This window comes from Anabas testudineus, chromosome 13 (genome assembly GCF_900324465.2).
Source record: "Anabas testudineus chromosome 13, fAnaTes1.2, whole genome shotgun sequence".
Lineage (NCBI taxonomy): Eukaryota > Metazoa > Chordata > Actinopteri > Anabantiformes > Anabantidae > Anabas > Anabas testudineus.
In genome coordinates, this window is record NC_046622.1 from 20,406,195 (window position 1) to 20,469,091 (window position 62,897).

A 62,897-nucleotide genomic window follows, 5' to 3' on the forward strand; every position below is an offset into this window, starting at 1 on the left:
ATCAAAAACACATTTTTATTGTTTTACTATATTATAGTAATGTATATTACTAAGTTTCATTTAGTTGAGGAGTAGGAATGAGCTTGTTCAGTCTGCATCAATTGTGCATTTGAAATTGTTTTTTATTTCATAGGTTCGTAGGTCATTAAAAAACATATTTACCTAGATTTTGAGACAGAAAAAAGATGTTTGTCATGAATTATGACAGTGATTGGTGTTTTCAATGTGATGGAAAAATATCTGTAGTCTGACAACAACAACAACATTTAAGATTCAAAACACATGATTAATCCCAGATGGTTTTGCGTTCTTACAGTTTCTCTCAACACAGACAGAAAGAAAGGGAACCACAATCAGGAAAGACCCTCACCAACATCAATACAAAATAACATCAATACAAAAACTCAGTATACACACAGAATATTGAAAGATAGATGAAATGGGTCAATAATAATAGACCAAACTGGAATGATAACATAAATACTAATACTGATGATAGTCAGTTCAATTTCCCCACCCCTTACAGAGGGGGGAGGAGTTGTACAGGTTGATGGTCACAGGTAGAAAGGATCTCCTGTGGCGCTCAGCGAAGCACTTGATGTTGATCAGTCTCTGGCTGAATGTGCTCCTCTGTCCAGCCAGCATACTGTAAAGTGAGTGGGAGGAATTGTCCATGATTGAGAGGAGTTTGAACAGCATCCTCCTCTCAGCTACAACATGCAGAGGGTTCAGCTCCACCCCCAGAACAGAGCCAGCCAGCCTGATCAGTTTGTTTTGCCTGTTAGTGTCTGCCACCTTCATGTTGCTGCTCCAGCAGACCACAGAATAGAAGATGGCAATCTCCAACACAGACTCATAAAGCATCTGCAGCATGACCCTGCAAATATTAAAGAACCTGAGTACATCTGGTATATCTGCACACATCTGGCCCTGAGTCTTTTTGTACAGTGCCGATGAGTTCTTAGTCCAGTCCAGTTTCTTGTCCAAGTACACTCCCAGGTATTTGTATTCAGATATGACCTCCACCCTCTGTATAGAGAGAGGAGTGATTTGACTCCCAGATTTTCTGAAGTTTGTCACCAGCACCTTTGTTTTACCAATATACAAATTTGAGAAGGTTAAATCCACACACAACCTGCATGCTTTTTTTATTTCTCTCCCAGCAGTGCAGGTTAGATGGTGTTAAATGCACTGGAGAAATCAAAAAACATAATCCTTACTGAACTCCCAGGCTTGCCCAGGTGGGTGTAGGTGCGATAGAGCAGATGTATGATGGCATCATCCAGTCCAAGTTGGGATTGATAAGCAAACTGTAGGGGCTCAAGTGAGGGTTTGACCAGAGGTCAGAGGGACTCCAGGATCAACCTCTCAACAGCCTTCATAATATATGAGGTCACTGGTCTGTAGTCATTGAGGACACTGGGACGTGGCATATTATTCACGGGAACTAGGCACAACTTTTTCCACCCAAGCGGAACTCTCTCCAGATGCACACTGAGGTTGAAGATGTGTTGGAGAACACCACATGGGGAGCACAGGCTTTCATCCTTGGGCTAATTCCATCTGGCCTTTTAGCCTTTGTTGGTTGAAGCCTGTTCGGCTTTCTTCTCACCTTATCTGCTGAGATGGACATCATTTGGGTGGTGGCTGAGTTGTGTGGGGGAGGGCGGAGGGACTGAGCCTTTAGCGAAGTGCAGGGGATTCTGAGGCTCAGCTTGGAATCTATTGAAAAAGTTCTTAAATATGTTGGCCTGGTCCACAGTCACCTGGCTGCTGGACTTGTTTCCAGTAATTGTCTCAATGCCTCTCCACATGTCACGGGCTCCGCCCCTCCTGCCGGTCGGTCCCTCCTACCTGCTCGTTGCTCCCCCCTTGACCTCTCGTTCACTCTATTAGCAGGTCCTGTGGTGCGTTTTCCCTGCCAGATACTTCCAGTGTTAACTATCCAACGACTCTTCTGATTCGGATTACCTGTTTTCGACCTCGCCTGTTTCGGACCCCGCCTCTGCCTGAACCTCGTCTGATCTGTGAGTTTTGTGTGTCTCTTTCTCCCTGTTTCTCCCCTGAGGAATCCGTGTGGATCTGCTCCTGTCCTTCTTCCCCTCCTCCGCTCCATCTACCCTCCCTGTGGCTCTGTTTGTCTCTGTGGATTCCCCTGGTTTTCTGAACTCGGATTGCTTTACGACTACGGCTTGTAGGACTGTGTTTTTGGTGTGATAACATTCCGATGTGTGATGACTGACCCTGGACTGGATATCGACCTCGCTTTGTGTCACAGACTTGTTAACGTGCTTTTTCGTAATCGGACCTTGGACTGGCTCCGCGACTAGAGTTTAGGATTACAGACTCATTAAGAGTGTGCTACCAGCAGGGCTGGGCTGTGTTGTGTTTCTCAGTAGTAGTTACGGCCAGCCGCTCGCTACTCGTGACGGCGGCCATTTCCGGAAGTGAATCTCCAACCTCTGACCTACAAACCGGACTTCCAGCTGCCCCCAGCCATCTTTGTAGTTCCGCCTGCCACAGTCACTCGGCGGCAGCCACCTACACACTGTAAGTGTCCATCAGAGCTTCATCTCCTTTTCTACCAACCTGCTCACCTGTGAGACCCCGGATTACCTGGCTCCCAGCCCCCCTTTGCAGTATATTCCTGTAATGAACTTATTCTTTCACTTCAGTTTTGCCTTTATTTCTTGGCCTCATGGAGCTGACACCACACACCACGACAGAGCTATCTAGCCAAAAGACCGACTCTGGAGACCGAGTCTGGAAGGCATCCATAGAGCAGGCTTTAAATGAACTGGGGGATCGTCTGGAAATCCTGACCACCGCCGTTCAGGGAATCGGTGAGAAGTATCAACAGCTATCCACCAGAGAAAGGCAATCGCCACCTCCACCAACCCTCTCCCCGCCTTCTGTGTCAACTCCATCACAGGAACTAGTGCTAAGTAGACCAGAACATTACGCTGGTGATCCTGACGGGTGTAGACCTTTCTTAACTCAATGTGCCATTTATTTTCAGTTTTAGCCTTAAGTTTTTGTCTCTGAACAGGCTAAGGTAGGCTTCGTGATTTCCCTCCTCACTGAACCAGCCCGGGCATGGGCCACGGCTGAATGGGACCGTGCTTCACCCATCTTTTCCTCATACAGGGGGTTCTCTGAGGAGTTAATTATAGTATTTGACCCCACCAAACCAGATAAGGAGGCTGCTAATCAGCTGGTTGACGCCCGACAGGGTTCTAGGCCAGTAGTGGAGTTTGCCATAGAGTTTAGAACCCTGGCAGCCCGTTGTGATTAGAATGATTCGACCTTGTTCACCTTGTTTTACAAAGGGTTAAATGAAAAAATCAAAGATGAGCTAGTGGCTCGCGACCTTCCTGTGACATTGGATGGTCTCATTGATTTGGCAGTTTGCATAGACTGTCGGATTTGGGAACGTGCTAAGGAACGCACCCAGGGTCAGACTCATCATCGCAGTCCTGTGTCAGCCAGATCTTATCCAGCCAGTAGCACAAGGACCCAGTGGCTTCCAGTCCTCCCTCTCCGGAACCTATGCAGATTGGGCACACCAGACTGTCCCCAGAAGAAAGAGAACGACGCTTCAAGAACAACCTATGCCTGTACTGTGTTGGAACATCACATAGGGTCCGCTCCTGTCCACTAAAAGCCGAAGCTCAGCAGGACCTTAAACCACACCCCTGAAACACGCCCCCTCACTGACATCAAGATTCATCTGAAGGACAAAATCACAACCATACCTGCCTTTATTGATTCTGGAGCAGACTCCAACTTCATGGACCAACAGCTAGCCACTAACTTGGGTCTCCCCCTTGTGCCTCTCTTGCACCCTGTTCAGGTACGCGCATTTGATGATCATGTGATCTACCCATGTTCCTCTGGCACTGAACCAGTGCACATCTCTATTGATAATCATCATGAACTGGTCTCGTTTCATTCTATTCATTCTCCTCGTCTGCCTCTGGTTTTAGGACCCCCCTGGTTAATCAAGCACAGACCACACGTTGACTGGTCCACAGGGAGGATCCTGGGATGGGGGTCCTCCTGTCTTACCAGTTGTCTTCAAGCTGCCCCCACACTGCCAGAACGGGACAAGGAAGCCAGGGTGGAGGAGTTCCCAGATCTATTGGCAGTTCCCAACGTCTGTCTTGATTTGAAGGAGGTCTTTAATAAGGTGAAGGCCACCTCTCTACCACCTCATAGGCCCTACGACAGTGTTATTGAACTATTTCCGGGCACTTCTCCACCCCGTGGTCATCTGTACTCTCTGTCCTCTTCCACTAATCTCCTCTGCTTTTGAGTTGTTACAGGACTCGACCATGTTTACTAAACTCGACCTGCGGAATGCCTATCACCTGGTTTGCATCAGGGAAGGAGCCGAGTGGAAGACGGCCTTCAACACCCCGGTGGGACACTTTGAATACCTGGTAATAACATTCGGTCTCACTAATGCTCCCGCTGTGTTTTAGAACTTGGTTAATAATGTCTAGGAGACATGCTGAATAAGTTTGTCTTTGTATACCTTGATGACATACTCATCCTCTCTCAGTCTGAAATTGAACATGTGAAGCACGTGCGGGCAGTACTGCAGAGACTTCTGCATAACCAACTCTATGTAAAGGCTGAGAAATGCGAGTTCCATGCACAATCTGTCTCTTTTCTGGGGTTCATTGTTTCCAAAGGTCATATCCAGATGGATCCAAAAACGGTTTCAGCCGTCAAGAACTGGCCCACACCAGAAACCCGTAAGGCACTGCAACGTTTTTTGGGGTTTGCCAACTTCTATAGGAAATTCATTCGGAATTACAGCACCATCGCCAGCCCACTGCACGCTCTCACCTCCACCAAGACCCGGTTCGCGTGCCATCCAGGAACGGCTCGCACCTGCTTTGTAGTCCAGCAACGCTTCTGGTGGCCTACTTTGACACAGGATGTCAAGTCTTTCATTGCTGCATGCACGGTCTGCACCCAGGCTAAACCATCACATCACGCTCCAGCGGGCTACCTGCACCCACTACCTGTACCTCGACGACCATGGTCTCACATCTACCTGGATTTCGTTACTGGCCTTCCTCCGTCCAGGGGACACACCACCATCCTCACCATTGTGGATCGTTTTTCTAAGATGGGTCATTTTGTCCCACTACCCTAACTCCCCTCTGCCAAAGAAACAGCAGACCTGCTTATCCAACATGTCTTTTGTGTCCATGGTCTCCCCCGGGATATCGTTTCTGACAGGGGTCTGCAGTTCACAGCCCGGTTTTGGATGGAGTTTCACTGCCTGTTCGGGATCTCTGTCAGCTTGTCCTCTGGTTTTCATCCCCAGTCCAATGGTCAGACCGAGCGCATCAATCAGGAGTTGGAGACCGGTCTCCGACTTCTGTGTTCCCGGGACCCGACATCCTGGTTAGTGAATGTAGTCTGGGTTGAATATGCTCATAACTCCTTGCCTTCTTCTGCCACAGGGTTGACGCTGTTCCAGGTGGTATACGGTTACCAGCCGCCATTGAATCCCAGGAGGGGGATTCCTCTGTCCCATCTGCTAGGGCATCTGTTCGGCGCTGTCACCTGTCATGGCGGAGGGCCCGGGCTTCCTTACTGCGCACTGTGCATCTCTACAAGGCAGCGGCCGACCGGCCTCGATGGGCTGCCCCTTCTTACCGGGTCAGTCAGCGGGTGTGGCTCTTCTCTACGGACATCCCTCTGCGAGTGGACTGTAGAAAGCTGGCCCCCCGGTTTATTGGTCCTTTTCCTGTTGCCAAGGTGGTCAACCCTGTGGCTGTTAGATTGCGCCTTCCCAGGTCACTCAGGGTCCACCCTACCTTCCACGTGTCCCGGTTGAATCCGGAGGTCGTCTGCCGGTCGGTCCCTCCTACCTGCTCGTTGCCCTCTCCTGACCTCTCGTTCACTTTATTAGCAGGTCCTGTGGTGCGTTTTCCCCGCCAGATAGTATTTCCCACTTCCGGTGTTAACTATCCAGCGACTCTTCTGATTCGGATAACCTGTTTTCGACCTCGCCTGTTTTGGACCCCGCCTCTGCCTGAACCTCGTCTGATCCGTGAGTTTTGTGTTTCTCTTTGTCCCTGTTTCTCCCCTGAGGACTTCATGTGGATCTGCTCCTGTCCTTCTTCCCCTCCTCCGCTCCGTCTACCCTCCCTGTGGCTCTGTTTGTCTCTGTGGATTCCCCTGGTTTTCTGAACTCTGATTGCTTTACGACTACGGCTTCTAGGATTTTGTTTTTGGTGTGACAACATTCCGATGTGTGATGACTGGATATCGACCTCGCTTTGTGTCACGGACTTGTTAACGTGCTTATTAGAAATCGGACCTTGGACTGGCCCCGCGACTAGAGTTTAGGATTACGGACTCACTAAGATTGTGCTACCAGGAGGGCTGGGCTCAGCCTTTATTTCTCAGTGTGTTTTTTGTCACTGTAACTAACCCACCTTGTTCCGGTCTCCAGTGTGTTTCTCAGTAGTTACGGCCGGCCACTCGCTACTCGTGACGGCGGCCATTTCCAGAAGTGAATCTCCATCCTACGAACCGGATTTCCAGCTGCCCCCAGCCATCTTTGTAGTTCACAGTCACTCGGCGGCAGCCAACTACACACTGGAAGCGTCCATCAGAGCTTCATCTCCTTTTCTACCAACCTGCTCACCTGTGAGACCCCGGATTACCTGGCTCCCAGCCCCCCTTTGCAGTATATTCCTGTAATGAACTTATTCTTTCACTTTAGTTTTGCCTCCATTTCTTGGCCTCGTGGAGGCGGCACCACACACCACGACTGAATGCACTTGGATGTCGACTCCAAGGAAGATTGACATCTGTCTCAAAGACTTAAACTCCATATTGCTTAGAAATTGTTTTAAACTGGGTTCTATAACCACCTGCAAATGTTATTTTTTGTAGACGTCTGCACACCTGCTTATAGTCAACTAATCACGGGCTGGTCATAAGCAGCACCTGGTGTAATTTATATCCTTAAATCTCAAAGAAGCAGTAACATAGAATTTAAAGAGGGAGCTATTTGTGTATATTGTATGCCATTTTTTAGCAATATGAAACACTTTGGAACCAATATACAGACAATTAGTGCAAAATTAGATGCCAAAATAGATTTTGTTTCATTCACATTTTCGGAACAAGATAAAAACATTAACAAAAAAGGACAAAGAATAAATAGTTATTTAACAAATTACATTAACCTAAATTATGTTCAATAACTGTTAACTGTATTAAAGTAACACAACACAAACTCTGTCCTCAGTGTTGCCTCAAAAATTTAATTTTATTTCAACTACATTCTAGCACTAATTCTTGTTCATTAAGTGTTTCCTAGTGTTCTTCTCTGGCTTAAACAATATAATAAAACACTTTGGGGCACATATACATAGTATTAGTCCAAAACTAGAGGCTAGAATAGCAAATATCTCCACAGCCACAGTAAATTTCCCAGGAGAACTGACATAAGCTGGAATAAAAGTGATCCAGACTGCACAGAAGATCAACATGCTGAAGGTGATCAGTTTAGCTTCATTAAAATTATCAGGTAGTTTCCGAGCTTGGACAGCTAACACAAAGCAGAAGACAGCTAACAGGCCTATGTACCCAAGAACAGCCCAGAATGCAACAGATGAACCTAATGCACACTCCAGGATGATTTTCTCTTTGTATGTAGTTAGGTTTTTCATTGGAAAAGGAGGACTAAGAACCAACCAAACAGTACATATTAAAACCTGAACAAATGTAAAAGACACTACAGACATTCTCTGCTGTGGAGGACCAAACCATTTCATGACATTACTGCCTGGAAGTGTAGCTTTGAAGGCCATTAACACAACTATAGTTTTCCCAAGAACACAAGAGATGCAGAGGACAAAGGTGATCCCAAACGCTGTGTGACGCAGCATACAGGACCACTCCGAGGGTGCTCCAATGAACGTTAATGAACATAAGAAACACAGAGTCAAAGAGAAGAGCAGCAGGAAGCTCAGCTCAGAGTTGTTGGCCCTGACAATCGGGGATGTTCTGTGGTGAAAGAATACAGTCGCTGTTATAACAGCCAGACAGGCACCACCGATGGAGAATGTAGCCAGGATGATTCCTAGGACCTCACTGAAGGAAAGAAACTCTACAGGCTTTGGGAAACAAGTGTCTCTCTCTGTGTTAGGCCAGAACTCCTTGGGGCAAGGGTAACAGTCAGTGGAATCTGAAAGAATTAATAAATAAAAAAAAACATTTAGCAGTTTCAGTTTATATTTGTTGCTTTAGGCATCCATTAAAAAAATGTACCTGTAGTTTTGCTGATCTCTCCCTCAGGACATGGTATACAGTCATAACAGCAGATGGGTTTTCCTTTCTGCAGCACTTTATGAGTTCCTGGAGGACAGCTGTCAGAGCACACTGACACAGGAACCTGAAAACATACAGTATATACAGACAAAGTCAGACAGATTTGCTATTTTTGCCAAAAAGCTAAAAATATTAGAGTGATTTATTGCATAGTTTCTCACTTGTGTCCTGCCCTCCACCCATGTGAGATTCTTGTAGATATGGAACTCTTGGCCCACTGGCAGTGATGCATCATAGTACCCTACTGTCACCATCTCAATGCTGCCACTGCTACTTTTCTGCCAGTTAACCAGCTCATACTTGGCCACAGGATCCCCGTTAGCATCAAATGACACATGATCACCATTTTGGGAAAAATTTACTTTCTTCAGCTGAGTGAGTATCTGTGGGAATAAAGTAGAATAAAGCAATAAGAAAGAAAAGAGGAACAAATAATGTATCAAAAATGTTATCATAGTTTAATAAGGCACCAAAGTGCTTATTTATTTGTTCAACTGACCTGTTTGGAGTCTATTCTGCTGAGTTTGTCACACTGAGTTGTAGAATTTGTTTCCTGACACACAGCATTGTGAATGGCATGAGCTATTGCATAAACAGCTTTGTACACCATGTTAGTGATGCCAAGCTGAGATGTGTCAGTGTACGGGACCTGGAGCTTTTTTATGTCTTCACTTCCATCACACATTTTCTTTTTTGTGGTAGCATCTAACAAATACAGAGGCAGAAACTTTAAACATTGTAATAGTTTACTATTATTATTATTCTTAATTTAAAACAAGTTGATTTATTATTTTTTCCTTTTTGTTGTTAATTTGACCAAACAAATATTTATTGTATAAACTTTATACTAATGTAGGTATATCTTAAAAATGAATTACAAAACAGTTAAGGACTATTCTGTAGTCTTAAGGTATTTCTGAAATAGGATTTTTCTTTCTTTTTTCTTTTTAATTTTGCAGGTTTATTTCTTATTGACACATAACAAAGCTTACATGTATATCACATATCAAGTGGGTTTTCTGACAATCATTAGTTAATGTTGTATTACATTTCTAAATATGTAATGTGTTAATGTCAGTTGTACTAACTCACATTACCACAAGTCAACTGATTAACAAGCATAAAACATCTACAGTATTTCTTTCCCCAAATTAACTGAAAAATATTAATGATAGATCACTTTCACTTAAATAACCTACTACTGCGTACACATCTTAACCAATACATAATAGTGTCAATTTTAAACTGTTTAGGTGGTTTGTAGAATGCACCAATTTGAATTCAGGATTTGACTAACTTATGACATTTTAAAACCACGAAATACAAATTCAAACTCTTTCTTCTTGAAGACATTACTATATAAAACTAGCATTAACTACAAAGAAATATCTATTTTTACCTTGTGTCTGTATTTACTATCTATATGCAAATTAAAATTTGGTTTTGAAAGTTTTTTTTTTTTTTACTTTTAACACATTGAGACATCAAAATAATACAACTACAAGTGCTGTGTACGATGTACCTACTTATGATGTACTCACTTTCTTCCAGGCTGCAGTTGAATGTATCCTCCCAGAATTCAGTAAGTACTTGGGGAAGCTGCCACTTTAGTGGGAGAGAGATCCAGCAGGAAGTCTCTCAGACCTGGGATGACAGATCGTGGAATACCAAATCCAATGGCTCCAGCACAGAAAGTGAACTTCAGCATGTCCGGGTGAGTCACCCAGGCCTCGCTGCCTATCCACTGACGAGGTGGAGAAGGCACAAGAGACAACTCCTCCATCAGTATCTTCATGTCTCCATAAGATACGAATGCCACAACAACCATAGCTGTTGACCTGGAGAAACATTATGCTGTGTTATTTTATACCAGTAAAAACACAAATGTGTTTTATATTTGTAAGATAATAACAATAACAACTACTATATATCTATGTTTGTTGCATAAATCTGATCAAACAAACATTGAACAATGAACAATGCCAATCTGGCACTAAGAGAAGAAAATCCTTTAATAATCTTCTCTATGACCAACTCCCTTTAACACTGGTTTTATGAAAGTTAGCTTCAGCACATAAAACACACACTGTTTGTGGGCAAAATTGAGTGATTTAGAAACCTGCGGACAACATCAGCCACTTTCTGGATCCTGCTACGTGGGTGGGTATGATAGAAAGATTCAGAGTATTCAACACAGATCCCCTCTTTCTGTGCTGCATTAAGGAAAGAAGCCATGCCATAATTTCCATAATCTGAATCTGAGCGGACAGCACCTATCCACGTCCAACCAAATTGTTTCACCAGCTTGGCCAGAGCTTCAGCCTGAAACTGGTCACTGGGTACTGTTCTTAAGAAACTGGGATACTGCTGCTTATTGGACAAGCATGCACAAGTGGCAAAGTGGCTCACCTAAAAGAAACCAACATCACATAATTCTTTAATGTCACAGTCAACAAATCTGCATGTGTATATTTTAAACACAATTTTCAAAAAGACGTAAGATATTTACTAGAGGAATTTTAAAGGGTCCGATGATACGTGACATGGCAATGGATTGCCCAGATCCAGACTCACCAACAACTGCCATCACAATACCAGACTGTGAACAGTTGTCACCAGTATAAAACACTTGATCCAGGCCATTTGTAAACTGGAATGCCACTTTCAGTGCCATTGGAACTGAGGCACATGAGTCATGGATCTGATAACCGAGTCGGATGCCAGGAAGCAGCTTTGTACTGTTGTTAATCTCCTCAATGGCAAAGATCATTCCACTTGAGAAGTGCAGTTCACGGGGTTCAATTCTACAGACATACACTTTGTGTTGAAATGTACATGGACAGTTCACAGTTTCAGCAACAAACAGTAAAGGTGGAATAAATTTTTAAATACTGCATTTTTAGGTTAAATATATACAGTACCAATTAGCCACACCATTAAAATCACCTACGGTATATCAAGCTGTTGTCTAAACCACACAATTCAACAACATACCTCTATTTTCAGTTAAGAAACACAAAACAACAAAAAAGCTTCTGTTTCATATAATTACTCTCAGTTTTTGTGAATATGATAAATGCAACGTATACGAGCACATACTAACTTGTTAGTTCTTTTTTAAGCTTTCAATGCTTCACAAGCACTTGGCAAAATTATTACAATAACATCATACCAATTATCTCCTAACACAATTACTTTTTTTTCATTCTCCACTTTACATCCTTACTAACCTTCCTGTGCACCTTAGTGGCTCAGGCATGGTGGTGTAGTTATGTGTCCCTGCCTGCATGTTGTAGTGTATAGCGAAAACACCCCCAATAATATAGTCACCATCCATTGAGAACGCAGGTAGACGAGGGGTATCCTGCAGCTTACACTGCACAGATGAAGCATCACGAATGACACCAGCACCAGCCCTAGCTTGGGTGTTGCCAGCTGTTTGTTTCACACTAGACCCTGAACCATTCAAAGCAAGAGCTGAGTTAATCTCAAATAAACCCAGAACCAATCTCAGACCAATAAGGAGAGCTGAGATCTCCATCCCTCAGGTGTATGCATGTGATCAGAAGTGTGTTGATTTATATAAGTTTATAGAAAAGTCTCCCAGCTTCTGCTGTACGTCATCTTATAATTCAGAGAGGGTGCATCTTTTTTTTTTTATTCCAACTTTCTATTTGATTGTAGAGTATGCACTGTATAATCTTTACCAAGTGTCCCTGATTCTATACTACTGTAAACGCCAACTATTGTCCCATTTATTTTGTATACCATTATTTCTGAATTTCAAAAATTATTACCTGAGTAAGTGAATGTTAAACTAAGGTATAATAAGCTATAATATTAGTAAGACTTAGTAAATGCTAAACCAGTGCTGTCTTTAAATTTTACTTCCAAGATAAATAATACTAATAATGAAGAAATATCAATAAAAGACTATTTTACCTTTTCTTTCTTTGCATGAAATTTTGGAGAAATAAATTATAGGCATTTTATTTGCTTGTATGACCTGGTGGTAGCAGTAAATTATGTAGACAAGTCCAGACACTTCACCTTCAATACAGGTTTGGGTTTGGCAGCTCTGTTTGGGATTACCAAGTCTGTACTGCTGATTCCTTGTCTTCCTAAACTAAAACAGTCTGATTAAATAGCTATAAAGTTGGTCCCCTTTAGTCTATGGTGTTTGAGTACCAGGAACAGATATGAACTACTTTGTGTTTGAACACTATTGTTATGAACAATTCATGACTGGTACAGACTATTTTCCTCTTGTGTGTAAGCTTCTCGTATTTCTGGACTTTCTGTGGACTGTAAGTATCTTCTGTTTATTAAGAGGATTGTTTATGTTTTAATGAAAATAAGAGTTTTTGTTTCTTGCTAAGGAGAGAATTTTCTGCTTTTGAGAGAGGACACTTTTTTGGTCAATAAGAAGTGATAGATATTATGTCTCGAAGGACATTTTAAGTTGGGTGGTTGTTGAGGATTAGAAGAGGAGAACTCACCAATTATTGTTCTTACTGGGTTTCAGTTTTTGATCTCTTTTGGTATTGTTGCTCACCTGTGTATCAGCTTATCTTTTCTCTTGTAGGAACCCCCATGTGGATGATGCTGAGCTCCTGGAGGTGGCCATGTTAGAGAATCTCATCCACCTCTTTGCTTGCCTGTCTTTATCAGCCTCTCAGGCCCTGCCTCTTGTAGTGCAGATTGATAACTCTTGCTCATCAGAGCCAGCCTGTTCTTTACTTACTATTAAAATACCAAAATCGGTTCTCACCCATCAAGGTCTTCCTTTTCCTTTACTCACCCTCATCTCCCTGGCTTAGATCTGCATAACTCTGGCATTTAAGGGGACCCACAACTTAGAGAGACTTCCAGAATTCCAACCTGTCCACACAGTGCTCATCTTATGTCTTTTGTTATTTTGCCTTTAAAAACATTAATTGGTTTTGAGCAGATTTCTTCATCACTCTACCTCAGTTATCGTAATCTTTAATCTATCCATCTCTGTTTTCAGCCAGAGCTGTTTAACAGTTACATTGATTACAGAAATAACAAAACAACTGTAATTTGGGTCTGGTTGGTATGGAATTGTGGTGGAATCTGCCTTAGAAAGTCCAGCAGAACTTCCTCAGTTTTGCGATACTATGTCTGCTGAAATTAGGCCATTCATGTCAGCAATTAGCCAACTAGCTCACCGGTTAACTGTGGGTGGTAGCTGAAATCAGTGTTTTTCTGCATGTTATTCGATTGTTTAATGGTTGTTTTGATAAATTACTCTTATTGGTTTTTTGTCACAGGGATATTTATTTGAGGGACTATTATTAAATGCACAGTAACACAGAGATGTTGTCAACAGTAAGTATTAAGCTTAATTTTACCTTATCCCTTAGGATGCTTTCACACCTTAATTTTTTTTTCTTTGGTCCGAATCAGTTGATGACTTTGTAACATTGTAGCAGTTTCTCCACAGTTCGGTTTCGTTTCACACCGAGTAAAAATCCAAACGAACCAAAACACGTCACTTTAAACTACGTGAGAACGTCCTCTCCGCTTATTGGTCAGATTGTTTCTGCCGCAGGAACAGAAAAGTAAATACAGGAAGAAGGTGAAGTGTTGTGGACTACTGTACGTTTGTGTGACAGTAGGGAGATGAGTTCACTATGAATGTTACGTTATGTTTATTATGTTACATCACTTGCAGAGTCATCAGGCCTGGTGTCTGTGAGGAACTTCACCTCCTTACGTTGGTGGTCAAAAAAAAAATAATAATAATAAAAAATCTACACACTAACCAGTCCTCAAATCATGAGATTTATAGCGTTTGGTCCCGTTTTGGTTCGGTTTGCGTTCTCACCAGGAGGACCGCACCAGAGTTCACTAAGCGGTTTCGGATCGAGACCACCTCATTTTGGGGGTCTTGGTGCGGTTGTTTTGGTGCACACTCGAGTGCGGTTGCCGTGTTCACACCGGACAACACGAACTGCACCAAGAGGGTTTAATCGAACTAAATCCTGTAGGTGTCTAAAGCAACCTTACACAGAGAATGTGATCTGCTAATGAACCTGTGGCCCTATTCACAAAGCTTCCTGTCACTAAAAGTTTCTAATTCGTAGAATTATTATGTTTCCCAAGAATTTCCCCTTAAAGCTATGACAATATCCCAGTAAAAAGATAAAAATAATTTACAGCACATACAGGTTGAAGAAATATTCTTCAAATACTAAATGACAGTGATAACACAAAGTGTAGGGATAATATTTCTGGAAGATCTGCTCTAATGTGCTCACATCACCCACCCAACACAGTAACACTGTAGCACCAGAAACTAGAATATGATAACATGAACCAGCGCGGCAATGACTTGTAGCTATTTGTTACAACCTTCAATCAGTGGTGAGATCCGACAAACGTTTACAGCAGTTCCATAGCTTCATATTGTGACGTACTGTACATGTGCCTCAGATATTTCCACTGGACATTCAGACCTTGCAGGGCAGATACTTTGAAGATACTTTGGATTCATCTTTTTCAATTTTCAGTGTTCACAGTCACTTCCACTTTACATCGAAATGCATTAATACTTAAACCATGTTTAAACATACAAGCAAACCTATTGTTTTACACTCACTGTCATCAAAAACACATTTTTATTGTTTTACTATATTATAGTAATGTATATTACTAAGTTTCATTTAGTTGAGGAGTAGGAATGAGCTTGCTCAGTCTGCATCAATTGTGCATTTGAAATTGTTTTATTTCATAGGTAACAATCTTTCAAAAACATATTTACCTAAATTTCGAGACAGAAAAAAGATGTTTGTCATGAATTATGACAGTGATTGGTGTTTTTTTCAATGTGATGGAATATAATATAAAAATATGTAGTTAAGAAATTGTTTTAAACTGGATTCTATAACCACCTGCAAATGTTGTTTTTTGTAGACGTCTGCACACCTGCTTATAGTCAACTAATCAAAGGCTGGTGATAAGCAGCACCTGGTTGTAATTTATACCTTTAAATCTTAAGGAAGCAGTAACATAGAATTTAAAGAGGGACATATTCATGTATATTGTATTTTAAAATACAGGTTTAACATGAAATCATAATTAACTCTGTTTAATGTGGATGGGATGGTGTGTGTGTGTGTGTGTGTGTGTGTGTGTGTGTGTGTGTGTGTGTGTGTGTGTGTGTGTGTGTCTGTTTTATGGCAATTTTAGCAATATGAAACACTTCGGAACAAATATACACACAATTAGTGCAAAATTAGATGCCACAATACGAGATTTTGTTTCATTCACATTTTCGGAACAAGATAAAAACAAAAAAGGACAAAGAATAAATAGTTTTTTAACAAATGACATTAACCTAAATTATGTACAATCATTGTTAACTGTATTAAATAAACACAACACAAACTCTGTCGTCAGTGTTGCCTCAATAATTTTATTTTATTTTAACTACATTCTAGCAATAATTCTTGTTCATTAAGTGTTTCTTTGTGTTCTTCTCTGGTTTAAACAATATGATAAAACACTTTGGAGCAAATATACACAGGATTAGTCCAAAACTAGATGCTAGAATAGCAAATATTTCCACAGCCACAGTAAATTTTCCAGGAGAGCTGACATAAGCTGGAATAAAAGTGATCCAGACTGCACAGAAGATCAACATGCTGAAGGTGATAAATTTGGCTTCATTAAAATTATCAGGTAGTTTCCGAGCTAGGACAGCTAACACAAAGCAGAAGACAGCTAACAGGCCTATGTACCCAAGAACAGCCCAGAATGCAACAGATGAACCTAATGCACACTCCAGGATGATTATTTTTTTATAGGTGGTTAGGTTTTTCATTGGAAAAGGAGGACTACGAACCAACCAAACAGTACATATTAAAACTTGTATGAATGTAAAAGACACTACAGTCATTCTCTGCTGTGGAGGACCAAACCATTTCATGACATTACTACCTGGAAGTGTCGCTTTGAAGGCCATTAACACAACTATAGTTTTCCCAAGAACACAAGAGATGCAGAGGACAAAGGTGATCCCAAACGCTGTGTGACGCAGCATACAGGACCACTCAGAGGGTGCTCCAATGAACGTTAATGAACATAAGAAACACAGAGTCAAAGAGAAGAGCAGCAGGAAGCTCAGCTCAGAGTTGTTGGCCCTGACAATCGGGGATGTTCTGTGGTGAAAGAATACAGTCGCTGTTATAACAGCCAGACAGGCACCACCGATGGAGAATGTAGCCAGGATGATTCCTAGGACCTCACTGAAGGAAAGAAACTCTACAGGCTTTGGGAAACAAGTGTCTCTCTCTGTGTTAGGCCAGAACTCTTTTGGGCAAGGGAGACAGTCAGTGGAATCTGAAAGAATTAATAAATAAAAAAACATTTAGCAGTTTCAGTTTATATTTGTTGCTTTAGGCATCCATTAAAAAAAATGTACCTGTAGCATTGCTGATCTCTCCCTCAGGACATGGTATACAGTCATAACAGCAGATGGGTTTTCCTTTCTGCAGCACTTTATGAGTTCCTGGAGGACAGCTGTCAGAGCACACTGATACAGGAACCTGAATACATACAGTATAAAGAGGCAAACTATTACTTTGCTATTCAGCTGTTCAGCAATAAATGATTATGATCATTTGTTGCTCCTCACTTGTGTCCTGCCCTCCACCCATGTGAGATTCTTGTAGATATGGAACTCTTGGCCCACTGGCAGTGATGCATCATAGTACCCTACTGTCACCAACTCAATGCTGCCACTGCTGCTTTTCTGCCAGTTAACCAGCTCATACATGGCCACAGGATCCCCGTTAGCATCAAATGACACATGATAACCATTTTGGGAAAAATTTACTTTCTTCAGCTGAGTGAGTATCTGTGGAAATAAAGTAGAATAAAGCAATAAGAAAGAAAAGAGGAACAAATAATGTATCAAAAATGTTATCATAGTTTAATAAGGCACCAAAGTGCTTATTTATTTGTTCAACTGACCTGTTTGGAGTCTATTCTGCTGAGTTTGTCACACTGAGTTGTAGAATTTGTCTCCTGACACACAGCATTGTGAATGGCATGAGCTATTGCATAAACAGCTTTGTACACCATGTTAGTGATGCCAAGCTGAGATGTGTCGGTGTACGGGCTCTGAAGCTTTTTTATGTCTTCACTTCCATCACACATTTTCTTTTTTGTGGTAGCATCTAACAAATACAGAGGCAGAAACTTTAAACATTGCAATAGTTTACTATTATTATTATTCTTAACATTGATTTATTTTTTTTTCAGACAAATGTTTATTGTATAAACTTTAAAGTAATGTAGGTATATCTTAAAAATGAATTACAAAACAGTTAAGGACTATTCTGTAGTCTTAAGGTATTTTTAAAATAGGAATACTTTTTTTTTTTGCAGGTTTATTTCTTATTGACACATAACAAAGCTTACATGTATATCACATACCAAGTGAGTTTTCTGACAATCAGTAGTTAATGTTGTATTACAATTCTAAATATGTAATGTGTTAATGTCAGTTGTACTAACTCACGTTACCAAAAGTCAAGTTATTAACAAGCATAAAACATCTACAGCATGTCTTTCACTTGAATAACCTACTACTGCGTACACATCTTAACCAATACTTAATAGTGTCAATTTTAAACTGTTTAGGTGGTTTGTAGAATGCACCAATTTGAATTCAGGACTTGACTTAACTTGTGACTTTGAAAAACCACCAAATACAAATTCAAACTCCTTCTTTTTAAAGACATTACTATATAAAACTAACATTAACTACAAAGAAATATCTTTTTTCACCTTGTGTCTGTATTTACTATCTAATATGCAAATAAAAATTTTGTTTTGAAAGTTGTTTTTTTTTACTTTTAACACATTGAGACAGCAAAATAATACAACTACAAGTGCTGTGTACGATGTAACTACTTATGATGTACTCACTTTTTTCCAGGCTGCAGTTGAATGCATCCTCCCAGAATTCAGTAAGTACTGGGGAAGCTGCCACTTTAGTGGGAGAGAGATCCAGCAGGAAGTCTCTCAGACCTGGGATGACAGATCGTGGAATACCAAATCCAATGGCTCCAGCACAGAAAGTGAACTTCAGCATGTCCGGGTGAGTCACCCAGGCCTCGCTGCCTATCCACTGACGAGGTGGAGAAGGCACAAGAGACAACTCCTCCATCAGTATCTTCATGTCTCCAAAGGATACGAATGCTACAACAACCATAGCTGTTGACCTGGAGAAACATTATGCTGTATTATTTTATACCAGTAAAAACACAAATGTGTTTTATATTTGTAAGATAATAACAATAACAACTACTATATATCTATGTTTGTTGCATATGAGAGCCATAAATCTGATCAAACAAACATTGAACAATGAACAATGCCAATCTGGCACTAAGAGAAGAAAATCCTTTAATAATCTTCTCTATGACCAACTCCCTTTAACACTGGTTTTATGACAGAAAGTTAGCTTCAGCACATAAAACACACACTGTTTGTGGGCAAAATTGAGTGATTTAGAAACCTGCGGACAACATCAGCCACTTTCTGGATCCTGCTACGTGGGTGGGTACGATAGAAAGATTCAGAGTATTCAACACAGATTCCCTCTTTCTGTGCTGCATTCAGGAAAGAAGCCATGCCATAATTTCCATAATCTGAATCTGAGCGGACAGCACCTATCCACGTCCAACCAAATTGTTTCACCAGCTTGGCCAGAGCTTCAGCCTGAAACTGGTCACTGGGAATTGTTCTGAAGAAACTGGGATACTGCTGCTTATTGGACAAACATGCACAAGTGGCAAAGTGGCTCACCTAAAAGAAACCAACATCACATAATTCTTTAATGTCACAGTCAACAAATCTGCATGTGTATATTTTAAACACAATTTTCAAAAAGATGTAAGATATTTACAAGAGGAATTTTAAAGGGTCCAATGATACGTGACATGGCAATGGATTGCCCAGATCCAGACTCACCAACAACTGCCATCACAATACCAGATTGTGAACAGTTGTCACCAGTGTAAAAATCTTGATCCAGGCCATTTGTAAACTGGAATGCCACTTTCAGTGCCATTGGAACTGAGGCACATGAGTCATGGATCTGATAACCGAGTCGGATGCCAGGAAGCAGCTTCGTACTGTTGTTAATCTCCTCAATGGCGAAGATCATTGCACGAGAGAAGTGCAGTTGACGGGGTTCAATTCTACAGACATACACTTTGTGTTGAAATGTACATGGACAGTTCACAGTTTCAGCAACAAACAGTAAAGGTGGAATAAATTTTTAAATACTGCATTTTTAGGTTAAATATATACAGTACCAATTAGCCACACCATTAAAATCACCTACGGTATATCAAGCTGTTGTCTAAACCACACAATTCAACAACATACCTCTATTTTCAGTTAAGAAACACAAAACAACAAAAAAGCTTCTGTTTCATATAATTACTATATAACTTGTTAGTTCTTTTTTAAGCTTTCAATGCTTCACAAGCATTTAGCAAAATTATTACAATAACATCATACCAATTATCTCCTAACACAATTACTTTTTTTTTCATTCTCCACTTTACATCCTTACTAACCTTCCTGTGCACCTTAGTGGCTCAGGCATGGTGGTGTAGTTATGTGTCCCTGCCTGCATGTTGTAGTGTATAGCGAAAACACCCCCAATAATATAGTCACCATCCATTGAGAACGCAGGTAGACGAGGGGTATCCTGCAGCTTACACTGCACAGATGAAGCATCACGAATGACACCAGCACCAGCCCTAGCTTGGGTGTTGCCAGCTGTTTGTTTCACACTAGACCCTGAACCATTCAAAGCAAGAGCTGAGTTAATCTCAAATAAACCCAGAACCAATCTCAGACCAATAAGGAGAGCTGAGATCTCCATCCCTCAGGTGTATGCATGTGATCAGAAGTGTGTTGATTTATATAAGTTTATAGAAAAGTCTCCCAACTTCTTCTGTACGTCATCTTATAATTCAGAGAGGGTGCATCTAACTAATAATGAATAAATATCAATAAAACACTATTTTACCTTTTCTTTCTTTGCATGAAATTTTGGAGAAATAAATTATAGAGATTTTATTTGCTTGTATGACCTGGTGGTGGCAGTAAATTATGTAGACAAGTCCAGACACTACACCTTCAATACAGGTTTGGGTTTAGCAGCTCTGTTTGGGATTACCAAGTCTGTACTGCTGATTCCTTGTCTTCCTAAACTAAAACAGTCTGATTAAATATCTATAAAGTTGGTCCCCTTTAGTCTATGGTGTTTGAGTACCAGGAACAGATATGAACTACTTTGTGTTTGAACACTATTGTTATGAACAATATGTTATGAACAGCTCTTCATGACTGGTACAGACTATTTTCCTCTTGTGTGTAAGCTTCTCGTACTTCTGGACTTTCTGTGGACTGTAAGTATCTTCTGTTTATTAAGAGGATTGTTTATGTTTTAATGAAAATAAGAGTTTTTGTTTCTTGCTAAGGAGAGAATTTTCTGCTTTTGAGAGAGGACACTTTTTTGGTCAATAAGATGTGATAGATATTATGTCTCGAAGGACATTTTAAGTTGGGTGGTTGTTGAGGATTAGAAGAGGAGAACTCACCAATTATTGTTCTTACTGGGTTTCAGTTTTTGATCTCTTTTGGTATTGTTGCTCACCTGTGTATCAGCTTATCTTTTCTCTTGTAGGAACCCCCATGTGGATGATGCTGAGCTCCCGGAGGTGGCCATGTTGGAGAATCTCATCCACCTCTTTGCCTTCCTGTCTTTATCAGCCTCTCAGGCCCTGCCTCTTGTAGTGCAGATTGATAACTCTTGCTCATCAGAGCCAGCCTGTTCTTTACTTACCATTAAAATACCAAAATCGGTTCTCACCCATCAAGGTCTTCCTTTTCCTTTACTCACCCTCATCCCCCTGGCTTAGATCTGCATAACTCTGGCATTTAAGGGGACCCACAACTTAGAGAGACTTCCAGAATTCCAACCTGTCCACACAGTGCTCATCTTATGTCTTTTGTTATTTTGCCTTTAAAAACATTAAAGATTTCTTCATCACTCTACCTCAGTTATCATAATCTTTAATCTATCCATCTCTGTTTTCAGCCAGAGCTGTTTAACAGTTACATTGATTACAGAAATAACAAAACAACTGTAATTTGGGTCTGGTTGGTATGGAATTGTGGTGGAATCTGCCTTAGAAAGTCCAGCAGAACTTCCTCAGTTTTGCGATACTATGTCTGCTGAAATTAGGCCATTCATGTCAGCAATTAGCCAACTAGCTCACCGGTTAACTGTGGGTGGTAGCTGAAATCAATGTTTTTCTGCATGTTATTCGATTGTTTAATGATTGTTTTGATAAATTGCTCGTACTGTTTTTTTGTCCAGGGATATTTATTTGAGAGACTATTATTGAATGCACAATAACATAGAACTGTCAATAGTAAGTATTAAGCTTAACTTTACCTTATCCCTTACACAGAGAATGTGATCTGCTAATGAACCTGTGGCCCTATTCACAAAGCTTCCTGTCACTAAAAGTTTCTAATTCGTAGAATTATTATGTTTCCCAAGAATTTCCCCTTAAAGCTATGACAATATCCCAGTAAAAAGATAAAAATAATTTACAGCACATACAGGTTGAAGAAATATTCTTCAAACACTAAATGACAGTGATAACACAAAGTGTAGGGATAATAGTTTACAGGAGTTCCATAGCTTCATATTGTGACGTACTGTACATGTGCCTCAGATATTTCCACTGGACATTCAGACCTTGCAGGGCAGATACTTTGAAGATACTTTGGATTAATCTTTTTTCAGTTTTCAGTGTGGTCTACATGCTAATCAATGCTGCTATCAAAATAGATTGTCCCACAATCACTTCCACCTTACATCAAAATGCATTAATACTTAAACCATGTTTTAATATACAAGTAAACCTATTTTTTTATACTCTTTGTCATCAAAAAAACATTGTTATTGTTTTACCATATTTTAGTAATGTACAGTATATTACTAAGTTTCATTTAGTTGGGGAGTAGGAATGAGCTTGCTCAGTCTGCATCAATTGTGCATTTAAAATTGTTTTATTTCATAGGTAACAATCATTCAAAAACATATTTACCTAATTTTCAAGACAGAAAAAAGATGTTTGTCATAAATTATGACTGCGATTGGTTTTTTCAATTTGATGGAAAAATATTTGTAGTCTGACAACAAGATTTAAAATTCAAAACACATTATTAATTCCTGAAGGAAATTGTTTTGCCTTGTTACAGTGGCTCTCAATTCAGACAGAAGCGAAGAACCACAACCAGGAAAGATCTACACCAACAAAAATACAAAATAACATCAATACAAAAACTCAGTATATACACAGAATCTTGAAAGATAGATGAAATGGGTCAATAATAATAGACCAGACTGGAATGATAACATAAATAATAATACTGATGATAGTCAGTTCAGTTTCCTCACCCCTTACATGGGGGGAGGAATTGTACAGGTTGATGGTCACAGGTAGAAAGGATCTCCTGTGGCGCTCAGCGAAGCACTTGATGTTTATCAGTCTCTGGCTGAATGTGCTCCTCTTTCCAGCCAGCACACTGTAAAGTGAGTGGGAGGAATTGTCCAGGATTGAGAGGAGTTTGGTCAGCATCCTCCTCTCAGCTACAACACGTACAGTACAGTTCAGCTCCACCCCCAGATCAGCACCAGACCTCCTGATCAGTTTGTTTTTCCTGTTGGTGTCTGCCACCTTCATGCAGCTGCTCCAGCAGACCACATCATAGAAGATGGCACTCCCAACACAAACTCATAGATCATCTGCAGCATGGTGCTGCAAACATTAAAGAACCTGGGTACATCTGGTACATCTGAATACATCTGGCCCTGAGCAGTGTACAGTGCAGATGAGCAGATCTATGATGGCATCATCCAGTCCAAGTTGGGATTGATAAGCAAACTGTAGGGGCTCAAGTGAGGGTTTGACCAGAGGTCGGAGGGACTCCAGGATCAACCTCTCAACAGCCTTCATAATATATGAGGTCACTGGTCTGTAGTCATTGAGGACACTGGGACGTGGCATATTATTCACGGGAACTAGGCACAACTTTTTCCACCCAAGCGGAACTCTCTCCAGATGCACACTGAGGTTGAAGATGTGTTGGAGAACACCACATGGGGAGCACAGGCTTTCATCCTTGGGCTAATTCCATCTGGCCTTTTAGCCTTTGTTGGTTGAAGCCTGTTCGGCTTTCTTCTCACCTTATCTGCTGAGATGGACCGAATTCGAGGTGAAACAGAGCGGGACCAAAAACAAAGGCAATGTCATGAATTAAGGGATAGGGATGAGGCAGGTATGAACTGAAAACAAGGTTTATTTGAGAAAACTACAAAAACAGGGAACTTAGGGGGGTGTCAACAGACACTACAAAAGGAGGCAGGAAAACACACAGACAAAGTGACAACATAAAACTACCAGTGAAACTGGGAACAAAGCAACAAAACAAGAAACTAAAGTACCAAAGAAAACTGCTGCTCAACGGCAGGAAAACAACTCACTGCAAAAACAGGTAATCAATGTCCAAAGTTCAGAGGAGGAGCAAAGTCCAGAGAGGGGGGGAAGCAGACAGAGCTGAGGAGGACGAGCAGGAGCAGTAGTTTCTCTGGTTTTTTTGTAGTTTATCCAATAAATCCTGTTTTCATCCCATTCCTGCCTCGTCCCCCTCCTAACTTGTGACAGAACGAACTGACCATACCGCAGCCATGGATCCCCGTGGTCCCTTAAGTGGCCAAACAATACTTCCCCCTGCCCTTGTTTTGAGCATTATGGATTTTTTGCTGAAGCACTGCGGGAGGAATACTTGGACCTGCGTAGTGCAGCTGATTACCTGTTTAATTGCCTGGACTTAGCAGGAAGCCCAGAGCATATCATGTCGATCACAAAAGTAGCCATAAAAACCCTGACAGAAAAGGACTTTCTCATGTCATACATAGAATTCAGAAAACTCAAGGACCTTATCCTGTCTCACCTCAAAGCCTTCAAATCCCGGACCCCCACAACCCAAACACCCATCCACCACTACAGGCCCGACCCAGACTCCCTGGCCTCCCCTGCTGTTAGCCGGCCTGTTACTCCATTAGCCGCACCTCCTCCCAGTCACGACCTCCCCACTCAGCCAGCTCCATTCAACATACACACCTCACCTTCTCCCCTGACGCCCGTTGCCCTGAGTCCGGGACATCTATGCCCAGCTGAAGGCTCAGTCAGCCCCAGAACCCGACCTCCGGGTATCCAGCGAACCCGAGCACTCTCCATACTGGGGAACCCGCCTTGCTCTGTGGGTTAGCGCTCCCGAGAACGGTCCTGCGAAACGCCGCTGCTCACGTCGGAGACCCAGAGCTTCACCGGCCCCCGGCTCTGCATCGTCCTCCGCTCCGGTCATCACGGCTTCACCAGCTTCAGTTCCTGTCACGGCAGCCACACCAGCTTCAGTTCCTGCCTCCGCAGCTGCACCAGCTTCAGTTCCTGCCACCTCAGCTGCACCAGCTTCAGTTCCTGCCACCTCAGCTGCACCAGCTTCAGTTCCTGCCACCTCAGCTGCACCAGCTTCAGTTACAGTTCCTGTCACCGCAGCTGCTCCAGCAACAGTCACAGTTCCGGCCTCCACCACAACAGCTCCTGTTCTGTCTCCCCAGCCTGTTCTGTCTCCGGGCGGGTCTGCGCAGAGGTCGTCGACGCCGTGTCCTCAGTTTCCGGGCGGGTCGCCGCTGAGGTCGTCGTCGCCGTCTCCTCAGTCTCCGGGCGGGTCGACGCTGAGGTCGTCGACGCCGTGTCCTCAGTTTCCGGGCGGGTCGCCGCTGAGGTCGTCGTCGCCGTCTCCTCAGTCAGAAGGAGGAAGAAGAAAGGAGGGGGACAGGAAGAATGGAACAGGACTCCGAATCCGAAGATGACGATTGCAAAACCATGGTCCATGGGAGATCTCCAAGAAGTAGTGGAGAAAATGCCATCACCCACACGGGGGGTTGCACTCTGGTTACAACAACTAGATAATTTGACCGCTGGACATAGGCTAGCATTAGCGGACTGGAGAGGGGTTATTAGCAGACAAGTCCCCGGGTTTGATGTCAGAGACATGGAGCTGGAAGTAGACACCCTAGCCAGACCAGACAACACTCCTACTCCTTTAACTCAGGTTATTGCGGATCTGGGCCAGGCAATGAGACTTAAATTTCCATTGCCACACTGCAGCCTTACCCAAGTTAGCACCTAAGACGCCCAGAGAATTTTTGACCAGGGCAAAAGGTGACTGGATAGGAGCCACTGGACACCATCTAAATAACACTGATATGCAGCAGACCTTATTTAGGCAAGCCCTCTTAGAAGGGGCACCAACACCTGTGAAAGAAGCGATGTTAGCCAACCCTGATTTGCCTGGCAGTGATCCAAACCAGTGGGAGGCACACTTTGTACATCACCTACAGAGGGCATTGAAAGAACCAACCAAAGACGATAAGGAGATGAAGGAACTGCAAACTCAGTTATTGAAATAACAACTAGGGAAAGCCAAACAGGAAGCAACTGAGGCTAAGAAAGGGAAAGCATCTAAACAAATGGCTCAGCAAGCTCAGCCTGCTCCACCTCCACCTCCCACAAACAACCAGCCGACCTGTTTCCCATTCCCCCATGGGAACCTCACCATGGTGGGAACAACGTAATGTGGAGGCCTTACAGAGGAGGACACGGGGGAGGCCGGGGTTTCAGGGTCCCAGGTGGAAGAGGAGAGGGGACGGGAACAGCCTGTTTCCTGTGTGGACAACATGGACACTGGGCGAGAGAGTGCCCACATTACCCGGATGTGCCACTCAGAGGGAGGAGGAGACCCATGTTCGGCCACAGTGGGGGCAACTGAGAGGTGGATCAGTACAAGGATGATGGCATCAAGCTCCAAATCCAGGAGCAGCCCCCCAAAGCCAATTCCCAGTCCAAAACTGGGGAGAAGATCAGGAATGACGAGCCCCACAGAGAACGCCCGACAGCATAGGAAGAGCAGACCTAATGCTGTCAATGACAGTGGACAATAAGCTGCTACCCTTCTTAGAGGACACTGGGGCCACCTAGTCCACGGTGTCACGTGACCTGAAACCTGCTCTAGCTAATCAAACGGTGGCTGTAGTGGGGTTCTTTGGGGTACCTGAAAAACTGCCAAGAACCAAACCATTGGTTGTTCAAGTTGCAAATCAAACCCATCACCATTCCTTTATTTCTTCCCCCAATGTTCCTGTTAATCTCAGGGGACGGGATCTCCTATTTAAAATGGGGGCATCGATTATGTGCTCCCCAGATGGCCTGGTGATGACCTGTCCGGATGGGACAAGAATCAACTGCTCAGCAACCTGCTCTTATCAGGTTTGATGTATCCGCACAGGAACCAATCTGGCAAAATCAATATCCCCAAAAACTGGCTGTAGCAGAGGGCATAGCTCATACCATACAAGGACTACTGCACTCAGGACTCTTGGAGACTTCGGAGTCAGCATGGAATACTCCAATTCTGCCTGTTAAAAAGCATGGTACAGATAAATATTGCATGGCTCATGATCTGCGTCGTATGAATGAAGCCACCACCACTAAAACCTTGCCGGTGCCCAACCCATTTACTGCTCCTTCCAATTTACACCGGAGCAGACATGGTTCACATGTATAGATTTGGCCAACACTATTTTCTGCCTTCCTCTAGCTGAAGAGTGCAGGAATATTTTTATATTCACATACCAGGGGCAGCAATTACGCTACACCAGACTACCACAGGGTTTTGTTTTGTCACCTGGCCTCTTTAACCAAACCCAGAGAGACATGTTACAGGACTGCTAACTACCACCAGGGTCTATTTTGATCCAATATGTAGATAACATTCTGATAGCTTCCCCAAGACCTGAGGACTACTTAACAGCCACGGAGGAATGATTGCAGAAGGGAACAGACCAGCAGACGCATCTGCCAAAAGGGCAGCAGGATACCAAACACAGTGGATCATGGCGGTAAGTCAGTTCAGTCCAGAAGAACTGCTGCCTCCTATAACACTGGACATGATCAAGGAACAACAGGAGAAAACGTCTCCCCAGGAGTTAACAGTATGGAAACAAAGGAGACACCCAGCAGAACGGACTGTGGCGAGGACCAGATGGCAGGTTGGTATTACCCCCAGGACTTAAAAAAAGGAGTTCTAGAAGAAGCATATGGACTTGGACACATGGGCCCAAGGCAAATGGACAGAGCACTGTCTCACTGGTGGCATCCCTTTATGTCAGATATGACAAACAATTTGGTAAAGACATGTTCAATCTGCACCAATTACAATCCCAGACCAACGGTGAAACCACACCTAGGACATTTCCCCATTCAGGTAAGGCCAGGTCAAGAAATTACCATCGATTATACTGATCAACCATTACATACCCCGACATCGGTTTCCAGAAAAATCAGATCAGACAATGGGAGCCATTTCAAAAACGATGACTTACAAGAAGTAGAGAGAGTGTTAGGCCTCAAACATGCATCTGGGTCAGTCTACCACCCTCAGTCTCAAGGGAAAATAGAGAGAATGAATCAAACGTTAAAAACCAAATTGGCAAAAATCTGTGCACAGACCAAAATGATGTGGGTAGCCACTCTTCCATTAGCACTGATGGCCATCAGGAGCTCTGTGAATTAGGTGACAGGATTTACCCCATATGAGTTACTCACTGGTAGACAATAGCCAGGACCTAGTGCATCATTAACCATGGGACAGGCGGAACCGAAGTATCGGTATAGGCCATATTTTAATGAACTTAAAGCTTTGGTGTCAGCTTTTGCCTTACAGATCAAGGACAGAAGAGAGGCAGCAGTGAGGAGGTGTGATCTCTGGAAGATATCAAAAGGGGGAATTGTGGGACTATGCAATATATATTTTTGTATGAAAGCTTGTGTAGCTGTGCATGTGACTATTGAGACGACTAGTGACCTTAAGTCTTAGACTACATAGCGAGCTGTGTGAGTGAAATGCTTTAGAATTGTGACGGAGAGGTGTGGAAGGTATATGTCATACTCTCTATATCTGCATTGGATTACTCATGTATAAGTGAACAAAAATAAAGAAAGTATTTAGCAAAATTGAGCAACGTCACGATCTCTTCTGATAAACCAACTAGGGAGGGATCGGATCCCAACAAACTCCATATTGTTTAGAAATTGTTGTAAACTGGGTTCTATAACCACCTGCAAACGTTGTTTTTTGTAGACGTCTGCACCCCTCCACATGGATGACATCAAGCTGTATGCCAAGAGCGAACAAGACATCGACTCGCCACCAGTATATGCAGCCAAGACATCAGAATATCATTCAGACTGGATAAGTGTGGTAAGATGGTAGCAAGGGGAGAGGAAAGGTAGTCAGAACTGAGGGGATAGAACTACCAGAAGGTAAGATAGCAGATGTTGAGGATGGGTACAAATACCTTCGAATCCCACAGGCAAATGGTAACCGCGAAGAGGCCGCAAGGAAAACGACAACCACTAATTACCTCCAAAGGGGAAGGCAAATCCTGAGAAGTCAGCTGAATGGGAAGAACAAAATCCGGGTGATCAACACCTACACCCGCCCGATCATCAGGTACCCCGCTGGCATTATAAGCTGCTCAAAAAAGGAGATGGAAGTCACTGACATCAAGACAAGGAAGCTGCTTACAATGCACAGAGGATTTCACCCTAAATCCAGCACCCTGAGACTCTACGCTAAGCTGAAGGAAGGAGGCCAAGGATTAGTGAGCTTCAAAGCCACCATGAACACATCAGGAAGATGGCCCCAATTGATGACGTGCTCAGTCCTGAAGCAGCAAAAACCAGCGGAGCAAGGGAAGGAAGAGGAGGAACCCTCATGGAAGGACAAACTCCTGCACAGTATGTACCACCGGCAGATAGAAGAAGTGGCTGATATCGACAAATCCTACCAGTGGCTAGACAAAGCTGGACTGAAAGACAGCACAGAGGGGCTTATATATATATATCTATATATATATTGTTTTATGCCATTCTTGAGCAATATGAAACACTTAGGAAGAAATATACACACTATTAGTGCAAAATTTGATGCCACAATACGAGATTTTGTTTCATTCACATTTTTAAATTATATACAATCACTGTTAACTGTATTAAATAAACACAACACAAACTCTGTCTTCCATGTTGCCTCAATAAGTTTATTTTATTTTCAAATTCAAGCTAGCACTGGTTCTTGTTCATTAAGTGTTTCTTTGTGTTCTTCTCTGGTTTAAACAATATGATAAAACACTTTGGAGCAAATATACACAGTATTAGTCCAAAACTAGAGGCTAGAATAGCAAATATCTCCACAGCCACAGTAAATTTCCCAGGAGAGCTGACATAAGCTGGAATAAAAGTGATCCAGACTGCACAGAAGATCAACATGCTGAAGGTGATCAGTTTAGCTTCATTAAAATTATCAGGTAGTTTCCGAGCTAGGACAGCTAACACAAAGCAGAAGACAGCTAACAGGCCTATGTACCCAAGAACAGCCCAGAATGCAACAGATGAACCTAAAGCACACTCCAGGATGATTTTCTCTTTGTATGTAGTTAGGTTTTTCATTGGAAAAGGAGGACTAAGAACCAACCAAACAGTACATATTAAAACCTGAACAAATGTAAAAGACACTACAGTCATTCTCTGCTGTGGAGGACCAAACCATTTCATGACATTACTGCCTGGAAGTGTAGCTTTGAAGGCCATTAACACAACTATAGTTTTCCCAAGAACACAAGAGATACAGAGGACAAAGGTGATCCCAAATGCTGTGTGACGCAGCATACAGGACCACTCAGAGGGTGCTCCAATGAACGTTAATGAACATAAGAAACACAGAGTCAAAGAGAAGAGCAACAGGAAGCTCAGCTCAGAGTTGTTGGCCCTGACAATCGGGGATGTTCTGTGCCGGAAGAATACAGTCGCTGTTATAACAGCCAGACAGGCACCACCGATGGAGAATGTAGCCAGGATGATTCCTAGGACCTCACTGAAGGAGAGAAACTCTACAGGCTTTGGGAAACAAGTGTCTCTCTCTGTGTTAGGCCAGAACTCTTTTGGGCAAGGGAAACAGTCAGTGGAATCTGAAAGAATTAATAAATAAAAAAAACATTTAGCAGTTTCAATTGATATTTGTTGTTTTAGGCATCCATTAAAAAATTTTACCTGTAGTTTTGCTGATCTCTCCCTCAGGACATGGTATACAGTCATAACAGCAGATGGGTTTTCCTTTCTGCAGCACTTTATGAGTTCCTGGACGACAGCTGTCAGAGCACACTGATACAGGAACCTGAAAACATACAGTATATACAGACAAAGTCAGACAGATTTGCTATTTTTGCCAAAAAGCTAAAAATATTAGAGTGATTTATTGCATAGTTTCTCACTTGTGTCCTGCCCTCCACCCAGGTTAAGTTCTTGTAGATATGGAACTCTTGGCCCACTGGCAGTGATGCATCATAGTACCCTACTGTCACCATCTCAATGCTGCCACTGCTACTTTTCTGCCAGTTAACCAGCTCATACATGGCCACAGGATCCCCGTTATCATCAAATGACACATGATAACCATTTTGGGAAAAATTTACTTTCTTCAGCTGAGTGAGTATCTGTGGAAATAAAGTAGAATAAAGCAACAAGAAAGAAAAGAGGAACAAATAATGTATCAAAAATGTTATCATAGTTTAATAAGGCACCGAAGTGCTTATTTATTTGTTCAACTGACCTGTTTGGAGTCTATTCTGCTGAGTTTGTCACACTGAGTTGTAGAATTTGTCTCCTGACACACAGCATTGTGAATGGCATGAGCTATTGCATAAACAGCTTTGTACACCATGTTAGTGATGCCAAGCTGAGATGTGTCAGTGTACGGGCTCTGAAGCTTTTTTATGTCTTCACTTCCATCACACATTTTCTTTTTTGTGGTAGCATCTAACAAATACAGAGGCAGAAACTTTAAACATTGTAATAGTTTACTATTATTATTATTATTTACTTTGATTTATTATTTTTTCCTTTTTGTATTTGATTTTAGCCAACAAATGTTTATTGTATAAACTTTAAAGTAATGTAAGTATATTTTAGAAATAAACTACAAAACTTAATGACTATTCTGTAGTCTTAAGGTATTTCTGAAATAGGATTTTTGTATAACTTTTTTCTTTTCAATTTTGCAGGTTTATTTCTTATTGACACATAACAAAGCTTACATGTATGTCACATACCAAGTGAGTTTTCTGACAATCAGTAGTTAATGTTGTATTACAATTCTAAATATGTAATGTGTTAATGTCAGTTGTACTAACTCACGTTACCAAAAGTCAAGTTATTAACAAGCATAAAACATCTACAGCATGTCTTTCACTTGAATAACCTACTACTGCGTACACATCTTAACCAATACTTAATAGTGTCAATTTTAAACTGTTTAGGTGGTTTGTAGAATGCACCAATTTGAATTCAGGACTTGACTTAACTTGTGACTTTGAAAAACCACCAAATACAAATTCAAACTCCTTCTTTTTAAAGACATTACTATATAAAACTAACATTAACTACAAAGAAAGTTTGTAGTTAATGCTAGTTTTTTCACCTTGTGTCTGTATTTACTATCTATATGCAAATTAAAATTTGGTTTTGAAACTTTTTTTTTTTTACTTTTAACACATTGAGACATCAAAATAATACATCTACAAGTGCTGTGTACGATGTACCTACTTATGATGTACTCACTTTTTTCCAGGCTGCAGTTGAATGCATCCTCCCAGAACTCAGTAAGTACTGGGGAAGCTGCCACTTTAGTGGGAGAGAGATCCAGCAGGAAGTCTCTCAGACCTGGGATGACAGATCGTGGAATACCAAATCCAATGGCTCCAGCACAGAAAGTGAACTTCAGCATGTCTGGGTGAGTCACCCAGGCCTCACTGCCTATCCACTGACGAGGTGGAGAAGGTTCACGAGACAACTCCTCCATCAGTATCTTCATGTCTCCAAAGGATACGAATGCTACAACAACCATAGCTGTTGACCTGGAGAAATATTATGCTGTATTATTTTATACCAGTAAAAACACAAATGTGTTTTATATTTGTAAGATAATAACAATAACAAACTAATGTATATTTATGTTTATTGCATAAATATGATTAAACAAACATTGAACAATGAACAATGCCAATCTGGCACTAAGAGAAGAAAATCCTTTAATAATCTTCTCTATGACCAACTCCCTTTAAAACTGGTTTTATGACAAAAAGTTAGCTTCAGCACATAAAACACATTAAGCAATGTAGAAACCTGTTGATAACATCAGCCACTTTCTGGATTCTGCTACGTGGGTGGGTACGATAGAAAGATTCAGAGTATTCAACACAGATTCCCTCTTTCTGTGCTGCATTCAGGAAAGAAGCCATGCCATAATTTCCATAATCTGAATCTGAGCGGACAGCACCTATCCACGTCCAACCAAATTGTTTCACCAGCTTGGCCAGAGCTTCAGCCTGAAACTGGTCACTGGGAATTGTTCTGAAGAAACTGGGATACTGCTGCTTATTGGACAAACATGCACAAGTAGCAAAGTGGCTCACCTAAAGGAAATCAACATCAAATAATTCTTTAATGTCACAGTCAACAAATCTGCATGTGTATATTTTAAACACAATTTTCAAAAAGACGTAAGATATTTACTAGAGGAATTTTAAAGGGTCCGATGATACGTGACATGGCAATGGATTGCCCAGATCCAGACTCACCAACAACTGCCATCACCATACCAGACTGTGAACAGTTGTCACCAGTGTGAAACACTTGATCCAGGCCATTTGTAAACTGGAATGCCACTTTCAGTGCCATAGGAACTAAGGCACATGAGTCATGGATCTGATAACCGAGTCGGATGCCAGGAATTAGCTTTGTACTGTTGTTAATCTCCTCAATGGCAAAGATCATTGCACGTGAGAAGTGAACATTGCGGGAGTCGATTCTATGCACAAACAGTCATATTTAATATCTAAGTATTCAATATTTAAAAAATGTAATAAATATGAAATGGACAATTCACAATATTAGTAAAAAATATACAGTGAAGGAGAACTACAATTTATTACTATGGATGATAAGCTGCGCTGCGTCATTAGGCCACACAATTTCAGTCATTAAGAAAAGCGCTTCTGTTTTATATAACCATAACCTCATTTTGTCAACTTAATAACTCTACCTAATTAACTAAATAAATAATATTTTCATCATGAAGTAATTATTTTGACATTGAATTGAAAAAACACAAAAATGTTTTTTTTTTAAGTTTTAACTGTCAAACAAATTCATTGGAACATACACAGAATAAACAGATAAAATAAAAATCTGACAAACATTTCTTTCCCCACGTGTCCTTTTATCACCAATGTTTCCTTCTTACTAACCTCCCTGTGCACATCAGTGGCTCAGGCATGGTGGTGTAGTTATGCTGCACTGTTTGCATGTTGCTATGTATGGCAAAAGCACCCCCAATGACATAGTCACCATTAATTGAAAATGCAGGTAGACGAGGGATACCCTGCAGTTTACATATGACAGATGAATCCTCAGCTCCAGCCCTAGCCTGTGTGCAGGAAGCCCTTTCATTCAGATTATCCCCACAATAATTCACAGAAACTCCTGACTTCATCCCTAGCAAACCCAGAGCTATTCTCAGACCAAATAAAAGAGCTGAGACCTCCATCCCTCAGGTCTACACATGCATGTCTAACAGTGTTGGTTTATATAGCTTATCATTGAGAAGCCTCCCCTTAATGCAAGTCTTCTTTTTACACAATAGGTGGAGGAAGCACTTACCCAATGGAAAGGGACACATGCAATAAAGTAAATAAAGGAAACTTTATGTTCATGTTCACTCTTTTTTTACTCATTTACTTGCACTTGAGTTATTTTTCTATCTAATAAATTCCATTTGCATTATACTGTATGGGCCAAATAAAGCTAGCGTTAGTGTTGCAGCTCCTATTCATAGTTGGACTATATGACACCACATTCTGCTGCATAGGAGTGACTGTTAAAAGCAAGTGACATTGAAGTTTGCAAAACACGCTGAACTCTATCTATAACACTATTTACCTTTTAAAGTGTTCAGTACCATCTGTGAAGTTGCATTTACTGGACAAACCTCACCTTGCTCTCACTAAAGTCCATGATTCTTGTTCATTATGCTATTTAGCAAAACATTCCCTCATTTCTTCAAGTTATCCTTTCAATGATTGTACTCACAAAACTTTACATTTATAATTATTGCATATTTTTTATTAATCCTCTTGGGGAAATTTTGCTGGACAGCTGCCAGACAGCACGTATAGACATGTACAGACATGTAGCCAGGAGGAACTGAGAATCGAAGCACTGATCATTGGGTGACAACTGCTCTACCAACTGAGGTACTGCTGCCCCCATTTTGTCACACCTAACCCTAGGTCTGTAAATGGGCAAAAGAATTTAACTGGATGATTACAGCTAATCAGCACCAGCTGCCTTTTTGTTCATGCACAATATATAGCGAGGGAGAGAGAGACAGAGAGACAGCAGGAATTAGTTCCCAACATGGAGTTGATTTCTGTGCACACAGTGAGAAGCTGCCCACCGTACTGTACGATCGTCCCACTCCCAGACATATTGTTCAATTCCTAAAGCTGTCACTGGACAATAAAATTACAAATTCTATATATTATGTCCACAAGCTGTTCAAGTCACATACATTTTTTTACCAAAATTAAAATAATAAAATGAAAACTATAGTACAACAACAATTACAGTAGCATTTTTTGACAGGGGGTCCTTAAAATGACATTCCAGTAAAGAATAATTTGCAACAGCAACATCGTGAAAATGCTGAGTGGCTAGTAAAAGAAAACCACTAGCCTTAGTGACGTGCAGTAAAATTAAACCATTGCTGAAGACTGTGGTATTAATACTCTAATCTTCGACTTTTCCTAAAATTGTGTTCCATAGCATCCATTATATTTCAAAACAATTCACATTAAAAACCAGGGCATTATCCCTGTAAAGGCCAGTGGGTAAAATGTACCCACTATATAAATAATTTATTTTCATGCAAAATAATTTCAAATGCCTTTAATGTTAAATTCTATGTTGTTTGACAATGTCCTTTGCTCGCTTGCTTAAGCATACAGTGACCCCTGCCAGTATAGGTATTAATTGGAAGTATGATAATAGAACTGATGATAAATTATAACCAGGTTCTCTTTTGATTAGCCCCAAAAACTAGCATAAAGATTATGACAATTTGTTTAGTACCTTGATATAATAATAATAATAATCAAATAGCTGTTAAATTGAAACATCAAGACACAACTCACATTTGTTATTACTTTTAACATTAGGTTTATTTTACATTTTAAGCAAAATGCTGACTGTGTATAATGTGCACAGCACAAAATTTCCAAAGTTCCTAAGATTGACATTTGCTCATGACATGTTTCTTAGTGTTCTTCTCTGGCCTAAACACTATGATAAAACACTTTGGAGCAAATATACACAGTATTAGTCCAAAACTAGAGGCTAGAATAGCAAATATCTCCACAGCCACAGTAAATTTCCCAGGAGAGCTGACAAAAGCTGGAATAAAAGTGATCCAGACTGCACAGAAGATCAACATGCTGAAGGTGATCAGTTTAGCTTCATTAAAATTATCAGGTAGTTTCCGAGCTAGGACAGCTAACACAAAGCAGAAGACAGACAGTAGTCCTATGTACCCCAATACTGTCCAGAATGCAACAGATGAACCTAAAGCACACTCCAGGATGATTTTCTCTTTGTATGTAGTTAGGTTTTTCATTGGAAAAGGAGGACTAAGAACCAACCAAACAGAACATATTAAAACTTGTATGAATGTAGAAGATACCACAGTCATTCTCTGCTGTGGAGGACCAAACCATTTCATGACATTACTACCTGGAAGTGTAGCTTTGAAGGCCATTAACACAACTATAGTTTTCCCAAGAACACAAGAGATGCACAGGACAAAGGTGATCCCAAATGCTGTGTGACGCAGCATACAGGACCACTCCGAGGGTGCTCCAATGAACGTTAATGAACATAAGAAACACAGAGTCAAAGAGAAGAGCAGCAGGAAGCTCAGCTCAGAGTTGTTGGCCCTGACAATCGGGGATGTTCTGTGGTGAAAGAATACAGTCGCTGTTATAACAGCCAGACAGGCACCACAGATGGAGAATGCAGCCAGGATGATTCCTAGGACCTCACTGAAGGAGAGAAACTCTACAGGCTTTGGGAAACAAGTGTCTCTCTCTGGATTAGGCCAGAATTCTTTAAGACAAGGGAAACAGTCAGTGGAATCTGAAAGAAAATATTACAATTAATTAAATTAAAAATTTAAAGTCACACGTTTGATGTCATATAAACCTCAAACCATGTTATTTTACCTGTAGCATTGCTGATCTCTCCCTCAGGACATGGTATACAGTCATAACAGCAGATGGGTTTTCCTTTCTGCAGCACTTTATGAGTTCCTGGAGGACAGCTGTCAGAGCACACTGACACAGGAACCTGAAAACATACAGTATAAAGAGGCAAACTATTACTTTGCTGTACAGCTGTTATGATTATGATCATTTGTTGCTCCTCACTTGTGTCCTGCCCTCCATCCAGGTTAAGTTCTTGTAGATATGGAACTCTTGGCCCACTGGCAGTGATGCATCATAGTACCCTACTGTCACCAACTCAATGCTGCCACTGCTACTTTTCTGCCAGTTAACCAGCTCATACTTGGCCACAGGATCCCCGTTGGCATCAAATGACACATGGTAACCATTTTGGGAAAAATTTACTTTCTTCAGCTGAGTTAGAATCTGTCAAGATGAAGTAAAGTGATTAGTTAGGGAGAGACAGGAAAGAACTAATGTAAAATAAGTTCTAATTGAAATTCATAATAAATATAATACAGATAAAAAGATATGGCAATGTTCATTTATTAGTTTCAACTGACCTGCTTGGAGTCTATTCTGGTGAGTTTGTCACACTGAGTTGTAGAATTTGTCTCCTGACACACAGCATTGTGAATGGCATGAGCTATTGCATAAACAGCTTTGTACACCATGTTAGTGATGCGGAGCTCAGATGTGTCGGTGTACGGGCTATGGAGCGTTTGTATGGCTTCACTTCCATCACAGACACGTTTATCTTTTGCAGCACCTAAAATATATAAAGATACAGTTTTTATACTTTTTGTGTCTTTTTTTCCAGTGACGTAACAAATCAAACATGCCTGTCAAAACATATGCATTGCTGATACTTTCAAAACTTGCTCAATCCATTAAAATGTGTTAAATAAGCCTCTGAAAATACTGTAATTTTAGTAGCCTACTTGTATTTTACACATTCTGCAAACAAAATCGAATGTTTAATCTTTTCTGTTATGATGCTTTCTATACTGTCAGTTTTACTGTGGGTTTGTATTTGGAGACTTCTATTGGCATTGTGAAACCACTGTAACCTTCTAAGACAGCCTCATTGTATTAGACGTCCACCTCATGATTATTTTGAGTGATTATTCAGTTCAACAGCATAATGTAAGTTTAGTTTGGACTAGAAGCTGTTGACTTTTTAACCCAGGGAGGTCCATTCAGAAAGAGGGTCAAGATAAGCATAATGAACAAATTATGAACTATTATTATTATTATTATCTATAATTACTATGAACTATTGTGCCAATTTACAAATATGAGCAACTTTCTCACTTTTCTCCAGGCTGCAGTTGAATGCATCCTCCCAGAACTCACTGAGAATTGGGGAGGCTGCCACTTTAGCGGGAAAGAGATCCAGCAGGAAGTCTCTCAGGCCTGGGATGACAGATCGTGGAATACCAAATCCAATGGCTCCGACACAGAAGGTAAATTTCAGCATGTCTGGGTGAGTCACCCAGGCCTCACTTCCTATCCACTGACGAGGTGGAGAAGGCTCACGAGACAGCTCCTCCAGTAATGTCATCATATCTCCAGAAACAACAAATGCCACAACAACCATAGCTGTTGACCTATAAAAACATTATTATCTATTACACAAATATAAACACAAATATATTTGCAATATGTTCTAAGAATATTACATGATCACTGTGGTGGAATACATTATTGTAAAATATGTCAACAGAACAATGTATTTTTTCCACTGATATATTTTTTTTTCTGTGATTATATTATATTATATTATATTATATTATATTATATTATATTATATTATATTATATTATATTATATTATATTATATTATATTATATTATATTAAACTGAAATGTGCTTTAAAAAAACACAATCTAAAACAAACCACTTTTATTAAAAGTGCACTGCAGCACAGCAAGAAGTATAAACAGTAGATTTTAAACCTGCGAATCACATCAGCCACTCTCTGGATCCTGCTACGTGGGTTGGCACGATGGAAAGATTCAGAGTATTCCAGACAGATACCCTCCTTTTGTGCTGCATTCAGGAAAGATGCCATGCCGTAATTACCGTAGTCTGTATCTGAGCGGACAGCACCTATCCACGTCCAACCAAATTGTTTCACCAGCTTGGCCAGAGCACCAGCCTGAAACTGGTCACTGGGTACTGTTCTTAAGAAACTGGGATACTGCTGCTTATTGGACAAGCATGCACAAGTGGCAAAGTGGCTCACCTAAGAGAGAATAACTGTTAAGTGAAAAATAACCATATCATTTTTTCATCGCACAGTCAAATAAATCTGAAATTGCATATTTTAAATTAACAAACAACATTTAAAGATACTTACTTGAGGAATGTTGAAGGATCCAATGACACGCAACATGCCAATGGATTGTCCAGACCCAGATTCACCAACAATTGCTTTTACCATACCAGATTGTGAGCAGTTGTCGCCAGTGCAAAACACTGGATCCAGGCCATTTGCAAGTTGGAATGCCACTTTTACTGCCATTGGAACTGAGGCACATGAGTCATGGATCTGATAACCGAGTGTGATGCCTGGAAGCAGCTTGGTACTGTTGTTAATCTCCTCAATGGCGAAGATCATTGCACGTGCTAAGAGCAATTCCCGAGTTTCAATTCTGAAAACAAACATGTCATTACTTAATTATACATCAGCAGGATCTCAACATTACCTAAACCTTACAGAAACACAGTAGAAAACAATTGCAAATCATACATATACATACACGAAACTGTTGCCATACTACCATAATCACTGTTGTTCAATTTAGAATCAATGAACCAAAAATAAAACTATATTACTTAAGAACTCAAAAAAATCAAACAACCACTATGTTAAGACAATATATCAGAGCAACATTGATTTGGCCCTTATTATTAAATGAGCCTTTTTTTACTTTCAGTAACACACAAATACTTTGAAGCAATACTGAAACATCGGTGTAAAAGACTTCCATCATAACACTGTCTGTAATTCTTTTTATCCCCCATGTCCTGCTCTTACTAACCTCCCTGTGCACCTTAGTGGTTCAGGCATGGTGGTGTAGTTATGCTTTACCGCCTGCATGTTGTAGTGTATCGAGAAAACGCCCCCAATAACATAGTCACCATCCATTGAGAATGCAGGTTGAAGAGGGCTGCCCTGCAGCTTACACTGCACAGATGAAGCATCACGGCTGACTCCAGCACCAGCCCTAGCCTGTGTGCATTCATCCTTTTGTTTCCCATAATTATTTGTAGCAAGACTTGAGTTAAACTCAGGCAAAGTCAAGGCAAATGTGAGACAAATAAAAAGAGTTGAGATCTCCATGCCTCAAGTGTGTGTCTACAAAAGGTGTAATTTATATAACTTTTCAGATAAAAACTTCCCTCCTTCTACTGTGCCTTATTATACGTTACAAAGAGGGAGCTCCACCCAGTTTCTTTGGCTACATGTATTATATGTATAATTTCCAATAAGTATCTATGTGACTTTTCTACTTTTTTAAGTTACTGTTGTAAGCATTAAATGTCTCCCAAACGTCGACCCTGTTCTTGCTTAATTTGAAAAAGTACTTATGTTGATTTTGATGGGCCTTAAACCAAGCCATGATAAAGTTCAGATTTCCCATTATACCTTGGACCCAGAAATGTTATGGTGTAAACCCAGAATACAGAATATAAGTACTTGCACTTGACTAGTGAGTTTAGGTACTACAACTAAAACTATACCAAGGCAAGGATTTTTAGGATTCTCTACCAAACAAGTCTTTCTGTCCATACAGCTACCTAATTCCTGTGAATACAATATAAAAGGAATGCTCCGATAAAATTCCTTCAAATTTGGCACAAATGTCAACTTGGACACAATGATGAACAAAATAGATTTGGTGGCTTAAGGTCAAAGGTCAAGGTCACACTGATTTTACATTCGCCGTGTTCTTGTGATACTATCTTGTGAATGGTTGGTTAAAATTCTCAGACGTCCAGGTGAAGCTATCTGGCGACTTAACAAGATAGAAGTCCAGCTGGTATGACTCAACTTCCAGATTTCTTTAGAATGAGATATATGAAGAAAACTTTCAAGGACAGGTTGAGAGAATATCCTTAAATTTTGTACAGCTATCCAAATTAAGTCAATGGTGAACCAAATTGTTTGTGGCCAAAGGTCAAAGTTCAAGGTTGTACAGACCACAACTTCATCCAATCTTTGTGAACCGATATGTCAGTTATGTGCTAATGAAATTTCTTCAAATGTGCCACAACTGGCTTTTGGTAGACAGAAATGAAAAGGTCAAGGTCACTGTGTGACTGAGTGTTGCATTGTTGTCAGTGCTACATCTGAGAATATATTTCTGAGTGCAGACCCTGGATCACTGTTGCCAAATATGTGTTTTAAATGCCATTCAGAGCTTGTTTTGGGCTGTTGTGGGTTGTAGATATTTATATGTTTCCAAAAGGCTCAAAACTGGTTATAGAGAGAAAAAATATATATCAGAAAAATTGAAAATAATATTATACAATTGTACTTACAATACAATGTTTTTAATTCAACAGTAATGTTACAGGTTTCATTTAAATTTAAAAGAAATATAATTTTAAGAATTCATACAACTGAACCCACAGGTAAAATACAACTTAGTTAGTTTTTGGGTTATATCAATAGCTGGGCAAGTCAATAACTGTTGTGATTGATAATGCCAGGTACAAGAAACAGCAATACTCCAGCAAGACCTACTGACCTCAATCTATAATGCACTTATATGATTTATTTATGAAGAATATTATTATATATTTAAAATAATTTAAATATGAGTTTTATCCAATTGTTGAGACTGGTGTTTTTATTAGGATTTGTGACATCACAGAGTAAAAAGACATTTGCACAATGAAATGAAAATAACAAGTTAATATAAAAAAACTTTATTGACTTAAATGTGCCCAGCATGAGTTTCATAGTGAATGCTGTCATATTGACTATGTCCACAAATCCTAGTATTAATTTTTGTTCATTAATTTTTATTTTTTATTTTTTGTGTTGTTCTCTGGTTTAAACATTATGATAAAACACTTTGGAGCAAAAATACACAGTATTAGTCCAAAACTAGAGGCTAGAATAGCAAATATCTCCACAGGAGAGCTGACATAATTGATTGATTGGCTGACCTGCTGCTCCTCCTACGGTAGGCATATAGTATCACTTACTGCTTACTTTAACCAACTTAAAACTAAATTCATAGTTTTAGTGAACAGCACTACTGGTGAGAGAGTTGAAACATACACCTGTGTTACTTAAGGACCATTCATAATAGTCAATACTCTTGTTTTCTTGTGTTGTGAGGTCCGTTAGCTCTACTCTTTTAGCCTTGGCTGCTTCTCCCTCTTCTTCTTCTCCTGCTCTCTCTTGCTCGGTTTGTCACATGTTTAGTTTCTCCTCGACCTCTTTTAGTGAGAAAGGGATCTGTAATAAATGTAGTTTTTTTTCAGCATTGGAGGCGAGGCTGACTGATTTGGAGACTCAGCTCCGCGCCTTGGAAAATAAGCCAGCTAGTCAGGTCCTAAGTGATGTCCCACAAACAACGTGGGCTACATAAACAATTAGAAAACGTTTTGGAGAAAACCTGGGCTGATTATAAGAGACGGAATCCATCCTACTTTACAGTAGATGTCTCAACTCTCTTGAAATATGGCAGAGTTTATTAGACGACCTAAACCCTGACATCTCAGAGTGGAGCCCAGGACACAGAGACGCAGTCGTACAAACCTATCTGCAGCTTCCTTACAGCCTTCACCCCCCAAAAACCACCATAACCCCATAGAGACAGTGTCTGCTCCTCGACTACCTAAATTGTTTAAATCAAGAACCAACACAAGAGGAGTGATTCATTAGAACCTGATAAAAATAAAGACGACTCCTCTCTCAGAACAAAATACAAACAAAACAATCAAACGTGGACTGTTAAATATCAGATCTCTCTCGTCTAAATCACTGTTAGGGAATGATTTGATAATTGACCATCAAATAGACTTATTCTGTCTTACTGAAACCTGGCTGCAGCAGGATAAATATGTCCGTCTGAATGAGTCAACCCCCTCAAGTCATATTAATTATCATGTTCCTAGAAGCACAGGTCGGGGTGGAGGAGTAGCAGCAATCTTCCACTCAAGTTTGTTAATTAACCCCAGACATAAACATAGTTTTAATTCATTTTGAGCCTCACTCTTAATTACATTTATATTTTTATATTATAATTTAAAGTACCAAACTTTACTACACCTACACCATCACTACAGTAGAAGTTTATGTGAAAATGCTGTTGACAAATTTAAGGAACTGATTCCATCTTTTATTTCAGAGCCATGTACCAACACAGAGGAAGGCAGTTATTTCAACGCTACTCCAGCACAAGTGGACTATCATGTTAATAGTACTCGGAACAATACTTGATACTGTTGCTCCTCTGAAAAAGAAGCTAGTGAATCAGAGGAAGTTAACTCCATGGTACAATTCACAAATCCGTAGCTTAAAGCAGAAATCACATAAGCTGGAAAGGAGGTGGTGTTCCACAAATTTAGATGAATATTGCCTAGCCTGGAAAGATAGTTTAATAATATGTAAAAAAGCCCTTCGTAAAGCTAGAACCTCATATTGCTCCTCATGAATAGAGGCAAATAAGAACAACCCTAGGATTCTTTTGAGCACTGTAGCCAATTGATCAAATCCTCCCTGGATAAGGATTGTCTCATTTGTACAACAACTCTAGATTCATTTGTAAGACGCGCCTCTACTTAGAATGCTTCCTCCCCATAGATCGTTCTGAATTCATTTCAGTAATAAATTCCTCTAAAGCATCAACATGTCTCTTAGATCCCATCCAGACTAGACTCCTCAAAGATGTCTTACCGTTTTAAGGTTGCTGTAGTCAAGCCCCTACTCAAAAAGCCTACTCTGGACTCAGAGGTTTTAGTGAATTATAGACTAGTATCAAATCTGCCCTTTATCTCTAAAATTTTTGAAAAAGTAGTTTCTAAGCAATTATATGACCACCAGCGCAACAATAACTTGTATGAAGATTTCCAGTCAGGATTTAGAGTACAGCATAGCATCAGCACAGAAACAGCACTGGTAAAGGTCACTAATGATCTTCTATTAGCATCAGACAGTGGTCTACTCTCTATACTCGTCTTGTTAGATCTTAGTGCTGCATTCGACACTATAGATCACAACATTTCATTGCACAGACTGGAACATGTCATTGAGATCGGGAACAGCACTAGAATTGTTAAATCCTATCTGTCAGATAGATTCCAGTTTGTACATGGTAATGATGAATCTTCCATGCACAGCAAAGTTAGCTATGGAGCTCCACAGGGATCTGTGCTTGGACCTGATTCTTTTCACTTTATATATGTCCCCCTTTAGGCAATATTATTAGGAAACACTCATTGTTATGCAGATGGTACCCAGCTATACCAATCTATGAAACCAGAAGAAACTAATCAATTAGTCAAACTTCAAGCATGCTTAAAAGACATAAAGGCCTGAAGGTCCTCCAAGTTCCTTCTCCTAAATCCAGACAAGACAGAGGTTATAGTGTTTGGGCCTAAAAATCTCAGAGGACACTATGTCTAATCACATTCACACCCTTGAAGACTTAGTATTGGCCTCAAGTAACACTGTAAGAAATCTCGGAGTTATCTTTGATCAGGATGTCTCCTTCACTTCATACATCAAAGAAATCTCTAGAACTGCCTTTTTTCACCTGAGAAATATTGTTAAAATTAGGAGCATCCTGTCCCAAAGTGATGCTGACAAACTAGTCCATGCATTTGTTACTTTCAGACTGGACTATTGTAATTAATTATTAATAGGATGTCCCAATAACTAATTAAAAAGCCTCCAGTTAATCCAAAATGCTGCAGCCAGAGTTCTGACAGGACTTAGTAAGAGAGATCATATTTCTCCACGGTTAGCTGCCTGTAAAATCCAGAATTGAATTTAAAATTCTTCTCCTCACTTATAAATCACTTAATAATCAGGCTCCATCTTATCTCAAAGAACTCATAGTTCCATATCTTCCATGCAGAACTCTCCGTTCTCAGACTGCAGGATTACTTGTGGTTCCTAGAGTTTCCAAATGTAGAATGGGAGGCAGAGCCTTTAGCTACCAAGCCCCTCTCCTGTGGAACCAGCTCCCAGTTCAGGTTCGGGAGGCAGACACCCTCTCCACATTTAAGACTAGACTTAAAACTTTCCTTTTTTTTAAGCTTATAGTTAGAGATGGATCAGGTGACTCTGAACCATCTCTTAGTTATGCTGATATAGGTTAGTTTCCTGGGGGAACTCTACTGACAAACTGAGCTCCTCTCCTCTCTCCTTTCTCCCATATAAATGCAAATGCGACCATTGTACATAATTAACTTTGTGTCTTCTCTCTCCTGTAGTTGTGTTTCCTCCTCTCTGTCTCCCTCTCTCTGTGTCATTTTCTGCAGGTATCCTCGGCCTGGAGCTGTATATCTCCAGAATGCAGTTGACCTGCCCAATGTTCTTGCTGCTTGTTGTTGTCTTATTGCCTGCTGTTCTTTTCTCTCATTTCTTTCCACTCACCCCAAAGGGTCGAGGCAGATGGCCGCCCACTATGAGCCTGGTTCTGCTGGAGGTTTCTTCCTCTGAAGGGAGTTTTTCCTCTCCACTGTGGCCTAAAGCTTGCTCAAATGGGTTTGTTGTGATTTCTGTATCATTTTTTGTATAATTATTCTCTGTAAGGTCTTAAACCTTGCATTGTAAAGAGTCTTGAGATAACTTCTGTTGTGTATTGGCGCCATACAAAAAAAACTGAATTGAATTGAATTGATAAGCTGGAATAAAAGTGATCCAGACTGCACAGAAGATCAACATGCTGAAGGTGATCAGTTTGGCTTCATTAAAATTATCAGGTAGTTTCCGAACTAGGACAGCTAACACAAAGCAGAAGACAGCTAACAGGCCTATGTACCCAAGAACAGCCCAGAATGCCACAGATCAACCTAATGCACACTCCAGGATGATTTTCTCTTTGTATATACTGTAGTTAGGTTTTTCATTGGAAAAAGAGGAGTAAGAACCAACCAAATAGTACATATTAAAACCTGTACAAATGTAAAAGACACTACACTCAATCTCTGCTGTGGAGGACCAAATTATTTCATGACATTACTACCTGGAAGTGTAGCTTTGAAGGCCATTAACACAACTATGTTGGCCTGGTCCACATTCACCTGGCTGCTGGACTTATTGCCAGTAATTGTCCTAATACCCCTCCCCACCTCCCTTGGGGTGAATGTACTTGGACGTCGAATCCCAGGAAGATTGGCATCTGTTTTGAAGGCCTAAATTCCATATTGTTTAGAAATTGTTTTAAATTATGTCTATAACCACCTGCAAACGTTGTGTTTTGTAGATGTCTGCACACCTGCTGATGGTCAACTAATGAAGGGCTGGTGACAAGCATCATCTGGTTGTAACGTATACCTTTAAATCTGAAGCAAGCAGTAACATAGAATTTAATAGAGGGAGATATTCATGTATATTGTATTTTATTCATGTATATTGTATTTTAAAATACAGGTTTAACATAAAACCATAATTAACTCTGTTTAATGTAAATAGGATGTTATGATTTCTATCTCTCTCTCTCTCTCTCTCTCTCTCACTCTCTCTCTCTTTCTCTCTCTCTCTATATATATAAAGATAGATATAGATATATCTGTATCTACAGTGTATATATGTGTGTGTGTGTTTATGTGTGTGTTTTATGGCATTTTTTAGCAATATGAAACACTTGGGAACAAATATATACACACAATTAGTGCAAAATTAGATGCCAAAATACCAGATTTTGTTTTATTCACATTTTCAGGAGAAGATAAAAACTTTAACAAAAAAGGACAAGGAATAAATAGTTTTTTAACAAATGACATTAACCTAAATTATGTACAATCACTGTTAACTGTATTAAATTAATACAACACAAACTCTGTGGTCCATGTTGCCTAAGTAATTTAATTTTATTTTAATTACATTCTAGTACTGGTTCTTGTTCATTAAGTGTTTCTTTGTGTTCTTCTCTGGATTAAACAATATGATAAAACACTTTGGAGCAAATATACACAGTATTAGTCCAAAACTAGAGGCTAGAATAGCAAATATCTCCACAGCCACAGTGAATTTTCCAGGAGAGCTGACATAAGCAGGAATAAAAGTGATCCAGACTGCACAGAAGATCAACATGCTGAAGGTGATCAGTTTAGCTTCATTAAAATTATCAGGAAGTTTCCGAGCTAGGACAGCTAACACAAAGCAGAAGACAGCCAGTAGTCCTATGTACCCAAGAACAGCCCAGAATGCCACAGATGAACCTAATGCACACTCCAGGATGATTTTCTCTTTGTATGTAGTTAGGTTTTTCATTGGAAAAGGAGGACTAAGAACCAACCAAACTGTACATATTAAAACTTGTATGAATGTAAAAGACACTACAGTCATTCTCTGCTGTGGAGGACCAAACCATTTCATGACATTACTGCCTGGAAGTGTAGCTTTGAAGGCCATTAACACAACTATAGTTTTCCCAAGAACACAAGAGATACAGAGGACAAAGGTGATCCCAAACGCTGTGTGACGCAGCATACAGGACCACTCCGAGGGTGCTCCAATGAACGTTAATGAACATAAGAAACACAGAGTCAAAGAGAAGAGCAGCAGGAAGCTCAGCTCAGAGTTGTTGGCCCTGACAATCGGGGATGTTCTGTGCCGGAAGAATACAGTCGCTGTTATAACAGCCAGACAGGCACCACCGATGGAGAATGTAGCCAGGATGATTCCTAGGACCTCACTGAAGGAAAGAAACTCTACAGGCTTTGCGAAACAAGTGTTTCTGTCTGTGTTAGGCCAAAACTCTTTGGGGCAGGGGAAACAATTTGGTAAATCTGGAAAGAAAATATTAAAGTTAATTAAATTAAAAATTTAAAAGTCACACGTTTGATGTCATACATTTAAACCTCAAAGATGTTATTTTACCTGTAGCATTGCTGATCTCTCCCTCAGGACATGGTATACAGTCATAACAGCAGATGGGTTTTCCTTTCTGCAGCACTTTATGAGTTCCTAGAGGACAGCTGTCAGAGCACACTGATACAGGAACCTGAAAACATACAGTATATACAGACAAAGCCAGACAGATATTGTAAGACTCTTTGGTACATGGTTGTCATGATTATGTTTATATTAAATTGTTGCTCCTCACTTGTGTCCTGCCCTCCACCCAGGTTAAGTTCTTGTAAATATGGAACTCTTGGCCCACTGGCAGTGATGCATCATAGTACCCTACTGTCACCAACTCAATGCTGCCACTGCTACTTTTCTGCCAGTTAACCAGCTCATACTTGGGCACAGGATCCCCGTTAGCATCAAATGACACATGGTAACCATTTTGGGAAAAATTTACTTTCTTCAGCTGAGTTAGAATCTGTCAAGATGAAGTAAAGTGATTAGTTAGGGAGAGACAGGAAAGAAATAATGTAAAATAAGTTGTAATTGAAATTCATAATAAATATAATACAGATAAAAAGATATGGCAATGTTCATTTATTAGTTTAAACTGACCTGCTTGGAGTCTATTCTGGTGAGTTTGTCACACCGAGTTGTAGAATTTGTCTCCTGACACACAGCATTATGAATGGCATGAGCTATTGCATAAACAGCTTTGTACACCATGTTAGTAATGCGGAGCTGAGATGTGTCAGTGTACGGAATCTGGAGCTTTTGTATGTCTTCACTTCCATCACAGACACGTTTATCTTTTGCAGCACCTAAAATATATAAAGATACAGTTTTACTTTACTTTTTGTGTCTTTTTTTCCAGTGACGTAACAAATCAAACATGCCTGTCAAAACATATGCATTGATGATACTTTCAAAACTTGCTCAATCCATTAAAATTTGTTAAATAAGCCTCTGAAAATACTGTAATTTTAGTAGCCTACTTGTATTTTACACATTCTGCAAACAAAATCGAATGTTTTATCTTTTCTGTTGTGATTCTTTCTATACTGTCAGTTTTACTGTGGGTTTGTATTTGGAGACTTCTATTGGCATTGTGAAACCACTGTAACCTTCTAAGACAGCCTCATTGTATTAGACGTCCACCTCATGATTTGACTTTTTAACCCAGGGAGTTCCATTAGGAAAGAGGGTCAAGATAAGCATAATGAACAAATTATGAACTATTATTATTATTATTATTATTATTATTATTATTATTATTATTATTATTATTATTATTATTATTATTATTATTATTATTATTATTATTATTATTATTATTATTGTTGTTGTTATTGTTATTATTATTATTATTATTATTATTATTATTATTATTATTATTATTATCTGTAACTATTATGAACTATTGTGGCAATTTACAAAATATGAGCAACTTTCTCACTTTTCTCCAGACTGCAGTTGAATGCATCCTCCCAGAACTCACTAAGAATTGGGGAGGCTGCCACTTTAGTGGAAGAGAGATCCAGCAGGAAGTCTCTCAGGCCTGGGATGACAGATCGTGGAATACCAAATCCCATGGCTCCGACACAGAAGGTGAATTTCAGCATGTCTGGGTGAATCATCCAGGCCTCACTGCCTATCCACTGACGAGGTGGAGAAGGCTCACGAGACAGCTCCTCCAGTAATGTCATCATATCTCCAGAAGCTACAAATGCCACAACAACCATAGCTGTTGACCTAAAGAAACATTATTATCTATTACACAAATATAAACACAAATATATTTGCAATATGTTCTAAGAATATTACATGATCAATGTGGTGGCATACATTATTGTAAAATATGTCAACAGAACAATGTATTTTTTCCACTGATATATTTTTTTTTCTGTGATTATATTATATTATATTATATTATATTATATTATATTATATTATATTATATTATATTATATTATATTATATTATATTATATTATATTATATTATATTATATTTATTATATCCATAAAAACAGAAATGTGCTTTGAAACACAATCTAAAACAAACCACTTTTATTAAAAGTGCACTGCAGCACAGCAAGAAGAAGTAGAAACAGTAGATTTTAAACCTGCGAATCACATCAGCCACTCTCTGGATCCTGCTACGTGGGTTGGCACGATGGAAAGATTCAGAGTATTCCAGACAGATACCCTCCTTTTGTGCTGCATTCAGGAAAGATGCCATGCCGTAATTACCGTAGTCTGTATCTGAGCGGACAGCACCTATCCATGTCCAACCAAACTGTTTCACCAGCTTGGCCAAAGCACCAGCCTGAAACTGGTCACTGGGTACTGTTCTTAAGAAACTGGGATACTGCTGCTTATTGGACAAGCATGCACAAGTGGCAAAGTGGCTCACCTAAGAGAGAATAACTGTTAAGTGAAAAATAACCATATCATTTTTTCATGGCACAGTCACAAAAATCTGAAATTGCATATTTTAAATTAACAAACAATATTTAAAGATACTTACTTGAGGAATGTTGAAGGATCCAATGACACGCAACATGCCAATGGATTGTCCAGACCCAGATTCACCAACAATTGCTTTTACCATACCAGATTGTGAGCAGTTGTCGCCAGTGCAAAACATTGGATCCAGGCCATTTGCAAGTTGGAATGCCACTTTTACTGCCATTGGAACTGAGGCACATGAGTCATGGATCTGATAACCAAGTGTGATGCCTGGAAGCAGCTTGGTACTGTTGTTAATCTCCTCAATGGTGAAGATCATTGCACGTGCTAAGTGCAATTCCCGAGTTTCAATTCTGAAAACAAACATGTCATTACTTAAATGTACATCAGCAGGATCTCAACATTACCTAAACCTTACAGAAACACAGTAGAAAACAATTGCAAATCATACATATACATACACGAAACTGTTGCCCTACTACCATAATCACTGTTGTTCAATTTAGAATCAATGAACCAAAAATAAAACTACATTTTCACTTAAGAACAAAAAGAAATCATACAACCACTATCTTAAGACAATATATGAAATCTACCAGAGCAACATTGATTTGGCCCTTATTATTAAATGAGCATTTTTTACTTTCAGTACCACACAAATACTTTGAAGCAATACTGAAACATCAGTGTAAAAGACTTCAATCATAACACTGTCTATAATTCTTTTTATCCCCCATGTCCTGCTCTTACTAACCTCCCTGTGCACCTTAGTGGTTCAGGCATGGTGGTGTAGTTATGCTTTACCGCCTGCATGTTGTAGTGTATCGAGAAAACGCCCCCAATAACATAGTCACCATCCATTGAGAATGCAGGTTGAAGAGGGCTGCCCTGCAGCTTACACTGCACAGATGAAGCATCACGGCTGACTCCAGCACCAGCCCTAGCCTGTGTGCATTCATCCTTTTGTTTCCCATAATTATTTGTAGCAAGACTTGAGTTAAACTCAGGCAAAGTCAAGGCAAATGTGAGACAAATAAAAAGAGTTGAGATCTCCATGCCTCAAGTGTGTGTCTACAAAAGGCTGGTTTATATAGCTTTTCAGATAAAAACTTCCCTCCTTCTACTGTGCCTTATTATACGTTACAAAGAGGGAGCTCCACCCAGTTTCTTAGGCTACATGTATTATATGCATAATTTCCAATAAGTGTCCATGTGTCTTTTCTACTTTTTTAAGTTACTGTTGTAAGCATTAAATGTCTCCCAAACGTCGACCCTGTTCTTGCTTAATTTGAAAAAGTACTTATGTTGATTTTGATGGGCCTTAAACTAAGCCATGATAAAGTTCAGATTTCCCATTATATCTTGGACCCAGAAATGTTATGGTGTAAGCCCAGAATAGAGAATATAAGTACTTGCACTTAAGTACTGAGTTTAGGTACTCCTACAACTAAACTCCACTAAGGCAAGTCGGGATTCTCTACCAAACAAGTCTTTCTATCCACACAGCTACATAATTCCTGTGAACATGATATAAAAGTAATGCTATGATGAAATTCCTTAAAATTTGGCACAAATGTCAACTTGAACTCAGTGATGAACTAAATAGATTTTGGTGGCTAAAGGTCAGAGGTCAAGGTCTAACTGATTTCATTTATATATATATATATATATAAAAGAAAATTTGAAAATAATATTATACAATTGTAACTTAGAATAGAATGCCTTTATTTCAACAGTAATATTACAGGTTTCATTTAAATTTAAAAGAAAAACGCCATTGTTATTTTCAGAATCCATACAACTGAACCAACATGACAAATTTATATGACTACTTTGCATAAAATGGCATAATCACATGATTAAATTGCATTCCTTGCCTGAAAATACAATTTCCTGGTGTTCATGCATAGTTTTTGGGTTACATCAATAGCTGGGCAAGTCAGTAACTGTTATGCCAGGTATAACAAACAGCAATACTCCAACAAGACCTCCTGACCTCAACCAATAATGTATTTATATTATTTATTCAAGAATAATTTAAGATTTATTGAAGAATGTTATTATATATTTAAAATTATTTAAATATCGGTTTTATCCAATTGTTGGGACTCGTGTTTTTATTAGGATTTGTGACTTTACACAATAGAAGGGCATTTACACAATGAAATGAAAATAACAACTTAATATAAAAACATTGTTGACTGTGTTGAAATGTGCCCAGCATGAGTTTCATATTGAATGCTGTCTGTCATATTGACTATATCCACAAATCCTAGTATTAACTTTTGTTCATTAATTTTTTCTTAGTGTTCTTCTCTGGTTTAAACAATATGATAAAACACTTTGGAGCAAATATACACAGTATTAGTCCAAAACTTGAGGCTAGAATAGCAAATATCTCCACAGCCACAGTGAATTTCCCAGGAGAGCTGACATAAGCTGGAATAAAAGTGATCCAGACTGCACAGAAGATCAACATGCTGAAGGTGATCAGTTTAGCTTCATTAAAATTATCAGGTAGTTTCCGAGCTAGGACAGCTAACACAAAGCAGAAGACAGCCAGTAGGCCTATGTACCCAAGAACAGCCCAGAACCCAATAGCTGAACCTAAAGCACACTCCAGGATGATTTTTTCTTTGTATGTAGTTAGGTTTTTCATTGGAAAAGGAGGACTAAGAACCAACCAAACAGTACATATTAAAACCTGAATAAATGTGAAAAATACTACAGTCATTCTCTGCTGTGGAGGACCAAACCATTTCATGACATTACTACCTGGAAGTGTAGCTTTGAAGGCCATTAACACAACTATAGTTTTCCCAAGAACACAAGAGATGCAGAGGACAAAGGTGATCCCAAACGCTGTGTGACGCAGCATACAGGACCACTCCGAGGGTGCTCCAATGAACGTTAATGAACATAAGAAACACAGAATCAAGGCGAATAACAGCAGGAAGCTCAGCTCAGAGTTGTTGGCCCTGACAATCGGGGATGTTCTGTGCCGGAAGAATACAGTCGCTGTTGTAACAGCCAGACAGGCACCACCGATGGAGAATGTAGCCAGGATGATTCCTAGGACCTCACTGAAGGAAAGAAACTCTACAGGCTTTGGGAAACAAGTGTCTCTCTCTGTGTTAGGCCAGAACTCTTTGGGGCAGGGGAAACAGTCAGTGGAATCTGAAAAAAATAAGTCAAAAAGAACATTTAGTAATCATATAAATAATGTTACAGAGATAGATGAGATAACATGTTTTACCTGTAACATTGCTGATCTCTCCCTCAGGACATGGTATACAGTCATAACAGCAGATGGGTTTTCCTTTCTGCAGCACTTTATGAGTTCCTGGAGGACAGCTGTCAGAGCACACTGACACAGGAACCTGAATACATACAGTATAAAGAGGCAAACTATTACTTTGTTATATAGCTGTTTTGATTATGATCATTTGTTGCTCCTCACTTGTGTCCTGCCCTCCATCCAGGTTAAGTTCTTGTAGATATGGAACTCTTGGCCCACTGGCAGTGATGCATCATAGTACCCTACTGTCACCATCTCAATCCTGCCACTGCTGCTTTTCTGCCAGTTAACCAGCTCATACATGGGCACAGGATCCCCGTTATCATCAAATGACACATGATAACCATTTTGGGTAAAATTTACTCTCTTTAGCCCAGCAAGAATCTGTGAGAAAGATGTAAAATAAACCAATGAGGGTGAAAAACAGATCATTTAAAACAAACAAAAAATGTTGATTTAATAAAAGCTTGACTATAGCTAAACAAACACACTAGAGTCAATTAGTTTCAACTGACCTGTTTGGAGTCTATTCTGGTGAGTTTATCACACTGAGTTGTAGAATTTGTCTCCTGACACACAGCATTATGAATGGCATGAGCTATTGCATAAACAGCTTTGTACACCATGTTAGTGATGCGGAGCTGAGACGTGTCGGTATACGGGCTCTGGAGCTTTTGTATGTCTTCACTTCCATTACATGCATATTTATCTGTGGCAGCACCTTTGAAAAGATTAGTCACAAAAAATATATGTTAGTCTACAAGAGGCTGTAGTAATATAATGTGTGCTAATGTTTAGGGCTGCATTGTGAGAACATAACGTCATTATTTACACAATTTTTATATTGTCCACTTCTTTTTGCTAGTAGATATCAATTTAAATCCGGGGTTTGGACTGAACAGCTTTTGATTTTTAAACCAGGATGACCTGCTCACAACAACACAGTACACGGCACAACCCAAGGAACACACAGTGGAAGCTATTATAATTGACAAAATCAGTCCCACTTTCTCACTTTCTTTCAGTCTGCAGTTGAATGCATCCTCCCAGAACTCAGTGAGCAGTGGGGAAGCTGCCACTTTAGTGGGAGAGAGATCCAACAGGAAGTCTCTCAGACCTGGGATGACAGATCGTGGAATACCAAATCCCATGGCTCCAGCACAGAAAGTGAACTTCAGCATGTCTGGTTCAGTTACCCAGGCTTCACTGCCTATCCACTGACGAGGTGGAGAAGGCTCACGAGACAGCTCCTCAAGCAGTATCATCATGTCTCCAGACGCTGCAAATGCCACAACAACCATAGCTGTAGACCTGGAGAGACAATGTATTATACCACTTAAAACAAGTAATAGGTTTTAAATATGTATAAACAGTACACACGCTAACTCTACTCCATTTGGTGGCTCATATATTTATTTTTTAACGTGTAAGACTTGCTCACATTTTTATTAAATGTGTGGGTAGTAAACACAATGGCAAGACTTCTTCTGAAATTTACAACTAAGATAATAAAATGGGCCTTCTTCTAATTTTGTCTTTGACTAAATACTGTTGCTTAGTAGTTTTGTGATCAAAATTAGTACCAGCATAGGAAAAGTACAATAAGTAATAATTTAGAAACCTGCGGATAGCATCAGCCACTCTCTTTATCCTGCTGTGTGGATGGGTACGATAAAATGATACTGAGTATTCAACACAGATCCCCTCTTTCTGTGCTGCATCCAGGAAAGAAGCCATGCCATTATTTCCATAATCTGAATCTGAGCGGACAGCACCTATCCACGTCCAACCAAATTGTTTCACCAGCTTGGCCAGAGCACCAGCCTGAAACTGGTCACTGGGAATTGTTCTAAAGAATGTCGGGTACTGTTGCTTATTGGACAAGCATGCACAAGTGGCAAAGTGGCTCACCTAAAGAAAAACAAAACAATATACCTATTAAGAGCACAATTAAAGTTCAATTTAAAAGACAGTTTGCCAGAAATTTAAGATATTTACTTGAGGAATGTTAAAAGACCCGATGATTCGTGATATGCCGATTGATGGCGTCGACCCAGATTCAGCAACAATTGCCATCACCATACCAGATTGTGAGCAGTTCTCAGTGGTGTAATACATTGGGTCCAAGCCATTTAAAAGCTGGAATGCCACTTTTATTGCCATTGGAATTGATGCACATGAGTCATGGATCTGATAACCGAGTCTTATACCTGGTAGCAGCTTTGTACTGTTGTTAATCTCCTCAATTGCGAAGATCATTGCACGTGAGAAGCGCAGTTCACGAGAGTCAAGTCTGCACACAGAAATGTACATATGATATGGACAGATCACAGTTTTACCAGAAATCAAAAAAGTACTGTAATTGATAGTAGTAAACAATATCTAAATCCGGTTACTGGATCTGTCAGCAACATAGATACATATTATACATACATGTATACATTGTCCATACATATTGAATAACTGAACAATATTTTAATTTAAAAATTCTTCTATTCATAGTGCTACACAATATAACAGTTATTATCATTATTACTAACCTCCCCGTACACCTTAGTGGAGCAGGCATGGTGGTGTAGTTATGTTTCACTGTGTCCATGTAGTTGTGTATGGAGAAAACACCCCCAATAACATAGTTACCATCCATTGAGAATGCAGGTAGACGAGGGGTACCTTGTAGTTTACATTTTTCTTGTGAATTTTCAAGATTAACCCCAGCACCATCTCTAGACTGTATGTAGTCAGCCCTTTGTTTCTGATCAACCACTAAATCATTTAAAGCAAGACCTGAGTTCAGCTCAAATAAACCTAAAACTAATCTCAGACCAATAAAGAGAACTGAGATCTCCATCCCTCAAGCACATGCATGTGTGCATGACTGTCTCTGCACAGGTTTATATCGCTTCTCAGATAAGAACTGCCCTCCTTCTACTACACGTCAGCAGATTATACATTAGAAATGCATCAATGAGACTTTACCCGTTAGTTCCATGTGCTGCATGTACTGTTTTTATTTTGTAACTAATTATTATAAACACCACATATCTTGCACATTTTATACAGTTTTTGTAATTGGTAATCTGAAAAGGCTGATATATGAAAACATGTTGTAAAGTATGGTTAAAACACAGTTATCACTTTTCACGTTACTTGACATGACCAATTCAGGTTAATATTTCATTGTGGCAGTAGGTTAAGCAAGTGTGAGGGCATGAAGAGGGCCTGAACCCTCGGGATCATCTGACTTCTGTGTTCCCCTGTGTCAACCTGTTATCCATTGTTTTCGTAACTTTAACTTTAGCATCTCTCTTCTGTCCATAGTGGTACAAGTGGAGAACATCAACCTTTACTGGCCCCCCTTTTTAGACTACGTTTCCTATCAGCTCCTAGGCCACACCCGTTTCCAGTTTCCTTCCTCTATGTTTTTTGTATCATCTACTTCCACATAAGCCCTTCGACCAGTCTGCATTATTCTCAGTTTGCTCTATTCTGTCTCTAAATCCTGTTTAACGCCCCTGCTGGTATGGAAGCAAACTACATCCCACCTTTTTCTCCAGAGATGCTAATGGCTCAACGGGTGAGGTGGGTATGTAAATTGTCTGTGAGGAAGGGCAAGTGGGGACCAATGATCCTGCTGGCTGCATTCACTGTGCATTGCAGGGTCTTTCAGCAGGAGGCAGTGCAGCCTCCATACCATGAAGTGATACAGCCAGTGTGACACTCTTGATGGTCTACCAGTAAAAGGAGCACATGATGGGTGGTGGTACTCATGTACTTCAGTTTGCAGACTAAGTAGAGGAGTGCCTGAGCTTTCTAACGTTGTGTTATTAGTCCAGGAGAGGTCCTCCTGGACAGAGATGTTGTGGATGTATTCTTTTGAAGTTGACAACAATCTGATCTGAAACTGCTTCACAACACCAACACAGTTTAAAATGAAGTAGTGCACTGATAACAATATATAAGACACCCAAGTATTTATATAATTTGTTTTTAGATCTATCATTTCTGATCTTTCATGACAAAAACCACTAAAATGTTTTGACTTTGCTCCTCACAAGAAGAAGATGCTTATGTGAGCCATACCTCGCCAAAAGATCAGGAATTACTGAGTTACATAAAGCTGGAAAGGGTTACAAAGTGATGTTAAAGACTATAGAAATTCACCAGTCTGCAGTTAGGCAAACAAACTACAAATGGAGACACTTTAACACTGTGGCTACTCTACCAAGAAGTGGGCAACCAGTCAAAATGACCCCAAGAACACAACAAACACTCATCAGTGAGGTAAAGAAACAACCCCAAGTGACCGGCAAAATATTTAAACAAGCTGGGTGTCTTTGGCAGGACACATGAAGGAAGCTGCTGCTTACTAAAAGGAACATTGCTGAACACCTTACTTAAAAGAACACATTGACACTCAACAGTAGTATTGGAAAAAAGTTTTGGGACTGACGAAACTAAGATTGAACTATTTGGAAAAAAAACACAACACTAAATCTGGCATAAAAAGGTCATTGCATAACATTATCAAAACATCATCCCAATTGTAAAGTATGGTGGAGGAAACATCATGATTTGGGCCTGCTGTGCTGCATCAGGGCCTGGCCAGTTTGCAGTGATTCGGTGGAAGATGAATTCCCATGTGTATCAAAAATCAACCAGGATAATGTCTGTACATCTGCTGAAACTCTGTAGAGAGGACAATGACCCAAAACACCAAAGCAAGACCACAGAATGGCTTCAGAAAAAACAAAATCCACCTTTTGGACTGGCCATGTCAGAGCCCAGACCTCAACCCAATAGAGATGCTATGGAACGACTTGAAGAGAGCCATACAGATGCGACGTCCAAAGAATATGACAGAGCTAAAGCAGTTGTGCAGGAGGAATGGGCAAATGACTAGAGCTTGTTCTCAATAAAGACATGAAAGAACAGATTTCTTTTGTCATTACTTGAGGCACATTATATTTGTTAATACTCTTGACTTAGATGAAGATCAGATCACATTTCATGACAAAATAATGCAGAAAACCTTGAAATTCCAAAATAATAAAAAAAAACTTTTTCTTGCCACTGTATTCACAATCTAAACTAATGACCAATTAATTTGAAAACAGTATATCAATAAATCTACAACAAATAAAAAACAAACCTGTTTTTATAATTGAAAATCATGAGCTTAGATAGCATCCAACGTAAAGACTAAAATAATGATACATTGGCTGTAAAATGACAGTATGCAGCTTTTAATAACTTAACAAAAAAACTTGTTTCGACCGAGCCTGACCAGGTATTGGGTCCCTGAGACTCAACAATACACCATTTCAAGCATGAATTTTCTGGTTTCACAAAAATCAGAAAATGTAAAACGAGTGCACACATTCTAGGTGTGTGTCTACCTCTTTCATGCATAGTGGTCACTACAGTTGACAGCTATTTAAAAGCTGTTTTCTTTTATGTGCATGGGTTCTGACTGAGAAGTTGCATATAATCCACTTCTTTGCATGCTAGTGTCTTACACTGCCACTCACTGGTCAGCCATTGTAGTTGCAAAAATAATTCCTGAAACCAAGATGGCCGACAGAAAGTAAGACAGGCCGACTACCTCAGGATATTCTTGCCAATCCTTTTATAGGAGGAGACCCCTGGAGGTAAAAAAATATGATAACATCAAGTACCACCTAAAGACACATACTGTTGTTACGTTTTTAAAGAATTGATTTTTTATCTTGGGAGGAAATTCTGATTATTTATCTGTCCACTAATTTGGACATCATGTATTGCTGGTTATATTTTAACAACAATTCATTATATTATCAGAACTTTGTTTTTATTGTAAATAAAATAGTTGCAGTACCTTTTTGGCTGGAAATTGATCTTTTTGTGCTATTACAATGTAATTAGCAGTTTTTGTAACAAAAACTTTGTTTTGTGCGGATAAGTTCTATTCTATGAATAATAGGTCATGTATATGTATTATGTAGATTATGTTCAAGTGCAGAGCGTGATAGAAAGTTTTTTGATTCGGATCAAGTGAGGATGATGCTAGTAGCAGTGATGAAGAATGGCTGCCAGAAAGAGAAGGATTAGCCAGTAGTGACAGTGAAACTGAGGATGCTGAGGGAGTTGAGGGTGAGGATGCTGAGGGAGTTGAATTTGAGGATGCACCACCTAAAAGAGCTCAAGAAAAGAAAAAAATAAGTTATGTCTGGAAAACCAAAGACAACCACTTCAAGGGAGATTTGTCTCCTTTTTTAAGAGAGTGCAGTGTGAATGTCGAGGAAACTGAACCAGTGGACTTTTTCATATATATATTTGCAGAAGAGCTGATAAATGAAATAGTTCACCATACAAACCTCTATGCACTCCAAAAAGGACAAGAAAATTTGTCCCTAACAAAAGAAGAATTGAAACGGTTCCTGGGAATAAATATGGTCAGGACATACCTCAGGTAACCAAGATCACGAATGTATTGGTCATCAGAGGTAGGGCTCCGTCTTGATTTAATAGCAATTGTAATGCCAGTCAACAGATTTGAGCAGATTCTGAGGTATATTCACTTTGTTGATAACTACTCACAGGAAAATGCTGATAGGCTCATCAAAATGAGACCAGTGGTAGATGTACTTGAGAAAACTGTCCATTCAGCAATAGATCCTGAAGAATTTCAATCGATTGATGAACAGATCATTCCCTTCACAGGTTATCTGTCCCTCAAGCAGTATATTCCAAAAAAACACAAACCCTGGGGTATTAAAGTTTGGGTCAGATCAGGGGCCTCTGGATACAGGCACAGATTTGTATATCAGGTGTATCAAGTGTATCAGGGCTCCTCTAGGCCTTGTCAAGTCAGTCAATTGGGAATGCAGACATAGTCATGTGTTTCTGTGATGACATACAGAAAAGAATCACAAGGTGTTCTTGGATCATTTCTTTTGTACCATTCCACTCATTCAAGGCATTGCAACAACAGGGCATCTATGGTACTGGCACATGCAGAATCCACCAGCTCCAGGGAGCAAACTGAAAAGTGAAAAGCAACTCAAGAGTGCAGGCAGAGGAGCTTGTTCTGTTAACCAGTGCTGAAAACATCACTGTCACACGTTGGTTGGACAGTTCAGTGATCCACATGGCCTCTTCTTGCATTGGGCAATCCCCAGCAGATTTGGCCCAGAGGTGGAGCAATAAGAAAAAAAAGATGCTGAACATCCAAAGGCCATTTTCTATGAAGCTGTACAATCAGAAAATGGGAGATGTAGATCTCATTGGTCAGTGTGTTGCCATTCATCCTCACAGACGCAAAAACAAACAATGGTACATCCGAGTGTTCTTTCACTTCTTGTACGTGACCATTGTAAATGCCTGGCACCTCTACAGAATGTCTGGATTGGAAAATAAGGATCTCCTGCATTTCACCAGAGCAGTTTCCAAGACAATCCAGACCACACAACACACAAACGTAAGTCAAATAAGGGTTTATTGACAAAAATGATGTGCAATGGATGGGTCACAGGAGTCAGTAACTGGACAGGGCTGTCGCCAGGGGAGTATGGTGGTTGGAGTCTTGATGAGCGATGGTTGAGGGGCATAGAGGAGTGAACCAATTAGGAGATTGTGAGGAGTTGTAGACTGTTGAATGGTGAACTGGAATTGTGGTGGCTTGTTAGAAATAAGACACAAGCGAGGGAAATATGGAACCAATTAAAGTAATTAAGATCCACCCATAGTTGCAGACAAAAATGGCAGCCTGCTAATCTCAACAAGAAGTAATTGAGAAACAAGAAGAAATTACCAAGAAGTTGCTAATCTCTGCACAACATAGACCATAAAGAGTAGCTACACACCAGATTTCTTGCTGCTTTGTTCCATCCAAAATATTTAAAACCTGTAATGTGGACATTTACTATTCAATAAGTGAACAACAACAGTGGCTGAAATAAAAATAAACTGAAAGAGAATTAAGGGAGAAGGTGTCTCATTTCAACTTAAATCACAAGCCTAAAGTGCACCTTGCCCTGGTCATCTAAAACAGCGCTGGAATCTGGAATGAGTACATTGCTACTGGCACTCTTCACCTTCACTTCACTGCTAATAGAAACATGATGTTAACGCCCCCTAGGAGTTTTAATAAGGAAGCATTACTTCCTGTGGCCTGTGCCATGGTGCAGAAGTCACATGATGCTGTAGAGGGAGGCTGTGTCAGGAGTGCTTTAGTCTGCAAAGGTACTGGGGAAGGAGGAAGCCCAGCCCTAGTGCTCCAGCCTTGACCCTTATATCTCTGTTTCTTTACCCACCTACCTGAGCTGCTCCAGTTTGTTGGAGGATGACTGCTTGTCCTAAACTGACATCTCTCTAGCATGCTTGATGTATCTCAACATCACAAATCCTGGGGTGGGATGTCGCCCAAATGCTGGGAACTGTTAGCAGGAATGTTCAACAGGCTGAACGAAGCCAATCTGAAAGTGATGCCATCCAAGTCCTTTTAGGGGGAGGTTGGCTTAGCTGGGGCATATTGTGTAAGCCAAATGTGTTGTCACTGATCTCTAGGAAGTGCGATGTTAGTCTCCCACACTACAAGGCATCTTTCCGGCTTCTCTATTTATTAGTCTGATCTTGCTGTGGTAGCTAGACCAATCAGCAAATTACAAAAGTGTAATTTCTAGACACTGATGCTAGTGACTATGGGATCTGAGTAGACCACTCCCAGGTCAAGGGGAAGAGAGAGTTTATTTTAGACAATACCTAATGCAATTTATCATCCAAACTGATCACAGCTGCCTTTGCTGGTTGACCAGGCTGAAGCAGCAGTCCATCTTGTGGAGACTGTTGGTGACACCAGTGACCACCTTCAACCTATTCCATGAATCACAATCTACCAAATTAATCTGTTGGTCCAGAGTTCAGGTCCAATGGTTGCCTGAGGAAATCCAAGAGTTATGAATTAGGGCAGAGCAGAGGACCAAAAACACAAGGCAACAAACTCACAAAAAATAACAGGGTTAGGCTTAGCGTTAGAGTCTGCTAACTGGAGGCTTTTTAAGCAGGTTTTAGGATATCCTAATATTAGTAAATTACAATAGTCCAGTCTGGAAGTAACAAATGCATGGACTACTTTTTCAACGTCACTTTG

The 62,897-nt window shown here is 40.1% G+C and overlaps 6 protein-coding genes across 6 annotated transcripts; all 6 read right to left on the minus strand.

The window, feature by feature from the left end:
- Nucleotides 1–7,325: 7,325 nt before the first annotated feature.
- LOC113174068 (extracellular calcium-sensing receptor-like) lies at nt 7,326–11,719 on the minus strand. The gene is given in 9 exon segments (XM_026377747.1): nt 7,326–8,224; nt 8,308–8,431; nt 8,529–8,750; nt 8,867–9,072; nt 9,909–9,957; nt 9,959–10,205; nt 10,487–10,776; nt 10,877–11,171; nt 11,598–11,719. Coding segments are annotated over 9 exon segments (2,439 nt in total). The 5' UTR covers nt 11,705–11,719.
- A 4,110-nt stretch (nt 11,720–15,829) lies between these two features.
- Nucleotides 15,830–20,137, minus strand: LOC113165120 (extracellular calcium-sensing receptor-like). The gene is made up of 8 exons (XM_026364524.1): nt 19,989–20,137; nt 19,310–19,604; nt 18,920–19,209; nt 18,328–18,623; nt 17,368–17,573; nt 17,030–17,251; nt 16,817–16,940; nt 15,830–16,734 (listed from the first exon to the last, which is right to left on the minus strand). Exons 1-8 carry the CDS (start codon nt 20,093–20,095, stop codon nt 15,830–15,832), a joined length of 2,445 nt encoding a protein of 814 aa, XP_026220309.1. The 5' UTR covers nt 20,096–20,137.
- A 4,726-nt stretch (nt 20,138–24,863) lies between these two features.
- On the minus strand, nt 24,864–34,074 carry LOC113165136 (extracellular calcium-sensing receptor-like). Its single transcript, XM_026364525.1, has 10 exons — nt 33,926–34,074; nt 33,192–33,486; nt 32,802–33,091; nt 32,238–32,533; nt 31,231–31,436; nt 30,893–31,114; nt 30,672–30,795; nt 29,701–30,589; nt 25,119–25,275; nt 24,864–24,887 (listed from the first exon to the last, which is right to left on the minus strand). The coding sequence occupies exons 1-10, from the start codon at nt 33,982–33,984 to the stop codon at nt 24,864–24,866; spliced, it is 2,562 nt and encodes an 853-aa protein (XP_026220310.1). The 5' UTR covers nt 33,985–34,074.
- A 1,887-nt stretch (nt 34,075–35,961) lies between these two features.
- Nucleotides 35,962–40,106, minus strand: LOC113174277 (extracellular calcium-sensing receptor-like). Its single transcript, XM_026378139.1, has 8 exons — nt 40,000–40,106; nt 39,315–39,609; nt 38,911–39,200; nt 38,267–38,562; nt 37,516–37,721; nt 37,157–37,378; nt 36,953–37,076; nt 35,962–36,866 (listed from the first exon to the last, which is right to left on the minus strand). Exons 1-8 carry the CDS (start codon nt 40,104–40,106, stop codon nt 35,962–35,964), a joined length of 2,445 nt encoding a protein of 814 aa, XP_026233924.1.
- A 6,927-nt stretch (nt 40,107–47,033) lies between these two features.
- Nucleotides 47,034–51,345, minus strand: LOC113165152 (extracellular calcium-sensing receptor-like). The gene is made up of 8 exons (XM_026364526.1): nt 51,224–51,345; nt 50,528–50,822; nt 50,124–50,413; nt 49,456–49,751; nt 48,615–48,820; nt 48,256–48,477; nt 48,030–48,153; nt 47,034–47,938 (listed from the first exon to the last, which is right to left on the minus strand). The coding sequence occupies exons 1-8, from the start codon at nt 51,328–51,330 to the stop codon at nt 47,034–47,036; spliced, it is 2,445 nt and encodes an 814-aa protein (XP_026220311.1). The 5' UTR covers nt 51,331–51,345.
- A 1,402-nt stretch (nt 51,346–52,747) lies between these two features.
- On the minus strand, nt 52,748–56,450 carry LOC113174053 (extracellular calcium-sensing receptor-like). Its single transcript, XM_026377721.1, has 8 exons — nt 56,308–56,450; nt 55,766–56,060; nt 55,389–55,678; nt 54,783–55,078; nt 54,283–54,488; nt 53,930–54,151; nt 53,726–53,849; nt 52,748–53,646 (listed from the first exon to the last, which is right to left on the minus strand). The coding sequence occupies exons 1-8, from the start codon at nt 56,412–56,414 to the stop codon at nt 52,748–52,750; spliced, it is 2,439 nt and encodes an 812-aa protein (XP_026233506.1). The 5' UTR covers nt 56,415–56,450.
- Nucleotides 56,451–62,897: the final 6,447 nt, after the last annotated feature.

Bases quoted from the DNA above. Each gene is read 5' to 3' on its own strand.
- LOC113165120 (XM_026364524.1), bottom strand. From the start codon at position 20,095: ATGGATGGTGACTATATTATTGGGGGTGTTTTCGCTATACACTACAAC. The intron at 18,624-18,919 runs GTTTCTAAATCA...ATGTTTCTCCAG, and splicing joins GTGGCTGATGTTGTCCGCAG to GTCAACAGCTATGGTTGTTG. The intron at 17,574-18,327 runs GTGAGTACATCA...TGTATTTGTTAG, and splicing joins CAACTGCAGCCTGGAAAAAA to ATGCTACCACAAAAAAGAAA.
- LOC113165136 (XM_026364525.1), bottom strand. From the start codon at position 33,984: ATGCAAACAGTGCAGCATAACTACACCACCATGCCTGAGCCACTGATG. The intron at 30,796-30,892 runs GTGAGAAACTAT...GTATGTTTTCAG, and splicing joins GGGTGGAGGGCAGGACACAA to GTTCCTGTATCAGTGTGCTC. The intron at 25,276-29,700 runs CAAGAACCAGTG...GACCTCAGCGGC, and splicing joins ACAAAGAAACACTTAATGAA to GACCCGCCCGGAAACTGAGG.
- LOC113174277 (XM_026378139.1), bottom strand. From the start codon at position 40,106: ATGGATGGTGACTATGTTATTGGGGGCGTTTTCTCGATACACTACAAC. The intron at 39,610-39,999 runs GTTAGTAAGAGC...GTTTGTTTTCAG, and splicing joins CCACTAAGGTGCACAGGGAG to AATTGAAACTCGGGAATTGC. The intron at 39,201-39,314 runs GTAAGTATCTTT...ATTCTCTCTTAG, and splicing joins GATCCTTCAACATTCCTCAA to GTGAGCCACTTTGCCACTTG.
- LOC113165152 (XM_026364526.1), bottom strand. From the start codon at position 51,330: ATGGATGGTGACTATGTTATTGGGGGCGTTTTCTCGATACACTACAAC. The intron at 50,823-51,223 runs GTTAGTAAGAGC...GTTTGTTTTCAG, and splicing joins CCACTAAGGTGCACAGGGAG to AATTGAAACTCGGGAATTGC. The intron at 48,821-49,455 runs GTGAGAAAGTTG...TATATATTTTAG, and splicing joins CAACTGCAGTCTGGAGAAAA to GTGCTGCAAAAGATAAACGT.
- LOC113174053 (XM_026377721.1), bottom strand. From the start codon at position 56,414: ATGGATGGTAACTATGTTATTGGGGGTGTTTTCTCCATACACAACTAC. The intron at 55,079-55,388 runs GTTTCTAAATTA...TTGTCTCTCCAG, and splicing joins GTGGCTGATGCTATCCGCAG to GTCTACAGCTATGGTTGTTG. The intron at 54,489-54,782 runs GTGAGAAAGTGG...ATCTTTTCAAAG, and splicing joins CAACTGCAGACTGAAAGAAA to GTGCTGCCACAGATAAATAT.